Source organism: Taudactylus pleione, unplaced genomic scaffold, assembly GCF_031769625.1.
Source record: "Taudactylus pleione unplaced genomic scaffold, aTauple2 ptg000195l, whole genome shotgun sequence".
NCBI lineage: Eukaryota > Metazoa > Chordata > Amphibia > Anura > Myobatrachidae > Taudactylus > Taudactylus pleione.
The window spans coordinates 2234283-2306371 of record NW_028284597.1 but is presented as its reverse complement, the minus strand read 5'-3'; the positions used below and the strand labels follow the sequence as shown (position 1 = coordinate 2306371).

The 72089-nt window shown below is 49.6% G+C and overlaps 4 protein-coding genes across 4 annotated transcripts; all 4 read left to right on the top strand.

Moving 5' to 3' along the window:
- Positions 1–21954: 21954 nt before the first annotated feature.
- LOC148518938 (cyclin-dependent kinase 5 activator 1-like) lies at positions 21955–22770 on the top strand. Its single transcript, XM_088476808.1, has one exon. The coding sequence runs from the start codon at positions 21955–21957 to the stop codon at positions 22768–22770; it is 816 nt and encodes a 271-aa protein (XP_088332934.1).
- Positions 22771–49945: 27175 nt separating this feature from the next.
- On the top strand, positions 49946–50761 carry LOC148518937 (cyclin-dependent kinase 5 activator 1-like). Its single transcript, XM_088476792.1, has one exon. The coding sequence runs from the start codon at positions 49946–49948 to the stop codon at positions 50759–50761; it is 816 nt and encodes a 271-aa protein (XP_088332918.1).
- Positions 50762–64037: 13276 nt separating this feature from the next.
- On the top strand, positions 64038–64853 carry LOC148518936 (cyclin-dependent kinase 5 activator 1-like). The gene has a single exon (XM_088476807.1). The coding sequence runs from the start codon at positions 64038–64040 to the stop codon at positions 64851–64853; it is 816 nt and encodes a 271-aa protein (XP_088332933.1).
- Positions 64854–69009: 4156 nt separating this feature from the next.
- On the top strand, positions 69010–69825 carry LOC148518935 (cyclin-dependent kinase 5 activator 1-like). The gene has a single exon (XM_088476806.1). The coding sequence runs from the start codon at positions 69010–69012 to the stop codon at positions 69823–69825; it is 816 nt and encodes a 271-aa protein (XP_088332932.1).
- The last annotated feature ends 2264 nt before the right edge of the window (positions 69826–72089 follow it).

The following is a 72089-nucleotide window of genomic DNA, read 5'->3' as shown; positions in this document are numbered from 1 at the left end:
AGCTGAAGGCGGAAATTTGCCGTTAGTGATACTGCCAACGTTGCTACAATCTTGTCAAGGTCAGGACCAAACAAAATCTCCCCAATATAGGGTATCCATTTTAAGGCCTATCTTGGAGTCCACCTCTGCCTTCCATGAGCGCAGCCGAAACCCTCAAGGTTAGGAAACTGGCATCCAATGTTGTTACTCCAACATATGAAACTGCATTTTTTATTTGAGCAACAAAAGACATCTGATCCCCAGAAGTTTTTGAGGGAAAAAGCTCTACAAATGCATCAGCCCAGTACTCAATAGCATTAGCCAACCATGCGATAGTCATGGTTGGACAGGCAACAGCCCCTGAAAGCGAGTATGTTGATTTCAGGCAAAGTTACCACCTACGGATCCGAAGAAGCCATCCGGGCAGGTATGGGAGGCGTAGTAGCGCTCTTAATCAGACGAGTAACATGAAAATCCACCCCAGGAGGTGATTCCTATTACTTGTAATGACCCTCAGGGAATGGGAAACATGAGGTCAAACTCTTTTGTGATACCTCTTCTCTGGCGATAGCCAGCCTCCCGCCATGAGATCCACCCGCTGGTCAGAGAAGGAGAACACAGCCGAAGACACTTTAATGCTTAAACTGGGGGTGATTTGATTTAGGTGCAGGTTCGACATCCTCTATAACTAGGATGGACTTGACCGCCAGCACCCAAGCAGGGACATTAATACTTGATTTAGGCTCCCCCCCATGTGAGAGGGATAGGAGTCCGATACATCATCCAGTTCACCCTTAGCTGATGATCTATGTTAGACAGCAGTGCAGACTGGGAAGTAACCACAGGGCGTTTATTATGCCATTTTGTGTGTCGTAGAAACGACATCCACCCAGGGTGGCTTTTATGGTAATCCCTGCAAGGGAAATGACAGACTGTTGTGGTACCTGAGGGAGTTGCATGTACTGTGAAAAACCCCGGTAGGAAGCGATTGTCTGTGTCACAGGGGTAAACTGCAAGATACCATGAGCGGGAAGGGTAGCATGTTGAAGTAACACCAAGTGGGTTACAACTATGGAGGCCACCAGGCGATCCGCAAAGGAGGCCAGGTCATGAAAAAAAAAAAAACGCCCAAGGGGGGTCCTTTAAGGGGCCCGGCACCTGATGGCACCCTAGACATAACCCTTCCTGAGTCAAATCCTCCGTACTCACACCTGCAGCACATGACTTGCAGGATAGCAGAAATGGGTGCAGTATCGTGCTCTATTTCCTGGTTAGACCTATCTGACCTTTCAATCATTATGGAAATATCAAGCAGCGCAATACTGGTCCTGATTGGCGCTAATATTAGCTGCAGGGACCCACTATTAGCGTATGCAACACACTGTTCCACCTAAAATATGGCAACGTGCAGCACGCAATAGTATGTGACCAAACTCACAAATATTGACAAGTATATATATGTGAGGTCTCAGAACCACCCTAAGTACACCTGTATTAGGGCAGATTGTAAAGAAAAGGAATAGAAATATACTGACAGATTAGAGAAAAAGCAGAGACAGTCAGCGCTAGCATAAGTCACATAAAATGCAGAAATATATATACATAAACATCACATATAATATACTGCAAATGTCACTACATTCAACTGCCCAGATTCAGTGTTTGGGGAGCCTATAGCGCTATGTACACTGACCCAAATGGTGAGGTACGCAGGGGGACTGGACCAACTGGCGTCCTAAGAGTTCTCTGCTGCACCATAGAGATAAGATGGCCGCATGGAGTCCTCAGAGAAAGCGTGGCCCACGGAAGAAGCAGCTCAGGGACGCCAGACCATACTCTGGAAAGGTGCGCTGAGCTGAGGGGAGGAGCCGCTGTAACAGGGAAGGCTGCCTCCCCTGGCCGGCTATTAACCCCCGAGACACCGGCTTCACGCTGCTGAACGTTAAGTCCCTGGTGGTCTAGTGGACACGCGGGGTATGTGAGGGGCCCACCGCCACTGCGGGCGCCTCTGGTGTGTCCCCAACAACCGGAGGCAATGGACTACATAAATGCGCGCATCACCGCAAGCAGTGATCCGTGACCTTACCTGTTCCCCGTCTATCCGGCAGCAGTCCTGGGCGCCCGCAGAGTCCGGCTAGCACAGACTCTGAGGTCCTGCCGAGATCCTCAGATCTGTACTGGTGTTGCAGCGCGGGCGGGGTGACGGAGCAGCAGCTTGGACGCCCTAATGGACAGTCCGACACTGCCGCTCAGAAGAGACCAAAAGTAAAAGATAAACTTTTAACTCAAAAAATCAAATGAAGCTTAGGGGCTGCTAATCAGCCCCCCTGCGCAAACTGTGACCGACTCCGGCTGAGCACCAACTCAAACTGAGGTGCCTCTGGCTTGGGGGCGGGGTTATAGGGAGAGTGGACCCAGTGCATCCTGGAAGCTGAAAACTTTAACTGCGTGGTGCCCGGATTTGGTTCCCAACCTATACCCCAAGGTCAACCCTGTGGACCCCCTATAGACCCTGAAGAAGAATACACAGACTTGTGAACTGTCCTGATCCCCAAAAACGACTCTTACTTCCCCCCTGACTCCCTCGAACACCACAATACCCAGCTACCTAAATGGCCCCTAACCGGCAGAAAGCAGGACTAAGTAGACAGTGAAAACCCTTTTACTCTCTGGGCCTCGGGGACGTAACCTGACTAGTGACTGGGCAGGTCAAGCAGTGGGTGGCTAGGGGCAAGGCAGAGGTTAGAAATATACAGGGATGCTTGAGCATCTCACCTTGCTGTGGCTTGTTCAGCCTCCTCCGATATCCTGTGGAGCTCCGGGGAGCAGGGCACCGCACCAGAGCTCCGTGTCATGGCTTCCAGGAAGGCACTACTCGAGGGTGCTCCAATGGTAAGGGGCTTCATCCGGCAGCAGTTACTGCTGCTGTAGCCGAGAGGTCCTTGAATCTTTCCATAGGGGCTGTCCCCTCTTCTACCCACGGCTTTAGGATCTCATCTAGGGGCCGTCCTCGATGAAGTTTCTCCTCCAGGAGGGTGACCCTTCGGGCAACGCTGGAGGCGGTGCGGGCTCTTCCCTCGATCTCAGCAAGCAGATCCGCCGCACCAGTCTTCCGTGTCTTCAGGTACAGCCTGAGGAGAGTATATAAATAGGTGGAACGGCGCTATACACACATATTCACCATAAGAATGTGCATAGAAAGTAAAGCATTTATTAAAGATATATAATGTACTACTCAAAATGTAAATATATGTAAAAATATTTGTAAAAATATTGATAAAAGAAATGTCAGTGGTATAAAATGGATACAAATGATGAACACTCTATGAGCGCTGTAGTCTAAAGCATAGTGATAAATGCTAAACATCCACAGTGGATACAAATGGAGAAAGATGGTAAAATTGTAGCAATATCTGCTCAATGGGAAAATGTCTCACTCCAAAACGTATGATGGCAACTGGTGTCCAAAGTGAAGTGTCAAACCACAAGTCAATGATACATGGCAACCGCTGGTATATACATAGCGGTAAGGGTACCCGTGAGTAGAAGCTCCAAAGTGAGGCAAATGGTGCGGTGTTTAAATTATATATCACCAACCGTGTCTATGATGTAAGGCTGTCAGCTGGCCCATACCAGCAGCGCAGTGAAGTTACAGCTCCTGCTCGCTGGATAACCGCTATGGCTGTCTGCCTCTCGGCAGCAGAGTTTCCCTCTCCAGGTATGTGATGTGGCGTCAACCTGAGCATGCAGAGCTGAGTCGCAGCTGAAGGGTGCACGTTGAAGTAGATTGCAGACCCGGTGCGGACACTAGCCGAAAGTGGAGTAAGGGAAGACCGTGGTAAAGGGATCAATCCAATAGATGTACCAGCTGTGTAACCGAGTATCAAAGTGATAGAGCATGCATCTGCAAGTCCAGCGGCTTTTTCAGAAAGGCAGAAGGAGAGTGGGGTCTTCTTGAGACTGGGACCTTCGGTCCTCCCAGCCGCCCTCGGCTGCAGTCTTCTCCGGGTCCTTCCTCCAGCAGGCACATGCACAATCTCCTTCTCCCGGCAGGGGTAGTCCTCGGCAGGTCCTCTTCAACAGCTGCGGCCTTCTTTTTAGCAGGGTTGTCTTCTTCACTGCTTGTCCAAACAGCAATGAAAAATGTTCCTCAAGTTTGCGGGCACTGCTCCAGGCAGCCGACAATGAGTGGGATCTTACTGCTGGGACCTTCGGCCATCCCAGCGGTCCTCAGTGGCAGAACAGAGAGCGGTTTCCTCTCTTCCGCAGCCTCCTTCCCCAGGTTGCCAACAGCAGCAGTACACTCAGCGCTGGCAGCCCTCCTCAGACGATTCTTCAGCCCACATACAAGGGGGGAGGGGTCCAGTCACTTCCCCGGTGGCAGCGTATTAAGGGCGCCGAGGCTCCCGCCCTAGGCACATGTAGGTGGCAATTCTTTTCCTCCCACCACACCAGAGGGTCCCGAAAATGTACCTTCAGCTTCTCCGTAGGAGCACACCTCCAATCATCCAGGCAACCGTTATATATATCATATAGATGCCTTCTCAGGCCCTCCTCCCCGGCACGGTCCGGACCTCTGTAAGGCCAGGGGGCACCAGTAACACAGCGCCCCTTGGGTCCTCATAATTGTGTTCAGGGGTAGATACTCCTTCCCTGCACTCTTCCCTGACTCCCCTCTGCCTGATCTCCCATCACTGTCCGTACTATCCTTCCCTGCACTGTCACCTAAATCCCCTTTGCTTGGTCTCCCAGCACTGTCCCTCATACTCCTTCCCTGCACTCTCACCTGACTCCCCTCTACCTGGTCTCCCTGCACTCTCAACTGACGCTCCTCTGCCTGGTCTCCCAGCACTGTCCCTAATACTCCTTCCCTGCACTCTCACCTGACTACCCTCTGCCTGGTCTCCCAGGACTGTCCACACTACTCCTTCCCTGCACTCTCACCTGACTTCCCTGCACTCTCTGCCTGGTCTCCCAGCACTGTCCTTACTACTCCTTCCCTGCTGTCACCTGACTTCCCCTCTCTGCCTGGTCTCCCAGCACTGTCCCTACTACTCCTTCCCTGCACTCTCTGCCTGGTCTCCCAGCACTGTCCTTACTACTCCTTCCCTGCTGTCACCTGACTCCCCTCTGCCTGGTCTCCCAGCACCCTCACCTGACACTCCTCTGCCTGGTCTCCCAGCACTGTCCCTACTCAGTGGCGTCACAAGGGGGGTAGCAGGCCGCACCGGGTGTCACCCTACAAGGGGATGACACCAAAATCCACACACTCATGCCCGCACCCCCCCTCCGCAACACTTCTGCCTGCCGGGGCCGCCATAAGGGGGGGCAGTTGGGATTACAGTCGCAGACACTCTGATACCTCCTTCCACCCGCCCGCCACTACCGCCGCAACTTCCAGTGCAAGTGAAGGGGCCCTCGTCCTACTCCTGTCCACCGCCGTCGCTACTGTCTGTGCAGACAATCCGCCCTACTGGAGTCCTCTGTCTACCGTGAAAGATCCGGGTGCCTGTCATTCCTCCTCTGCCTCTGTATAATTAAGTTTATTATCCAGCGCACATGACATCATGACGTCACATGCGCCGGATAATAAACTTTATTATACAGAGGTAGAGGGGAACTGATAGGCACCTGGCTCTTTCACAGTGGACAGCGGCACTGAAAAGAGAGAGGAGCCACAGTGACTATGAAGCAGCAGCCTGGAAGAGAAGAAGGGTAATAAGGCATTGCATAAGGGGCATTACTGGGGGCACTGCATAATGGGCACTACTGTGGGCATTCCTTGGCTCTAATACAGGGGGCATTGAATAAGGGGCACTACATAAGGGGCATTACTGGGGGCACTGCATAATGGACACTACTGGGGTACTATGTAAGTGGCTCTAATACGGAGCATTGCATAAGGGGCACTGCATAAGGGGTATTACTGGGGGCACTGCAAAATGGGCACTACTGGGGGCACTGCATAATGGGCTCTAATATAGGGGGCATTCAATAAGGAGCACTACATAAGGGGCATTACTGAGGGCACTGCATAATGGACACTACTGGGGGCACTATGTAAGTGGCTCTAATATGGGGGAATTGCATAAAGGGCACTGCAAAAGGGGCATTACTGAGGGAACTGCATAATGGGCTCTAATACATAGGGCATTGCATAAGGGGGTCTTATATACAGGGAGCATTGCAAAAAGGGCTCTTATACAGGGGGCATTGCATAAGCAGCTCTAATATAGGGGCATTGCATAAGGGGCACTACATTGGTTTTCAATAATAATCACCCTTTAAAAATTCCATATAAGACTATTTTTTTTCTTGCGGCCCACACTCTCTTAGACCTTGCATATTCGGCCCGGTTGGTATTTTCAGTTTGACATGCCTGGTGCACAAACACACACACTAAAATCTATAGATATACAGGGCCATAAGGAGGAGTGTGTGCGGCCGCACAGGGCGGGATTGCCTGGGGGCGGTAGTAGCTGTACCTGTAGTTGGCTGAAGAAAGCACCTCTAATTTACGGTTTCTGAACTGTGTGGGAAGAAGGAGGGGACACTATTGCTATGGGCATTGTATAAGGGGCACTACTACTGTGGGCATTGTGTATAAGGGGCACTACTACTGTGGGGATTGTGTATAAGGGGCACTACTACTGTGGGGATTGTGTATACGGTCACTAATGTGGACATTATGTAAAAGGGGCACTACTGTGGGCATTGTGTATAAGGGGCACAACTGTGTGCCGTAACATAAATAAGGGACACTATGGTGCATCAGGAGCACTATGTGCGGTATAATGTGAATAAGATTGTGCTACTGTGTGGCGTAATTTGAATTGGGGATAGTATTGCATGACCATGCCTCTTTCTTTCAAGATCACGCCTCTTTTTTGCGCCATGCGCATTAGGCACACGCTATCCTTTTATTGATAAATCGTAAGGAAGGGAGGAGGGGGGTTTCATTCCACCACGTCTCTAGGACCACTTTAAGCACTGCTACCCAGAATATCGGGCATGGCATAGTAATGCACAGTGTGACTGCTGGACTGGTAAGGGGGAAGAGTTTGCGGAGCTGCGCACCTTGGTTCCGATTTTTATTTATATTTGGTGTGTGGGGGGGGGGTGTCACCATGCTTTACAGCACCGGGTGACACCAACCCTAGTGACGCCTCAGTCCCTACTACTTCTTCCCTGTACTCTCACCTGACGCTCCTCTGCCAGGTCTCCCAGCACTGTCCCCACAACTCCTTCCCTGCACTCTCACCTGACTCCCCTCTGCCTGGTCTCCCAGCACTGTCCCCACAACTCCTTCCCTTCACTCTCACCTGACGCTCCTCTGCCTGGTTTCCCAGCACTGTCCCCACTACTCCATTCCTGCACTCTCACCTGACTCCCCTCTGCCAGGTCTCCCATCATTGACCCCACTACTCCATTCCTGCACTCTCACCTGACTGCCCTCTGTCGAGTCTCCCTGCACAGTCCCCACTACTCCTTCCCTGCACTCTCACCTGACTGTCCCCTGCCTGGTCTCCCAGCACTGTCCTCACTACTCATTCCCTGCACTCTCACCTGATGCTCCTCTGCCTGGTCTCCCAGCACTGTCCCCACTACTCGTTCCCTGCACTCTCACCTGACGCACCTCTGCTTGGTCTCCCAGCACTGTCCCCATTAATCCGTGGTGGTATTGCACCAGCACTGGGCGATTTGAAGAAGTCGGCCTCCCCCTCAAGGATCCCTCAGAGGTAGGCCCGTCCCATCAGGCTGAGGGTTTATCCTCCGGCTAGGAAGTAGGGCGTCTAGTGCTCCAAGCTTGTTTCTTAGATTTAGAGGCTGCCTTGGCCGCCGATTGCCTCGGGAAGCACTGACCTTTGGACTTCCCCTGAAAACGAAAGGACCAAAATGCAGAGGTCCTAGTCTTTAAAGGCGCAGCTGCTGATGGCAGAAAAGCTGACTTAAGACTTTGCGAGGGTGTATACAATTTTGTCTAGGTCTGAGCCAAACAATATCTCTCCATTGAAGGTGAAGGCCTCCAGGCCCATCTGGGAATCAGCATCCACCCTCCCGGAGCGTAACCACAAAGAGTGGTGAGCAGACAGCTGCGGCTGAGACTCTGGAAGTCAGTAGACTGGCATCCAAAGCCACCTCACCAATATAGGCGGCGGCATCTCTCATCTGTCCCACTAAAGCTCTCTGAACCTCAGGAGCCTCTTCAGGAAAGGTATCCTCCAGCACATTGGCCCAGCTCTCAATGGCCTTAGCCACCCAGGAGGGACGGATGGGCCACAGCCCGAGAGAGAATAGATTGATTTTAAGCAAGTCTCCATCTTCCTGTCCGTGTAATCCTTTAGGGATGAAATGGAAGGCTTAGGCAGTGTAGCACTCTTGATTAATCGAGTACTGTGAGAATCCACCGCAGGCGGAGATTCCCACTTTTTGCAGTGACCTGCAGGAAACTGATAACTAAAAACTAAACGTTTTTGCGGCTAAAATGTCCTGCTAGGCAATTGCCAGGCCTCCGCCATGTGGTCTGTCAACTGTTCAGATAGAGGAAAAACTGCTGAAGTCACTTTTGCCTGTTTGAAATTCAGGTATTTGGATTTAGGGGCCGGAACGTCATCCTATATATCAAGAATGGATAGAAACCACCCTTACCAATGCTGGCACATTAATAGAAGACTTATGGTGCGTACACACTACACGATATGCTCCCTGAGCAATATCGTGTAGTGTGTCCCCGGCAGGCTGTGCTCAATGTCGTTCATGACATTGAGCACAGCCGCTGAACGATATCATTAACGATATCGTTCAGCGCCGGGCTCTCTCCCTCATTCCCCGACATGCATCAACCTGACGAGGTCGTCAGGTTATGCTGCATGTTCAGGCGATGGACAATGTCGGAAATGACCAGCGGGAGTGCGCATCGCTGGTCGTTTCCGACATAAAAGTGCACGATTTGTGCACGATTACTGAGCGATTGCACGATTACGATGTCGTAATCGTGCAGTCGCTCAGTAATATCGCCCAGTGTGTACCCACCATTAGGTTCCACTTCCCAGATAAGGGATATCAGAGTCAGAGCTCTTAGGCATTTCCCCATCATCCAAGGACGCATCTGTGTCTGACAGTGGCGTAGACTGGGATGACATAACATGGCGCTTAGACTCCTTCTAAGGCTTTTCACTCCGCAGCATAGTCTGAAAGTCCGAAGATGAGACCGCCAAACTCTGGACAGAAATGGAGAACAGAACACATTTACCCAAGGTGGCTGACCAGCTTGCGGAAGTCCCTGGAAGGGAATGACAGACTGTTGAGTCACCGCTGGAGACTGCATATAGAGCGGTAACCCCTGATAGGGAGCAACAGTCAGAGGACCAGGAGTAGAATAACTGCAAGATACCCTGAGAGGGAAGATTGGCTGTTTGGAGTAACCCCATATGAGGGAGAACAGCTGGGACCGCAAGGCAATCCGCGATGGAGGCCAGCACACTGTTCGCAAATACGCGCTATAGCGCGTATTTTACCCAATATCGGGCACTGGGGACCCACTTTTTTAAAGTACCTGGGTCCCCGCTGTCTTGTGGCCAATCCCTGACAGCTAGCTGCAGCACAGCGCGTCCCCCTGCAGAGACAGACATAACGCTGTCTGTTAGAGCAGCCAATGAGAGTCAGATATACTCTCATTAGCTGCTGCTATGGAAAGCCGTGCTGGGATCAAGTGTCTGATCCCAGCATCGGCACAGCGTCCGTGCGCGGCGCTGGGACAGTGTTTGTTCCCAGCGCCGGGTAAGCCACCGCGGCGGGTCCCTGGTGAAGGGACCGCCTGGTCCCTTCCACCAGTGTCGGCGGGAGAAGCTTGGCTCCGGGCCAAGTAGCGGCGGCGGTGGTCTGGTACTGGCCGCGAGCTTTTGGCTCGCGGTCCAGCAGCCAATTGGAGGCAGAAGCAACGAGCCAATCGCGGGTCGTCACGTCATAGCCCCGCCCACTCGCGGCATCTTGAATAGACGCTGCTGAGCGGGAACGTTCAGTCCGTCGGAGGAGTGCAGACCTCCCGTAGACAAGTGAAGAGCGACGTGGCAACAGTTCCGGCAGCCGCGCAAGAGGACACAAGGCGGCGTGATCAAGAGGGAAGAGGCGGCGCCGCTGGCCAGGATGGGCCAGTGGCAGAAGACTGAAGCTGAGGACGGGAGAGGACTGCGGAGGTGGAAAGTAAAAGAGCGATCGAAGCTCCCCCCCGAAGCCTCTTCCACCATGTGGGTAGGCGGCCTTGGGCCCCCATCAGTGGCGTAACTATGGAGGGTGCAGGGGGGTGCACCCTCCATATGCTGGGCGCCCGCAGAGATTGTGTTACCAGCGGACGCCCGGCTCCTATTCAAACCCCCGACGGCAGCCGGAGGACGGAGCTCACTCCGTCTTCCGGGTCCCGCAGTGCACTATGGGAGTGACGTCATGACGTCACTACCATAGTGCCGAGGAGAAGGCGCTGGGGCGGACGGCGGCTTCACAGGAGCGGGGATAAAGGTATGTGGTTTTTGTGTGCATGCGCGGGGGTAGGGGGGGCAGCTATAGGGATCTCGCTACAGGGGGGGTCACTACTGGGGACAGCTACAGGGGGGTCATTACTGGGGGCAGCTACAGGGGGCTCACTACTGGGGGCAGCTACAGGGGGCTCACTACTGGGGCATTACAGGGGGCTCACTACTGGGACATTACAGGGGGCTCACTACTGGGGGCATTGCAGGGGGCTCACTACTGGGGGCAACTACAAGGGGCTCACTACTGGGGGCATTACAGGGGGCTCATTACTGGGGGCAACTACAGGGGGCTTACTACTGGGGGCACTGCGTAAGGGGCACCATTACAGTGGGCATTTAATGTTTTAGGGGAACTACTGTGGTTATTGTGTGAGACCTAAGTTAGGGGGGCCCCTTAAAAATGTTGCTACGGGGCCCAAAAAGTTCTAGTTACGCCCCTGCATATTACCTGAAAGATCGTGGAGGCATTAAAACATGCATTTAAGGGGCTTGTGGGGATATCTGATGCTGTTGGGGGTATCAGATGGGCATTTTAGGGGAATGTGGGGAGGTCTGAAAGGCATATGGGGAGCTCTAAAGCACAAATTATGATGGGACCCTGAAATGGTCAGGTACAACCCCATTTTTTTAAAGTGGTGGGTCCCTGGGACCCACAAATTTCGTCACTCACCACAATCACTGCCAGCACCTGAAAAAACACAGCCCAATGAGGGTCCTGTCCCATAGTTGGGGGGTTGGAGGGACCAGGTAACCCATAGTACCTCACACACAGGCCATCCTTCGATAAATCCTCCTTACCGACCTCTGCAGCGCAGCGACTGCAGGAGAGTAGAGTGGGAGCAGCGGATCATTCAAGCTCCGTATCAGACATGGCTGACTAAATATATATATATATATATATATACACACACATACATACATATATATATATATATACATATATACACACATACATATATATATATATATATATATATATACAGTGTGATAGGAACACTGGTAAAATGGTCAGTGGTAGATACATTTGTCCTTTGTTTTTGACTTATGTGTTCTAAAAAACCCCAGGAGAAAAGTCTGCAGTGAAGCAGATTTGAGTGTCGGCTATTTGAAAAGCCGGTTTGGGTCTTAGGGGTGTGGATGTGAGGAGAGGGAGGGCTCCATCCACAGGCCACTCCAGGTTTTGGCCTGTTACTGGCTTATAGGCTGTGTATGATTGTAAGCTAGTGTGTCATACCTGGGAGAGCAAGCAGACTGGCTGGCTCAGAGACACTTGCTGAAAACTACTGTAAGTCTTGTGCATACACTTGTGTTGATGGTGGAGGCAGTAGGCCCCACTATTTTTTTTTAGAGAGGGAACCTCGTCTAGTTAGCGGCCAGACGGGCTAGCGTTTACTTTAATGTTTTGATTTCCTTTTACGTTGCACAATAACAAGAGATATGATAAGAACTTACCTTTGTTATCTCTGTTTCTACGAAGTCCATAGGGTCCACAGAGTTGACCTTGGGGTATAGCTGGATCTGGATCCACGGGCACCACGCAGTTAAAGCTTTTGCTGCTGCTCCCAGGATGCACTTGGGTCCATCCTCCTTTATACCCTGCCCCCGAGCTACAGGCACCTCAGTTGGTAAGCAGCCAAGGCCGGAGGAGGAGACTAAACAGAGAGAAGGAAGACTGGAACACACAAGAAACCATACTCACAGAAATGGGAGACGGAAAACCGGGGGACCAGCCACACAGCCCATATGAAGCCAGGTGAGTCAGGGCGGGCGCCCAGTGGACGCTATGGACTTGGTAGAAACAGAGATAACAAAGGTAAGTTCTTACCATATCTCTTGTTTTCTACTTCAGGGTCCATAGGGGGTCCACAGGGTTGACCTTGGGGATGTCCCAAAGCAGTTCAACTAAGGGCGGGACGCTCCTCTGTAGAAAGGAGAACCCGGCGCCCGAAGCATGCATCCTGAGAGGCAAAGGTGTCAAACGCATAGAACCTCAAAAACGTCTGAATGGAAGACCAAGTGGCCGCCTTACATGGCTGAATAGCAGAGGCGCCACGTCTAGCAGCCCAAGAGGGACCCACAGAACGAGTGGAATGAGCCTTAACAGAGGCTTGCACAGGTAAACCCTCCTGTGCATAAGCCTCACAACAGAACAAAGCCAACGGGCTAACATTTGTTTGTTGGCAGGCCAACCCCTCCTGTGAAGACCAAAGAGGACAAACAAAGAATCAGACTTCCAAGAAGCAGTCCGGTCCACATAGATTACATCCAAGGAAGCCTCACCAGCTGAGAGATCAGGTGACTGAAAAGCTGGCACAACAAGTTCCTGATTGATGTGGAACTTCGAAACCACTTTAGGCAAAAACTCAGGACGAGTGCGAAGCACCGCTCTGTCCTGGTGAAAAATAAGAAAAAGGGGGACGACAGGAAAGCGCCCCCAACTCTGACACCCTCCTGGCAGAAGCAATTGCCTGGAGAAAAACGTTAACCACTTGAGTTCTACCGAATCAAGAGGCTCAAAAGGAGGACCCTGCAGGACCCGAAGAACTACCGCCAAGTCCCAAGGAGCCACAGGAGGCCCGAAGGGAGGCTGGATTCGGAGAACACCTTGGAAAAAAGTGTGAACATCTGGCAGTGTAGCGATCCTTCGTTGGAACCACATGGACAGCGCGGACATATGCACCTTCAGGGAGGCAAGACATAAGCCTAGGTCCAAACCTGATTGAAGAAATTCCAAGATCCTAGAAACTCGGAACACCTGAGGATCATAGTTTCTGGACTCACACCACTGAAAGAAAGTGCGCCACACTCTGTGGTAAATCCGTGCGGAAGCAGGTTTGCACGCCCTGAGCATGGTACTAATAACCGAAACCGAGAAGCCCTGAGACCTTAAGCCGGCTGTCTCAAAAGCCACGACATCAATGACAGCCAACCCAGATCTGGGTAAAGGCAGGGCCCCTGAGACAATAGGTCCTGACGCTGAGGAAGAAGGTACGAAGCATCGATGGAGAGGCTCCTCAGATCGGAGTACCAAGGACGTCTGGGCCACGCCGGAGCCACCAGCCCGAGTGTGCCGCCGTCCTGCTTGAACTTCCGCAGGATCCAAGGTAGTAGGGATAATCGGAGGAAACAGATACGCCAGGTGAAACGTCCATTTTACAGAGAGCGCGTCTGCCAGACATGCGCCTGCGTCTCTTGTCCTTGACCCGTAAACGGGCAACTTGTGATTGTGACGGGAGGCCATCAAGTCCAGCTCCAGCAGCCCCCATCTGTCCACGAGTACCTGAAACACCTCTGCGTGAAGCGACCATTCCCTGGGATGCATATCGTGGCGGCTGAGGAAGTCGAACCCGAAAGGATCGAAAGGCAGAGCTCCTCACTTTAGCCGGCGCTGAAGCCTAAGGGAGGAAGGCAGACTTTGATTTAGCCAGAGTATCCACTATTTTGTCCAAATCTGACCAAATAGCAACTCTCCATTAAAAGGCAAGGCCTCCAGGCCCTTTTTAGAATCTGCGTCAGCCCTCCAGGACCGCAGCCACAAGGACCGACGCGCAGACACAGCTACAGCCGACACTCTAGAGGTCAGCAGACTTCCATCCAACGATGCTTCCCCAATATAGGAATCCGGATCTCTCATCTGTCTCATCAACCGTCTCTGGATATCCGGAGCATCGTCCGGAAATGTATCTTCTAAAGCGTTGGCCCAGCTCTCAATGGCCATAGCCACCCAAGAGATGGCCATGGACGTAGATAGACTTTAAACAAGACTCCACTTTCCTGTCCGTGATATCCTTCAGGGAGGAGATAGACAGTAATGGCAAAGTAGCGCTTTTAATTAAGCGGGTGACATGGGAATCCACTGCAGGCGGGGTTTCCCATTTCCTGCAATGAGCCTCAGGAAAAGGATAGTTGGATGCCAACCGTTTCTGTGGTTGGAATCTCTTGCTGGGCAACTGCCAGGCCCCTGCCATATTATCCGTCAACTGGTCGGACAGGGGAAAAACAGTCGCAGCTACTTTGGCCTTTTTAAAATTAGGATACTTCGACCTGGGAGCCGGCACATCTTCCTCTATATGAACGATGGCCTGCACCGCCCTAACCAATGCCGGCACATTAATGGAGGACTTAGTCTCCACCTCCTGGGCCACGGCAACTGAGTCAGAGTCCTCATGTACCTCTCCGTCATCCAAAGACACGTCCGTATCCGTGAACTGCACCGCCAGTGAAGCTGGAACGGGTCGCTTGGACGCCTTTGGGGCAAGTCACTGTGTAACATCGACTGAAAAGCCGACGACGAGGACGCCACACTCTGAACAGAGCTGGAGAGTACATCCACCCAGGGAGGGGGTACCGCCTGAGGATACCCCTGAAAGGGTACCATTGACTGCTGCGTCACTACGGGAGACATGTACGTACACAGGCAACCCCGAATGAGGACCCACAGTCTGAGACCCAGGGAGAGACTGCATCAAATGCGGAACACCCGGGGAATGGTGGATGGTAGGCTGGGGCAACGCCCTAGAAGGGACCGCAGTCGGGACCGCAAGACCGTCCACGATTGACGCCAGTACTTGTGAAAATTTCACCCAAGGAGGATCCTGCGCCACCGGGGGTTTAGAGGGACCAGGTACCAGCTGGCACTGCCCGCACAGACCGTCCTGTGACAAATCCACCCCATCAACCCCTGCCGAACAGCGTCGGCAGGAAAACAACACAGGAGCCACGGAGTGCTCATTTTCCTCATCAGACATGACACAATAATTTTGCAACAACTATGTATCACCGAAACTAGGTGAGGCATATAACACCTGCGCACTCCCAAGTATGCAACACAAACAGCCCACAATATGGCACTGAGTAGCACACCACTGTATGTGACTGATTTCACAAATACTTAGATTTATATAAGTGAGGTACACAGAAAGAACACCCCTCCCCCACACACCTGCAGGCCGTAGGAGAAGGAAAGGGATAGTTATAAAATGACAGTCAGCCAGAAAAATTAGCACAGACAGCAGTACTAGCAAAAGTCACATACCATGCAGGAAGTAATACTCACTGCATCTTGCCACTACAATCAACCTGCACAGATTCAGTGTCTGGGAGGGCTATAGTGCTGTATACACTGTCCCTGCAGAGGAGAGGTATACAGGGGGATGGTCCACTCACGCGCCTGGGAGACATGCGCTGCCACCTATAGCCAAAGATGGCCGCCGGAGAACTCAGAGGAGGTGTGGCTGTAGGAGAAGAGCAGCTCAGCGACGCCATACCAATAGTTGCCGACATTCAGCTCCAACCTTCCGGGAGGGAGCTGAATGCCTGCATTGTGTGGGGGGCGTGGCCGGGCTATGATGCCGTTTTGGGGGTCGGGGGCGTGACCGCACGATCGCGTCATCGTGGCCCCGCCCCCTCTTCACAATGCCGGAAGAAAGACATTGTGAAGCAGGGGGCGGAGCCACGATGACGCGATTCAGCGCGAATCGCGTCATCGGTCCCCCCGCCAGCGGGGGTTTTTACTATTAGTCTGGGGGGGTAGGCGGCAGCCGGGAGGCTTGCCTGCCTTTCCGGGGGGTCGGGAGCGGCACCCGATATATGGGAGGCTCCCGACCAAATCGGGAGGGTAGGCAAGCCTGGCCATACCCGAGCGGAAAAGCGCGCTGTGCTGAGGAGCCGCTAACAGGGAAGCCTGCCTCCCATGGCACAATACACAATTCAAGCATCCTACCATCATATCGTCGTGGTAGGAATATCAAAGACATAGTTGTACAGAATGATGTATCCAATCATACAGCTACAAGACCAACACACTTCCTTACCCACAAGGCCAGCAACTACCGATGTAGAGGCTGCATTACTTGCAGCTACCTGGAAGTTGGTAGTCATTTCCATCACCCTAGGTCAGGGAAACAGTACGACATCCATTATCCCCTTACCTGTTCCAGTCGTTATGTGGTCTATTTCATCAGATGCCCGTTTAGTTTATTGTATGTGGGCAAGACCACTAGCCAGATGAAGGAGCGCATGGCGCTCCATAGATCGAGCATACGTGCGGCCCTGGATGGTAAGGGTACTGATTTACCAGTTGCCCGGCAGTTTAGTGAACATCAACATAATCTATCCACTATTCAATACAAAATGATTGACTGGATCCCCCCCAATACCAGAGGTGGTGATCGCGGACGTGTTCTCCTCCAGAGAGAGGGCAAATGGATTCATACATTACAAACCATTCATCCACTTGGACTCAATGAAGGAACAACTCTAATGTGCTTTTTATAAGCATTTCTCAATTATTTCCTTGAGGTGCCATCTATTCAGCATTGGCTTGTGTCCTACAGCTCCTAGGTCTCTAGTTTTACTAGTCCCCATTCCTTTAATTACAGTTCATCTGTTATATTTTATATTGGCTCTTACCCTTTATCTCAGATAATGTTGAGTTTTTGTGAATAGCAGTACGATTACTCTATTGTGTCATTGGTTCATTTTTACAGACCACTGACATTTGTTATAGGTATGCTTATTGTTTTCTATTTTCTGCTGCCATATAGCACACTATTTATATCATGAGGTTTTCAGCATGCTCCTTTTTCATTGCAGTGTTATTGTTTATGTAATCACTATGGTCCAGCCACGCCCCCTGGAGACCTCTGGAACGTGGGCGCATGGTCGCGCCAGTTAAGTCATCGGGTCTCCACTCAGGTGCTGCGGCTGTTTACTGGTTCACTTGGGTGCTACACACAGGTATTTATTCTCTGTTTTTTCAGTATATATGTAAATCTTGATAAAAGGGTCATATCCCTGAAACGTTGATTACAGGCCGACTGGTGTAATGGTCATTCTTTGAAATTATTTAAAGTCTCGTGAGTGCCGTCTATGTTGTAGATTATATATATATATATATATATATATATTTATATATATATAGATAGATAGAATAGGGAGGTTCAGTAGCGCTCAACTGGTGAACCTACAAGCAAGCATCACACAGGTCCACAGATATGGTACCGTGCAGCACGCAACTGTATGTGACAGACCTCACAAATACTTGATTTTATATAAGTGAGATCAAAGAAAAGCGCTTCCCACACACACCTGTCAGGGCTGTAGGGGAGAGAAAGGGATAGGCATAGACTGACAGTTTAAACAGAGAGAAAAATCACAGACAATCAGCGTTAGCAAAAGTCACATACCATGCAGAAAGTAATACTCACTGCATCTTGCCACTACAATCAACCTGCCCAGATTCAGGTCCTCATTCAGAGTCGGTCGTTGCGACCGCACGGTCGTAAGGTAAAAGGGGCCGGATATGCAAATGAAGCACTCGCAAGTTGCGTCGTTAAGATGGGATCGTTAGCTGGACGAGCGAGGGGAGGATGCGGCCGTAAGACCAAAAATACGCCCCCTTCTCGTTCGCATTACACGTCATCTCCAGGCATATAAGGATTAATCGAAACCAATCGTAGAGCTTAAGGTTGACCATACCCTCTCTTAAGCACTACGATCTAGTCAGTGTAAAATCCTCCCATGTCACATGTGCCATGATACTACTTAGTTAATTATGCACTCCCATAAAACGCCGTTTGCATAGTCAGGCACACCTGCGTTCGGATCTCCACTCCCCCGTTCACAAGCACATTCCCCTGTTACCACCCACAAACGCCTCATCCTGTCACTCAAACTAACAACCTGACTGTGTTCAAGGAGAGAGCAATTTCTGATCGTAATAGCTAGTTTGCGCACGCGCATTGCGAATTATACGCATGCGCAGTTTAGCGAACATCGGTGGCGTACGACCGAGCGGCCACAACGACCGACTCTGAATGAGGTCCACAATGTCTGGGAGGGCTATAGTGCTGTATACACTGTCCCTGCAGAGGAGAGGTATACAGGGGGACGGTCCACTCACGCGCCTGGGAGATCTCCGCTGCCACCTATAGCCGCTGGAGAACTCAGAGGTGTAGCTGTAGGAGAAGAGCAGCTCAGCAATACCATACCCAAGCGGAAAGGCGAGCTGAGCTGAGGAGCCGCTAACAGGGAAGGCTGCCCCCCATGGCTGGCTATTAACACCCGGGACACTGGCTCCCGCAAAGTTCCCTGGTGGTCTAGTGGATGCGCAGGGTATGGGGGGGGCCCGCCGCCACTGGGAGCGCCTCCAGTCTGTCCCCAGAGACAAAAGACTTTATAAAGCAGTGACCCGCGATCCTTACCTGTCCCCGTCGATCTGGCAGCAATCCTGGGAGCTCGCAGAGTTCGGCTAGCACAGACTCTGGGGTCCTGCCGAGATTCCCAGATCTGTACTGCCGCTCTGACAAGTTTATAAAAAACTCATAAAATAAGGTTAGGGGCTGCTGATCAGCCCCCCTGTGCTAACGGTGACCCGACTCCGACCGGGCACCAACTAAAACTGAGGTGGCTGTGGCTCGGGGGCAGGGTATAGAGGAGGATGCACCCAGAGCATCCTGGGAGCTAAAGCTTTAACTGTGTGGTGCCCGTGGATCCAGATCCAGCTATTCCCCAAGGTCAACCCTGTGGACCCCCTATGGACCCTGAAGAAGAAAATAAGTTTTCTACCTCTGCCTATCACAAGCCAACGGACAGGAACAGCTTCTTAGATGCAAGAAGTCATCATCCAGAACCCCTTTCTCAATTCCAATGTACGTGTGTATCGTATCTGTAGTGATTGTGAAGATGCAGTCAAACAAATCGACTTGCTATTTAATAATTACTCAGCAGGGGGTATAACCAGCGGCTGCTCTTTTTCCTGTCTGGTCAGGGAGTCTGCAGTCCACATCATCCCTCTCCTCCCTTTGCCATCCCAGGAAACACCTCCCCTTGGGATTGCCTGCCCGGAGTGTGATTAACAAAGAGTGTTTTAATGGGAATGCTCAAGCCTGCCAGTGCACAGAATGGTGGATCACTGGTTACTGACTATGGGTGGTGGATTTTACTGGAAGGGCTGTGGCCCAGCAGCTCCTAGGTAAAATCTACCACGCACTGGTTATAATTCATTTAACATTCATCCTGGTATTGAGTTCAGGAGAATGCAAACAATAAAAAAATTAATAAGGAAACCCCTGCATAGCAATGAACGGCAAATTAATGGTCTTAATGTTAATCTAAAACGCAAAAGCGGTGCTATCCAAGAGCAGACAGTTTCATTTGCACCTCTACTGTGTACAGCTGTGCCCCTGGATGAGGAGACATCAGGGCACATCGCTGTATAATTATGGCTCTGTGAAAACAGACGCTGCTGAAGGGTGAACTTGCTGCCCAACTATGGTGACAAAGCCACGGCATGGTCTGGACATATAACTCACTGCACTTATGCAGTTTTAGCCGGCAAGCAGAGCTACTTACCTTTACCTTTGGCCAATATCTAAGGTAAAGGGTCCAGTTGTATAAGCTAAAGCAGACACAGAGAACAGTGGGTCTGATTCAGAGGCACTCGCAAAGAGCGAGCGCTCGCACTGAATAAGGGCGGCCGCTTTTTTTTTTTAAGCCGGACTCCTGGCCGCTCGCTAAGCTGTGGGTGACCACCCACAGCTTTAGCAGGCGGCCAGGCGATGGTCGCTAATATTGCGACCATCGGGCTTGCGACGAGACCCTTGTGGTAGGGTCTCATCCGTCGCAAGCCCCAGTGAACTTCCTGCTCTAATAGAGCAGAAAGTTCACTACGGACAACACAAATGATGTCAGTAAGGCCGCCCTCAAACGGCAGGCGTTCCTTCGAGAACGCCTCAGTTTGGCCAGCCACCCCCCCCCCCCCCGCCGACAAATATAAAACAGGACGAGCTGTCGGTCAACATCGACTGCCGCCCCGTTTTGCTGCGAGCCCCGAGCGAGTAAAGTTCTCACTCGCTCTGGGGCTCGAGTACGTGGCGCGTGCGCACTGCCCGGCCATCGTGCGCACTGCCCGGCCATCGACCCGCTTACGAGCGCAATGCGCTCGCGAGCGGGTCTGAATCAGGCCCACAGTCAGGACAAATCTCTGCCACATGAGATTTTCTATTGGTCAGTGAAATGTAAATAGATTCCCCCTTCATGGGATCTTGGTTTAATAGCGGTTTGTTATAAGGAGTTTCAGTTTATTAGGGTTAAATAAAAATCTCACACAGAGGGCCTGATTCAGAGCCGCTCGCTCTGAATCAGGGCCGGCCTTTTTTTCTGGAGCGGCCTCTTGGCTGCTCGTATAACTGTGGGTGACCACCCACAGCTATTGCGAGCGGCCAGGATGATGGTCGTGATGGTCAAGACCATCGCGACCATCGGGCTTGCGACGAGACCCTTGTGGTAGGGTCACGCCCATCACAAGCCCCAGAGAGCTTTCGGCTCAAACAGAGCCGGAAGCTCTCCACTGACATCACTTGTGATGTCAGTGGGGCCGCCCCCAGACGGCAGGCCTTTTCATGGGAACGCCTCCGTTTGGGCAGCCACCCCCCCTTGGCCCGCCCACCAAACGGGGCGAGCTGTCACTCAACATCGACAGCTCGCCCCCTTTGGTGCGAGACCATAAGTGTCGGAGTCCCCGTCGCTAGCCGGGTCTCGCGCATGCGCACGATGGAGCCGACTCAGTCATGTGCATCCACTGTAGGCCACCATCGACCAGGTTGCGAGCGCACAGCGCTGGCGACCGGGTCTGAATCAGGCCCACAGCCTCACAGATAATGATTTAGGTAATTGCTATAATGGATTTCAAAAACTATAATTTAATGTTTTACTCAAATGGATTTTGCTACCTGGGTACCACAGACTTAAGGTGGGTACACGCATATCAGTAAATGCATACACACTTGCTGATGCCGGGAACGATGAATGACAGCGGGGGGGAGCAGGGCCATGCTGCATTAGGTAGCATGGCATCGCTAACAATACATCCCCAGATTGTACTGCAAATAAAGACTACTGGGGATATCGTTAATGACTCGCAGGATCGCTCATCGTTAACAATATATCACGTACACACTAGACGATTAAACAAAATTGTCATAACGATGTGACATTATCGGCAATATCGTTTAAAAAAACGTCTAGCGTGTATGCACCATTACCGTAGTCAGAAAATTATTTGACACTTAATATTTACACACTGTACATAGATAATCAGTGATAGATTGGTTTACTATAGTTTTCTGCTGCTACCTGACCAGCACATAACATCTAGGTAATTCAAAAAGTGATGTAATCAGTAGCTTATTAGCATAAATAACGCATCACAGTCATCATTCCGTGTCACAATGCCCATTGTACGCAGATGCATCTCTGACAACAGCCTCCTGGACTCAGTTGCTGCCTAGTCTACACACGGGCAGCTTCTTTCACAAAGTGCTGAAAACGGATTGTGCCTATTTGATTGCCTGCTGCAGTCAGAGCGACCACAGATCACAGACCGAATCCAAATTTGCTTCCTGCAGACATTTCTGCTTGCAGGTACCATGGATTAAAAATAGGAATGTGGAATTGTATCCCATTCCGATGCTGCCGCAAGGCAGGTCAGGCTGAGGAGGATGCAACAAATGGGACCCATCGCGCTGCTGTCGAGAACAGCGAGACTGGAAGATCAGTTGACAGACACTCGCTCATCTGGCGCTTAAGGCGATTTATGATTAAAAGGAGACAATGCAGAAACGGTGAAACCAATGTTACCCACCTCATCAGAGAAAGTATGAAGCATTCTCTATCCTGTGTGGATTTAACAACCTTCACACAGGCCTCACCCAATACTTTTGCTAAGAAGCCTGCATTTAATGTCTTTGAGTCAGCTGAAGACCAGAAAGTGTGCACGAGTCCAAAATGCACAATGATGCTGGCATCCACCAGCGGGCTCCTGAGTTGTTTTGCAGAGTTCATCTGTAGAAGGTGTCACCAGCTGAACAATCTGTCACCTACAGATATAATTCTATGGATGACAAGCATAGACATGTCTCTCACTGGATACTGGCAGGAAGAAGGCTTCATCAATCCGACCAATGTAGTGTTCCTCTACATGCTCTGCCAAGAGTTCGTTCTATCAGAGTTGGACAGTGAGCAAAAATTACTGGCATTTCTATCCACATGTCTTTATATATTCTATGCCTATGTGGGTAGTGAGACCTCCTATCCAATGAAGCCATTCTTAGTGGAAAGCTCGAAGGAAGACTTTTGGAACCGTTGCCTCTATATTATTGATTTCATGAGCACAAAGATGCTGCGCTTCCATGCTGACCACCATTTTTTCATCCAGACCTTTGCCGACCTCATAGCTGAGGGTGGACAGGAGAGCACATAGACAGCCTACCATCAAACTCCACCATCAGTTCCGGGCTCTTCGCCGATACAGTAAGCGTCACCATTGGCTCCAGGCTGTGTGCCATCACAAACATCAGGTCCAGGCTATGCAATGACACAGCAAGTTCCACCATTAGTTCCAGGCTGTTCGCTGAAACTGCAAGTTCCACCATCAGTTCCAGGATTTATAATAATCGTTGCATTTACAATAAAATGTTTTTGTTTCTTTTCTATAAAATTGGTTGGTGTATTATTTTGCTTGATAGGTCTCGAATATATACAGGATTCAACTAGGCCACAGGTTCTCAAACTTGGTCCTCAGGACCCCAAACGGTGTATGTTTTGCATGTCTCCACACTGAATCAAGTGAAATAATTAGCTTCACCTGTGGACCTTTTAAAATGTGTCAGTGAGTAATGAATACACCTGTGCACCTGCTGGGTGACCTGCAAAACGTGACCTGTGTGGGGTCCTGAGGACCGATTTTGAGAACCACTGAACTAGGCAATGTTTTGTGATTTTCTCACTGCAACAATGCTCTGCGGAGGGTCCTGAGATCAGCTTATTGGCAAATATTATCTGTTTGAAAAAGGCATTTGCAAATATTTATGTAAAAAAACTGGGGGCAAAAGGCTTTTTCAAGATATCCTACAAGGTGGCATTTGTGGTGATACAAGTTTTCCGGCTTTATGTCATTCCATACATCCAGTGCCAGCCTTAGAGATGTTCTTGCTACGGCTACACATACATTTTATTTGATTTTTTTAGATTTAGTGGCTATTTAAAGTAAATGTAGTACATTTTATGTGACTTCCTCATCAATGATAGTTGGATAGAGACATTCACCTACTTTTATGGTTCATTTCAAAACCTGAAGCTGGCAGCAAGCAGAGCAGCTGCAGGAACTAAGCTCCAGCACACATTTGTATTTCCTGTCCCCTCCAGTTCCAGGTTTTGGAGTTGGCTCTTACTGTAGCTCCAAGGTCAGATCAACTGTCAGGCATGCTTGCCCCCCCCCCCCCCCGATTTGGCGGGGAGCCTCCCGAAAATCTGGTGCAGCTCCCGGCCCCCCCGGAAAGGCAGGCAAGCCTCCCGGCAGCCGCTGATCCCCCCGACCTCCCACCGCGCTATTAATAGTTAAACCCCAGCAGCGGAGGGGGCAGGTGATGCGATTCACACTGAATCGCTTCATTTTGGCCTTGCCCCCTGCTTCACAATGCCTGTATTATCGACATTGTGTAGTGGGGGCGGGGCCAAAATTATGCAATCGCGTGGCACCGTCCTGTCCAAAAATGCCCATCACCCACCCGGCCTCGCCCCCCCATCCTGCCGATCTGGCTGTTCCCTCCTGGAAGGAGCAGCCAGAAAGTCGGCAAGTATGCTGTTAGGTATCATACATGTGATGCCCTGAAAGTTTCTATAGTGATGCACCACTAGCACCAGGTTCAAGTGTGTTTGGTAGGCTTCCTTGTGGCCGATCTCCCTGTCGTCGAGGTAGGACACACCGTGACAGAGAGACAAGCCTTAGCGATACCCCCTTTTGCAGACACAGTGACCAGTCAGGAAGGAAGGTACAACGCAATTTTATTATTGCAAATAAACAACAGTTGATGTAAAATGTATATAATAGACGGAATAAAATCTTGCAAATTTCAATACCAAGATAATTACTTAAACCTCTCTGTCCTCTACCGGTGACCTCAGCTGGCAAATGAGGGTCAACAAAAAAAAATAAGAGATATGGTAAGAACTTACCTTTGTTATCTCTATTTCTATGAAGTCCATAGGGTTACACAGGATACCTTGGGGATATAGGTGGATGGCGGCAGTCATCCGGGCACCTCAGAGTTAAGTTTTGCAGTACCAGTGTCCTGGTCCGGCAGGGTGAAGAAGCGATAGCACTGATGTCCTACTGGACTGTCCGTGCTATCTGCTCATATTCTGCAGTGTCTGCTGCCGTAGAAAATCTGCAGGGGCTGTTCTAAACAGCCCCCCTCTGAAAAGTGACCCGACTCCGTGCCGGGCACCTACGAAACTGAAGGTGCCTTGGCTCGAGGGTGGGATATAGGAGAGGGACAACAGTACATCCTGGGAAATGAAAATTAACTCTACCGCCATCGACTATACCACAGGTTCTCAAACTCGGTCCTCAGGACCCCAAACGGTGCATGTTTTCCAGGTCTCCACACTGAATCAAGTTATATAATTAGCTCCACCTGTGGACCTTTTAAAATGTGTCAGTGAGCAATGATTACACCTGTGCACCTGCTGGGTGACCTGCAAAATGTGACCTGTGTGGGGTCCTGAGGACCGAGTTTGAGAACCAGTGGCCTATACCCAATGTATCTTGTGGAACACTATGGACCCTGAAGTAGAAAGAAATACAATTTATGCAGAACTTTACTTTCACTAAAAAATGAGAAAGAACATGGAACCTGCAGGTCAAGCTTGTATCAGTAGTGCACCAGCAGGTTATAGCAATGAAATACAGTCTGTGCTAATGTTCCAACTTTTGCTGAGAAACGTGGGAAAAACATATAGGCCAAGCTTGTATAAGTAGTGCACCAGGAGGTTATAGCAATGAAATACTGTGCTAATACTTGAGCCTTTGCTGAGAAAAATAGAGGAAACACATATGCATATGCCACACGCTATTACCACAGAAGTTGCCAGCCGGGGTTACAGAACCAGCATTAAAAAATATATAACAGTAAAAATACACAGTGCTTACAGGAATCTAGCATTCAAATGAGGCACAGGCAAGGAAACATATACATTACATTAAATAAAAACAAGTGATATGGTAAGAACTTACCTTTGTTATCTCTGTTTCTACGAAGTCCATAGGGTCCACAGGGTTGACCTTGGGGTATAGCTGGATCTGGATCCACGGCCACCACGCACTTAAAGCTTTTGCTGCTCCCAGGATGCACTTGGGTCCATCCTCCTCTATACCCTGCCCCCGAGCCACAGGCACCTCAGTTGGTAAGCAGCCAAGGCCGGAGGAGGAGACTAAACAGAGAGAAGGAAGACTGGAACACACAAGAAACCATACTCACAGAAATGGGAGACGGAAAACCGGTGACCAGCCACACAGCCCATATGAAGCCAGGTGCGTCAGGGCGGGAGCCCTGTGGACCCTATGGACTTTGTAGAAACAGAGATAACAAAGGAAAGTTCTTACCACATCTCTTGTTTTCTACTTCAGGGTCCATAGGGGGTCCACAGGGTTGAGCTTGGGGATGTCCCAAAGCAGTTCAACTAAGGGCGGGGACGCTCCTGTGCAGAAAGGAGAACCCGGCGCCCGAAAGATGCATCCTGAGAGGCAAAGGTGTAAAACGCATAGAACCTCAAAAATGTCTGAATGGAAGGCCAGGTGGCCGCCTTACATAGCTGAACAGCAGAGGCACCACGTCTAGCAGCCCAAGAAGGACCCACAGACCGAGTGGAATGAGCCTTAACGGAGGCTGGAACAGGTAAACCCTCCTGTGCAAAAGCCTCACAAATAACAGAACAAAGCCAACGGGCTAAAGTTTATTTGTTGGCAGGCCAACCCCTCCTGTGAAAACTAAAGAGGACAAACAAGGAATCAGACCTCCTAACGGAAGTAGTCCGGTCCACAAACTCAGAGCACGGACTACATCCAAGGAAGCCTCACCAGCTGAAAGATCAGGTGACTGAAAAGCTGGCACAACAAGTTCCTGATTAATGTGGAACTTAGAAACCACTTTAGGCAAAAAGTCAGGACGAGTGCGAATCACCGCTCTGTCCTGGTGAAAAATTAGAATAAGGGGACGACAGGAAAGCGCCCCCAATTCTGACACCCTCCTGGCAGAAGCAATTGCCAGGAGAAAAACAGTCTTAAACGTTAACCACTTGAGTTCCACCGACTCAAGAGGCTCAAAAGGAGGACCCTGCAGGACCCGAAGAAGCACCGCCAAGTCCCAAGGAGCCATAGGAGGCACAAAGGGAGGCTGGATTCGGAGAACACCTTGGAAAAAAGTGTGAACATCTGGTAGTGTAGAGATCCTTCGTTGGCACCACACAGACAGTGCGGACACATGAACCTTCAGGGAGGCAAGACGTAAACCTAGGTCCAAACCTGACTGAAGAAATATCAAAATCCTAGAAACTCGGAACACCTGAGGATCATAGTTTCTGGACTCACACCACTGAAAGTAAGTGGGCCACACCCTGTGGTAAATCCGTGCGGAAGCAGGCTTGCGGGCCCTGAGCATGGTACTAATAATCAAACCCGAGAAGCCCCGAGACCTTAAGACGGCTGTCTCAAGAGCCATGCCATCAAAGACAGCCGACCCAGATCCGGGTAAAAGCAGGGCCCTTGACACAATAGGTCCTGACGCTGAGGAAGAAGGTACGGAGCGTCAAGGGAGAGGCTCCTCAGATCGGAGTACCAAGGATGTCTGGGCCACGCTGGAGCCACCAGCACGAGCGTGCCGCCGTCCTGCTTGAATTTCCGCAGGACCCAAGGCAGCAGGGATATCGGAGGAAATAGGTACACCAGTTGAAACGTCCATTTCACCGACAGCGGGTCCACCAGACTTGCACCTGCGTCTCTTGTCCTTGATCCGTACACGGGCAACTTGTGATTGTTACGGGAGGCCATCAAGTCCAGCTCCGGCAGCCCCCATCTGTCCACGAGTAGTTAAAATACCTCTGGGTGAAGCGACAATTCCCCGGGATGCACGTTGTGACGGCTGAGGAGGTCCGCTTCCCAATTGAGGACTCCGTGGATGAAGACAGCCGAGATTTCTGGAATGTGGCACTCCACCCAAGCAAGGATGCGAGACACCTCCGACATAGCAGCCCGACTGCGAGTTCCTCTCTGGTGGTTGATGCATGCCACCGTGGTGGCGTTGTTGGATTGAACTTGAACCGCCCTTCCTTGAAGAGCGGTGCCGGACGACTGCAGGGCCCTGTACACGGCCCGCAGTTCCAGAATGTTGATGGGGAGAAGTGCTTCTTTCGCAGTCCAACGTCCCTGAAGTGACAACGAGCCTGTCACTGCCCCCCAACCCCGGAGACTGGCATCTGTTGTGAGCAGGACCCAGTCCGGGATCCAAAAGGGGCACCCCTCGACTAGATGAGCTGTCTGAAGCCACCAAGCTAAAGACTGTCGAACCTCCAGGGACAACACCAGCATCTGAGACCAGATCTGGTGAGGTAACCCGTTCCATTCCGATAGAATCAGCCCCTGCAGGGGCCTGGAATGGAACTGGGCAAACTCCACCATGTCGAATGCCGACACCATGGACCCCAGAACTCTCATTGCCGAATGGACCGACAGTTGGCAACTGCTCAGGCAACTGTGTATCCGCAGCTGTAGGGAGGAGGCCTTCTCCGGAGTCAGGAAGATCCTTTGCTGACAAGAATCTAGCAGGGCTCCCAAATGAACCATCCGCTGTGATGGAATCAGGGAGGACTTTTTCCAATTTATCAACCACCCGTGCGCTTGAAAACAAGTGATCGTCAGGTGGAGATGTTGAAGCAGTACCTCTGGAGAGCTCGCCAGGAAAAGGAGGTCGTCTAGATACGGCAGCAGCCGTACAATCTGGCTCCGAAGATGGGCGGCCATGATCACCATCACTTTGGTGAATACACTTGGTGCTGTGGAGAGGCCAAAGGGTAGCGCCCGAAACTGGTAGTGATGTTGTAGGATAGCGAACCTCATATACCGTTGGTGTTAAGGTGCTATCGGAACATGGAGGTAGGCCTCCTGGATATGCATGGAGACCATGTACTCCCCAGGTTCCATCGCCAGAATAATGGAACGGAACGTTTCCATCCTGAACTTGGGAACTCTGAGGAATTTGTTCAGACTTCAAACTGAGGATAGGGCGATGAGAACCATTTGGTTTCTGCAGCAGAAACAGAGTAGAGTAGTACCCCGTCCCTCGGTGTGATTAAGGAACGGGAACAATGACCCCTGCTTTCAGCAAGGACTCTATAGCTTCCTGAATCTGCAAAGCTTTGGTTGTGTCCTGAGAAGGACTCGTGCAGAAATGGGGCGGTCTGTGCCGAAAAGAGACCACTTCTCGAATCCAGGTATCCGTGGTGGTATTGTGCCAGCACTGAGCAAATTGAAGAAGTCGGCCTCCCACTCTGGGGTCCCCCAGAGGGAGGCCCGTCCCATCAGGCAGAAGGTTTATCTTCCTGCTCGGAAGAAGGGCGCCTAGCACTCCAGACCTGCTTCTTGGGCTTAGAGGCGGCCTTGGTCGCCGACTGCCTCGGGAAGGACTGACCTTTGGCCTTACCCTGAACCTGAAAGGACCGAAAGGCAGAGCTCCTCACCTTAGCAGGTACTGAAGCCGAATGGAGGAAGGCTGACTTGGCAGAATATCCACTATTTTGTCCAAGTCTGGACCAAATAGCAACTCCCCATTAAAAGGTAAGGCCTCCAGGCCCTTTTTAGAGTCTGCGTCTGCTCTCCAGGACCGAAACCCTAGAGGTCAGCAGACTGGCATCTAACGACGCATCCCCAATATAGGAAGCCGCATCTCTCATCTTTCCTATTAACGCTCTCTGGATATCCGGAGCATTGTCTGGAAAAGTATCCTCTAATGCGTTAGCCCAGAACTCAACGGCTTTAGCCACCCAAGAGATGGCCATGGACGGACGGGCCACTGCCCCTGAGAGAGAGTAGACAGACTTTAAACAAGTTTCCACCTTCCTGTCCGTGGGATCTTTCAGAGAGGAGATAGACGGTAATGGCAGTGTAGCGCTTTTAATTAAGTGGGTGACATGGGAATCCACCGCAAGTGGGGTTTCCCATTTCCTGCAATGAGCCTCAGGAAAAGGATAATTGGATGCCAACCGTTTCTGTGGTTGGAATCTTTTACTGGGCAACTGCCAGGCCCCCGCCATATGATCCGTCAACTGGTCAGACAGGGGAAAAACATTCAAAGTTACCTTAGCTTTTTTAAAATTAGGATACTTCGACCTAGGAGCCGGTGCATCATCCTCTATGTGAAGGATGGCCCACACCGCCCTAACCAATGCCGGTACATTAATGGAGGACTTAGTCTCCACCTCCTGGGCCATGGCATCCGAGTCAGTGTCCTCATGTACTTCTCCATCATCTGAAGACACGTCCGTGTCCGTTAACTGGGCAGCCAGTGAAGCCATTACAGGGCGCTTGGAAGCCTTCGGGGGCATGTCACTTTGTAACATTGACTGAAAAGCCGAAGACGAGGCCGCCAGACTCTGATCAGAGCTGGAGAGTACATCCACCCAGGGTGGAGGAACCGCCTGAGGAAACCCCTGAAAGGGTACCACGGACTGCTGCGTCACTGGGGGAGACCCCGTATAAGGACCCACAGTCTGAGACCCGGTAGGAGACTGCAATAACTGCGGAATACCCGGGGAATGGTAGGATGGGGTAACGCCCTAGTAGAGACTGTAGTCGGGACCGCTAAACGGTCCGCGATTGACACCAGCACCTGGGAAAACATCGCCCAAGGAGGATCCTGCGACCGCCCGCACAGACCATCCTGTGTTAAATCCTCCCTATCAACCCCTGCAGAACAGCGTCTGCAGGAAAACAACACAGGAGCCACGGAGTGCTCAATCTCCTCATCAGACATGACATAATACATTTTCAATAAATATGTATCACAAAGAAGAAGTGTGGCGTATAACACCTGCACACTCACAAGTATGCAACACAAACAGCCCACAATATGGTACTGTGTAGTACACAACTGTATGTGACTGACCTCACAAATACTTGTTTTATATAAGTGAGGTTCACAGAATAACGGCCTTCCCCCACACAGGGACGCTGGTTCCCACTCCAGCCTTTACTCCCTGGTGGTCTAGCGGAGACACGGGGTATTCCTGATAGGGGGAGCCCGCCGCCGCTAACTAGCGCCGCCAGTCTGTCCACAGAGACCGGCGGCTAAAGACTGCATTTTCCCCGCGGGCAACGCAATGCGCTGCCTGCAGCTACCTGTCGCCGGCGAATCCGGCAGCAGTCTGTGGGAGGTCCTGGAGCCCTGCTAGTACTGACTCCGGGGTCCCGCTGCGATAACCAGATCAGTACTGGCGTTGCAGCGCCAGCGAGGTTGTTGGAGCGGCAGCGTGGACGTCCAGATGGACAGTCTGATGCTACCGCTCTGAAGATGTAAAAATAAATTTCTTCTTTAAAAAAATACAAATAAGCTTAAGGGCTGCTTATGCAGCCTCCCTGCGCCATTGTGAGCCAACTCCGGCCGGGCACCAACTAAAACTGAGGTGCCTGTTGCTCGGGGTATAAAGGAGGATGGACCCAAGTGCATCCTGGGAGCAGCAAAAGCTTTAACTGCGTGGTGCCCGTGGATCCAGATCCAGCTATACCCCAAGGTCAACCCTGTGGACCCCCTATGGACCCTGAAATAGAAACCAACATTATAATTACAATTGCATCAGACATGATCTGATGCAATTAACCAAGTCACGTCCCCTCCCAGCATGAGCTGGAGGTTCACAGGAAGAATAATACACCACAAACAAGCAAGGGGGACAAGGCTATCCCTAACTTCCCACAAACAGTTAAATAATGAGAAATATGGTAAGAACTTACCCTTGTTATCTCTCTTTCTTAGAAGTCCACAGGGTCCACAGGGTTGACCTAGGGGTATAGGTTGGGAACCAAATCCGGGCACCATGCAGTTAAAGCTTTCAGCTCCCAGGATGCACTGGGTCCACTCTCCCTATAACCTCGCCCCCAAGCCAGAGGCAGCTCAGTTTATAAGTAGCCAAAGGCCGGAGGAAGAAAGAAAGAGAGAGAAGACTGGAACATTCAAGAATCACACTCACAGAGAAGGAGATGGGAAACCCGTGACCAGTAACTCAGGTCATATGAAGCCAGGTGTGTCAGGGCGAGTGCCCTGTGGACCCTATGGACTTTGAAGAAAGAGAGATAACAAGGGTAAGTTCTTACCATATCTCTCATTTTCTTCTTCAGGGTCCATAGGAGGTCCACAGGCTTGACCTTGGGAATGTCATAAAGCAGTCCTTATAAGGGTGGAGATGCTCCTGTGCTGAGAGGAGAATCCATCGCCCAAAAGGAAGCATACTGAGAGGCAAACGAATCCAATGCATAGAACCTTAAAAAGGTCTGGACAGAAGGCCATGTGGCCACCTTGCAAGACAGAACAGTCGAGGCGCCACAGCGAGCCGCCCACGAGGGGCCCACAGTCCGAGTAGAATAAGCATCAACAGAAAGGCCTTCCTATGTGTAGGCCCCAGAGATAGTCATACATAGCCATCTAGCCAATGTCTGTTTATTGGCCGACCATCCTTTCCTGTGAAACCCATAGACCACAAATAAAAAGCCAGATTTCCTGAAGGAACTTGAGCGGACTGCGTAAATCCTGAGAGGCCAGTCAGTCAATGAGGTCCACCCCAGCCGAGAGGACTGGAGACTGAAATGTTGGTACAATAAGTTCCTGAATAATATGGAACTTAAAAACCACGTTAGGAAGAAACACAGGGCAAGTGCGACTCACAACCCTGTCTTGGCGAAATATCCAGAAGAGGAAGCCACATGAGAACGCTCCCAATTCCGACACTCTCCTGGCAGATGCAAACGCCATAAGAAAGAGTCTAAGCCATAAACCACGTAAGGGCTATCAAAACTAGTGGTTCAAATGGAGGCCCCAGGAGAGCACGAAGAACCACTGCCAAATCCCAAGGAGCCCCTAGGGGGGATAAAGGGAGGTAGAATCCAGAAAACACCCTGGAGGGTCTGGATACCCGAGAGTGGAGCAATTCCACATCCGAACCATACTGACAGTGCAGAGACCCGCACTATCAGGGAGGCCAGGCGGAGGGCTAGACCCAAGCCAGTTGGAAGGAATGCCAGAACTTCTGGAAATCCTAAACACCTGAGGATCGTAGCTACAGGTACAATACCATAAGAATTATGTATCAAACATTCTGTGGTAGATCCCAGCAAAAGCTGGCCTATGCACTCTAAACATCCCGATGATGACAGAGCCAGAGAAGCCTTAGGACAACAGTAGGGACGCAGTCAAAGACAAACGATCCAGGTCCAGGGAAAGGCAAGCACCCATGAGACAGCAGGTCCGGATATTGAGGCAGCAGGAACAGAGTGTCGATGGAGAGACTCCGAAAATCTAAGTACCAGTGACGTCTGGGTCAATCTGGAGCCACCAGCAGGACAGTACTTCTGTCTCGATTGAACGTCCGAAGAACTCAAGGAAAAAGGGAGACCGGAGGAAACAGGTACACAAATTGGAAGGACCACTTCACTGACAACGCATCCCTGAAGGCTGCTTCAGTACCACTAGTACTGGACCCTACCACCGGCAGTGTGTGATAGAGTCAGGAGGCCATGAGGATGACCTCTGGAAGGCCCCCTCTGCTCACCAGGAGTTGAAACCTCTCTTGGAGAAGAGAATGCACGTCGTGCCGACTGAGGAAATCTGCTTCCCAATGGAGAACTCCAGGAATGAACACTGCAGAGATGGCCGGGAGGAGACCCTTGGTCTAAGTCAAAATGTGTGACATTCCTGTCATTGTTGCCCAACTACGAGTGTCTCCTAGATGTAAGCCACTGTTGTGACATTGTCGGACTGAACCTTTACAGGTTTACCGTGAAGTATGTGTTAGGCCAGAGCGAGGGCCCAAAACAGCTTGAAGTTCCAATAAGTTGATTGGCAGGGCACAATCAACAGACGTCCAACTGCCCCGAAAGTAGAGCAGACCGGTCACTGCGCCCCATAGACTGGCATCCTTTGAAAGGATTACGCTAGATGAGATGGCCATAGCCACCCAGATTGAGACATACGCACCTACGGAGAGAACATCATCGTCTGAACAGTGATCCGATGGAGAAACCCGTTCCATGTGGAGAGGATCAGTTTTTGCAAAGGCCTGGAATGGAACTGAGTATATTACACCCTTCCGAAGGTAGACACCCTGGATTCCAGAACCCGCATTACAGAGTGTAATGACACTTGTCGACTTGTGGAGATACTGTACCCGCGCACTCGTAGGAGAAGAGTGGAGATCTTGTCTGACGTCAGAAGGATTCTCCGATTCTGAGAATCCAGCAGGGCTCCCAGATGAATCATACCCTGTGAGGGATTCAGGGAGGACTTTTTCCCAGTTGATTAACCATTCGAACTTGTGAAGGAAAGCAATGGTTGACTGGAAATGGCTTTAAAGAACCTTGGTGATCCTGCTAAGAGCAGGAGGCCGTCCAGCTACTGGAGCAGTCAGATACCCTGAACATGTGGGCTGTCATAAAAGCCATAAATCTGGTAAACCCCGGTGGGGCTGTGGACAGTCCAAAGGCCAGACCCCGAAAATTGGAAGTGTTGCTGTGGCACAGCAAACCTGAGCTAACGCTGATGAGAGGGCTCTATAGGTACGCGTCCTGAATATCCAGCGATACCATAAAGTCCCCAGGTTCCATAGCTCGGATGATGGAGTGTAGGGGGTTCCCTCCTGAACCTAGGCACCTTTAGGAATTGGTTCAGGGATTTGAGATAGAGGATAGGCCAATGAGGACCATTCGGCCTCTGCGCAAGAAAGAAGGAATAATCAGTCCCTCGCTGAGATAGTGGGGCTGGCATAATTATCCCTGCTTACCGCAAGGACTGTATAGCTTTCTGGATTTGTAAGGCCTTGTTCGGGTCTGAAGAAAGGCCTGTGTAGCAAAACATGTGGGGAGGCCATCTGAGCAATGAGAGGGCATACCCGTGAGAGACTTCAACTTTTACCCAAGCATCCGTGGTGACTTGACACCAGCACTGGGCGAACTGAAAAAGTCAGTATCTCACTCTGGGATCCCCCAGATGAAGACCTGCCCCGTCAGACTGAAGGTTTAGAAGCAGGGCATCTGGATGTCCAGGTCTGCTCGGTACCGGGTATGGCGGCCCTCGTGAAGGCCGATAGCCTAGAAAAAGACTGGCCTTTAGCTGTCCCTGAGGACAAAAAGACTTAATAGATTTAGTCTGAGGCCTTGTAGTGGGAGTAGGTGAAGGTGGAAATTTACCGTTAGTGATACTGCCAACGTTGCTACAAACTTGTCAAGGTCAGGACCAAACAAAATCTCCCATATATAGGGTATCCATTTTAAGGCCTTTCTTGAAGTCCACCTCTGATATTCCATGAGCAAAGCCATAGGGTATGGCGGCGGATACAGTCGCAGCCGAAACCCTCAAGGGTAGGAAACTGGCATCCAATGTTGTTACTCCAACATATGAAACTGCATTTTTTATGTGAGCAACAAAAGACATCTGATCCCCAGAAGTTTTTGAGGGAAAAAGCTCTATAAATGCATCAACCCAGCACTCAAAAGCATTAGTCAACCATGCGATAGCCATGGTTGGACGGGCAACAGCCCCTGAAAGCGAGTATATTGATTTCAGGCAAAGTTACCACCTACGGATTCGAACAATCCGTCCGAGCAGGGATGGGAGGCGTAGTAGTGCTCTTAATCAGACGAGTAACATGAAAATACACCCCAGTAAGTTATTCCTATTACTTGTAATGACCCTCAGAGAATGGGAAACATGAGGCCAAACTCTTTTGTGATACCTCTTCTCTGGCGATAGCCAGCCTCCCGCCATGAGATTCACCCGCTGGTCAGAGAAGGAGAACACAGCCAAAGACACTTTAATGCTTAAACTGAGGGCGATTTGATTTAAGTGCAGATTCGACATCCTCTATAACTAGGATGGACTTGACCGCCATTACCAAAGCAGGGATATTAATACTTGATTTAGGTTCCCCCTCATGTGAGACGGATAGGAGTCCGATACATCATCCAGTTCACCCTTGGCTGACGATCTGTTAGACAGCAGTGCAGACTGGGAAGTAACCACAGGGCATTTATTACGCCATTTTGTGTGTCGTAAAAACGACATCCACCCAGGGTGGCTGTTATGGTAATCCCTGCAAGGGAAATGACAGACTGTTGTGGTACCTGAGGGAGTTGCATGTACTGTGAAAAACCCCGGTAGGGAGCGATTGTCTGTGTCACAGGGGTAAACTGCAAGAACTGCGAGATACCCTGAGAGGGAAGGGAAGCATGTTGAAGTAACACCAAGTGGGTTACAACTATGGAGGCCACCAGGCGATCCTCAATAGAGGCCAGGTCATGAGAAAAAACAAACCGCCCAATGGGGGTCCTTTAAGGGGCCCAGCACCTGAAGGCACCTTAGACATAACCCTTCCTGAGTCAAATGACTTCCAGGATAGTAAAAATGGGTGCAGTATCGTGCTCTATTTCCTGGTTAGACGTATCTGACCTTTCAATCATTGTGGCAAAATCAAGCAGCACAATACTGGTTCTGATTAGCGCTATTAGCCGCAGGGACCCACTATTAGATTATGCAACCCACGGTTCCACCTAAAATATGGCAACGTGCAGCACGCAACAGTATGTGACCAAACTCACAAATATTGACAAGTATATATATGTGAGGTCTCAGAACCACCCTAAGTACACCTGTATTAGGGCAGATTGTAAAGAAAAGAAATAGAAATATACTGACAGGAGAGAGAAAAAGCAGAGACAGTCAGCGCTAGCATAAGCCACATAGAATGCAGAAATATATATACATAAACATCACATATAATATACTGCAAATGTCACTACATTCAACTGCCAAGATTCAGTGTCTGGGGAGCCTTAAGCGCTATGTACACTGACCCAAATGGTGAGGTACGCAGGGAGACTGGACCAACTGGCGTCCTAAGAGTTCTCTGCTGCACCATAGAGATAAAATGGCTGCATGGAGACCTCAGAGGAAGCGTGGCCCACGGAGGAAGCAGCTCAGGAACACCAGACCATACGCTGGAAAGGTGCGCTGAGCTGAGGGAAGGAGCCGCTGTAACAGGGAAGGCTGCTCCCCTAGTCAGCTATTAACCCCTGGGACGCCGGCTTCCCGCTGCCGAACGTTAAGTCCCTGGTAGTCTAGTGGACACGCGGGGTATGTGAGGGGCCCGCCGCCACTGTGAACGCCTCTGGTGTGTCCCCGACAACCAGAGGCAATGGACTGCATAAATGCGCATTACCTGTTCCCAGTCTATCCGGCAGTAGTCCTCGGCGCCCGTAGACTCTGGGCTAGCACAGACTCTGAGGTCCCGCCGAGATCCTCAGATCTGTACTGGCGTTGCGGCGCCAGTGTGGGGACGGAGCGGCAGCTTGGACGTCTTAATGGACAGTCCGACGCTGCCGCTCTGAAGACACCAAAAGTAAAAGAAATACTTTTAACTGATAAAATAAAATGAAGTTTAGGGGCTGCTAATCAGCCCCCCTGCGCAAACTGTGACCGAGTCCGGCTGGGCACCAACTCAAACTGAGGTGCCTCTGGCTTGGGGAGGCGGGGTTATAGGGAGAGTGGACCCAGTGCATCCTGGAAGCTGAAAGCTTTAACTGCGTGGTGCCCGGATTTGGTTCCCAACCTATACCCCAAGGTCGACCCTGTGGACCCCCTATAGACCCTGAGAAAGAAAACACACACTTGTGAACTGTCCTGATCCCCAAAAACGATTCTTACTTCCCCCCTGACTCCCTCGAACATCACAACACCCAGATACCTAAAAGGCCACTAACCGGGGGCTTCCAGGAAGGCACTACTTGAGGGTGCTCCAATGGTAAAGGGCTGCATCCGGCAGCAGTTACTGCTGCTGTAGCTGAGAGGTCCTTGAATCTTTCCATAGGGGCTGTCCCCTCTTCTGCCCGCGGCTTCAGGATCTCATCTAGGGGCCGTCCACGATGAAGTTTCTCCTCCAGGAGGGTGTCCCTCCAGGCAATGCTAGAGACGGTGCGGCTCTTCCCTTGATCTCAGCATGCAGATCAGCTGTGCCAGTCTTCCGCGTCTTCAGGCAGAGCCTGAGGAGAGTATATAAATAGGTGGAACGGCGCTATACACACATATTCACCCTAAGAAAGCATTTATTAAAGATATATAATATACTACTCAAAATGTAAATATATGTAAAAATATTTGTAAAAATATTGATAAAAGAAATGTCAGTTGTATAAAATGGATACAAATGATGAACACTCTATGAGCGCTGTAGTCTAAAGCATAGGTGATAAATGCTAAACATCCACAGTGGATACAAATGGAGAAGGATGGCAAAATTGTAGCAATATCTGCTCAATGGGAAAATGTCTCACTATAAAACGTATGATGGTAAATGGTGTCCAAAGTGAAGCGTCAAACCACAAGTCGATGTTACATGGCAACTGCTGGTATATATATAGCGTAAGGAGTAAGGATACCCATGAGTAGAAGCTCCAAAGTGAGGCAAATGGTGCGGTGTTTAAATGATATATCACCAACCGTGTCTATGATGTAAGGCTGTCAGCTGGTCCGTACCGGCAGCGCGGTGAAGTTACAGCTCCTGCTTGCTGGATAACCGCTATGGCTGTCTGCCTCTCGGCAGCAGTTTCCCTCTCCAGGTATGTAATGCGGCATCAACCTGAGCATGCAGAGCTGAGTCGCAGCTGGAGGGTGCCCGTTGGAACTAGATTGCAGACCCGGTGCGGACACTAGCCGAAAGTGGAGCAAAGGGAAGTCCGTGGTAATGGGATCAATCCAATAGATGTACCAGCCGTGTAACAGAGTATCAAAAGTGATAGAGCATGTATCTGTAAGTCCTTAACGCGTTTCACCGCATTCAGCAGCTTTTTCAGAAAGGCAGAAGGAGATTGGGGTCTTTTTGAGACTGGGACCTTCGGTCCTCGCAGCCGCCCTCGGCTGCAGTCTTCTCCGGGTCCTTCCTCCAGCATGCACATGCACAATCTTCTTCTTCCGGCAGGGGCAGTCCTCGGCGGGTCCTCTTCAACAGCTGCGGCCTTCTTTTCAGCAGGGGTTGTCTTCTTCACTGCTTGTCCAAACAGCAATGAAAAGTGTTCCTCCAGTTTGCAGGCACTGCTCCAGGCAGCCGACAATGAGTGGGGTCTAACTGCTGGGACCTTCGGGCCTCCCAGCGGCAGAACAGAGGGCAGCTTCCTCTCTTTCGCAGCCTCCTTCCCCAGGCTGCCAATAGCAGCAGTACACTTAGCGCCTGCAGCCCTCAGATGATTCTTCAGCCCACTTACAACGGGGGAGGGGGACCGGTCACTTCCCTGGCGGCAGCGTCCTGAGTGCGCCGAGGCTCCCGCCCTAGGCACAGGTAGGTGGCAATTCTTTTCCTCCCACCAAAACAGAGGGTCCTGAAAACGTCCATCAGCTTCTCCGTAGGAGCACACCTCCAACAGTCCCGGCAATCGTTAAATAGCCCCGGCGCAGTCTGGACCTATGTAAGTCCAGGGGGCACCAGTAACACACTGCCCCTTGGGTCCTCTGCCACACAACCATGGTTGTGTTCAGGGGTAGATACTCCTTTCCTGCACTGTCACCTGACTCCCCGTTGCCTGGTCTCCCAGCACTGTCCCTACTACTCCATCCCTGCACTCTCCCCTGACTCCCGTCTGCCTGGTCTCCCATCACTGTCCCTACTACTCCTTCCCTGCACTGCCACCTGACTTCCCTCTGCCTGGTCTCCCACCACTCTCACCTGACACTCCTCTGCCTGGTCTCCCAGCAATGTCCCTACTACTCCTTCCCTACACTCTCCCCTGACGCTCCTCTGCCTGGTCTCCCAGCACTGTCCCCACTACTCCTTCCCTGTCACCTGACTCCCCTCTGCCTGGTCTCCCAGCACTCTCCCCAATACTCCTTCTCTGCACTGTCACCTGACTCCCTTCTGCCTGGTCTCCCAGCACTGTCCTTACTACTTCCCTGCAATCTCACCTGACTCCGCTCTGCCTGGTCTCCCAGCACTCTCCACACTACTACTTCCCTGCACTCTCACCTGACTCCCCTCTGCCTGGTCTCCCAGCTCTGTCGTACTGTCCCCACTACTCCTTCCCTGCACTCTCACCTGACTCTTCTCTGCCTGGTCTACCAGCACTGTGCCCACTACTCCTTCCCTGCACTCTTACCTGACTCTCCTCTGCCTGGTCTCCCAGCACTGTCAACACTAATCCGTAGTGGTATTGCACCAGCACTGGGCGATTTGAAGAAGTCGGCCTCCCACTCTGGGATCCCCCAGAGGTAGGCCCGTCCCATCAGGCTGAGGGTTTATCCTCCGACTTGGAAGGGCAAGGCCTCCAGGCCCTTCTTGGAATCAGCATCCGTCCTCGAAGAGGGTAACCACAAAGTGAGGCCGACAGACACAGCTGCGGCCGAGACTCTGGAAGTCAGTAGACTGGCATCCAAAGCCACCTTAATAATAAAGGCGGCGGTATCTCTCATCTGTCCCACTAAAGCTCTCTGAACCTCAGGAGCCTCTTCAGGAAAGGTATCCTCCAGCACATTGGCCCAGCTCTCAATGGCCTTAGCCATCCAGGAGGGACGGATGGGCCACAGCCCCTGAGAGAGAATAGATTGATTTTAAGCAAGTCTCCATCTTCCTGTCCGTGTAATCCTTTAGGGATGAATTGGAAGGCATAGGCAGTGTAGCACTCTTGATTAATCGAGTAATGTGAGAATCCACCACAGGCGGAGATTCCCACTTTTTGCAATGACCTGCAGTAAACGGATAACTAGAAGCTAAACGTTTTTGCGGCTGCCAGGCCTCCGCCATGTGGTCTGTCAACTGCTTAGAGAGAGGAAAAACTGCTGAAGTCACTTTTGCCTGTTTGAAAGTCGGGTATTTGGAAAAAGGGCCCGGAACGTCATCCTCTATATCAAGAATGGATCGAACCACCCTTACCAATGCTGGCACATTAATAGGAGACTTAGTTTATACTTCCCAAACAAGGGAAATCAGAGTCAGAGCCCTTAGGCATTTCCCCATCATCCGAGGACGCATCTGTGTCTGACAGTGGCGTAGACTGGGATGACATAACATGGCGCTTAGACTCCTTCTGAGGCTTTTCACTCCGCAGCATAGTCTGAAAGGCCGAAGATGAGGCCGCCAAACTCTGGACTGAAATGGAGAACACATTCACCCAAGGTGGCTGACCAGCTTGTGAAAGTCCCTGGAAGGGAATGACAGACTGTTGAGTTACCGGTGGAGACTGCATATAGAGCGGTAACCCCTGATAGGGAGCAACAGTCAGAGGCCCAGGAGTAGACTGAAATAATTGCAGGACACTCAGAGGGAAGAAAGGCTGTATGGGGTAACCCCATATGAGGTAGAACAGCTGGGACCACAAGGCAATCCGCGATGGAGGCCAGCACCTGAAAAACCACCCAAGGAGGCTCCCTGTCCCAAAGTTGGGTGGTTGGAGGGACCAGGTAGCTCATAGCACCTCACACACAGCCCATCCTTCAATAAATAATCCTTACGGACCCCTGCAGCGCAGCGCCTGCAGGAGAGCAGAGTGGGAGCAGCGGAGCACTCAACACTCAACCTCCGTATCAGACATGGCTGACTAAATTAATAAATATATATATATTTTGTGACACAGTCAGGATAGGGGTCCCTCTTTACACACACCGCAGCCGGAGAAACAGGACACAATTCTGGGGTTCTCGTGCAAGCTGGTCGGAGCCAGTCTTTATTGTACCAGGCACATAAATAAAACAAATCACAAACAAAATCCTAGCCCATCTGGGCTCTAACTAGACAGTAGGTTCCCTCACTATTAGAACACTATAAACAAGTTCACGTCCACAGTACTTACAGGTCTGTATCAAAACAGTGTCTCAGAGCAAGCTAGCCTGCTGGCCTGTTCTCCCAGGTGTGACACACTCAGCCACAACACAACCCAGCTTATATTAGCCATTTCCAGATGCCAGCCCTAATGAGCCTGCTACCAGGCCAAAAGGCCCAACACCTGGAGTGGCCTGTGGATGGAGCCCTCCCTCTCCTCGCATCCACACCCATTCCGTCTTTTCACCAAATCCGACATCCCAATCTGTTCAGCAGAACAGACTTTTTCTGGGGGTTTAAAATACATATGTGAGAAATCTGGGACACACATATATGCCATCCAAAACTTTTCCAGTGCTTTTATCACATATCCCCCCCCTTTGATTCGACCTGTGTGTTCTACCGAAAATTTAAAGTTTTGTAATGCCAAGAACCACCTTGTTATTCCCCCATTGGTCTCTTTGTTCTCTGACATCCACTTTAACGGGGCACGGTCAGTGATCAGCCTGAATTTCCTTCCCACCAAATAGTACCTGAGAGTTTCCAATGCCCATTTTATGGCCAATGCTTCCTTCTCGACTGTAGCATAGTTTCTCTCATGTACATTTAATTTCCTGCTTAGGTAAAAGATAGGGTGTTCCTCACCTTCCTTGCTCTGGGACAGGACCGCTCCTATTCCTACTTCTGATGCATCAGTTTGCACAACACACTCCTTGTCAAAATCAGGAGTCATCAGAACTGGTTGGGAACACAACGCTATTTTCAACTCCTGAAAAGCTTTCTCTGCTTCAGGACTCCATTCTACCATGACTTTCTGTTTGCCTTTGGTAAGGTCAGTCAGTGGGACTGCAATGGTGGAACAATTGGGTATAAACCTCCTATAATACCCAGTAATCCCTAAGAAGGCTCTCACCTGCTTCTTATTCAGAGGTCGTGGCCAGTTTTGTATTGCCTCCATTTTATTAAGCTGTGGCTTTATCAAACCTCTGCCAATGGTGTATCCGAGATACTTTACTTCATCCATCCCTAGATAACACTTTTTTGGGTTCGCTGTTAAACCTGCCTTATAGATGGAGTCCAACACTGCTTGTACTCTAGGCAACTGAGACTGCCAATCAGGACTATGAATGACCACATCATCTAGATAAGCAGCAGCATACTGTCTATGGGGCCTTAGAATCCTATACATCATTCTTTGAAAGGTAGCAGGTGCCTCATGTAGCCCAAAGGGCAACATCTTATATTGAAACAACCCCTCTGGTGCAGACAAAGCTGTCTTTGGCATTCTCAGTTAACGGCACTTGCCAATACCCTTTGGTTAAGTCAAGAGTGGTTAAATATCTGGCTGTCCCTAGCCTTTCAATTAGTTCATCCACCCTAGGCATTGGGTAGGCATCGAACTTTGACACAGTGTTCAATTTCCGGAAGTCATTGCAGAAACGCACACGCCCGTCGGGCTTTGGAATAAGCACAATGGCACTTGACCACTCACTATGCGATTCTTTAATTACATCAAACTGTAACATTTTTTTAATTTCTTTCGATACTGATTCTCTTTGGGCTTCTGGTAACCTATAGGGCTTTAGGTTAACCTTAACCCCTGGGTCAGTGATTATGTCATGTTTAATGACCGAGGTTTTCCCTGGTATGTCAGAAAACAGCACCCTATTTCTGATAAGAAATTCTTTAACTTCCTGCTGTTGAACTGCTGACAGGGCTTTTGCCACTGTCACTTCGGAAACCAAGGGCCCTGGGTTTACTGGAGGGGCTCGGACAGCTGCCAGAGCTGCTCTATGCTTCCAGGGCTTTATAAGATTTACATGATATATCTGTTCTGGCTTTCTTTTCCCCGGTTGGTAGACATTGTAATTAACCGGCCCCACTTTTTCTAAAATTTCATAGGGTCCTTGCCAGTTAGCCAAAAGTTTACTTTCTACTGTTGGAACCAACACCAACACTCTGTCCCCAGGAGCAAAGACATGTAACCGAGCATTGCAGTTGTATACCCTCTGCTGTGTCTGTTGGGTCTGTTCAAAGTGCTCTCCTACTATCGGCACCACAGCAGCAATTTTTTCTTGCATTTGGGAAACATTCTCAATAACGGTTTTATACGGACTGGACTGTCCCTCCCACGTCTCTTTGGCAATGTCTAGTAACCCCTTTGGGTGTCTCCCATATAACAAATCGAAAGGTGAAAACCCGGTGGAGGATTGAGGAACCTATCTTATGGCCAATAACAAATACGGCAACAAGTAATCCCAATCTCTACCATCTTTGTCGACTACTTTTCTTAGCATATGTTTTAATGTCTTGTTAAACCACTCCACTAACCCATCGGTTTGGGGGTGATAGACCGAAGTTCTTATCTGTTCGATTTTGAACAGGCGGCACAGCTCTTTCATGACTTTTGACATAAATGGGGTATCTTGGTCAGTCAGTATTTCCTTAGGTATTCCCAACCTGCTAAAGACATGGAGTAACTCTCTAGCAATGGTCTTGGGTGATGTATTGCGCAACGGTATCGCTTCCGGGTACCTGGTAGCGTAATCCATTATCACCAGAATATATTGATGGCCCCGGGCAGACTTCATTAAGGGTCCAACCAAATCCATAGGTATTCTTTCAAATGGCACTTCAATAATGGGCAATGGGACTAGTGGACTTTTAAAATGTGGTCTTGGAGCATGATACCGACATTCAGGGCAGGATGCACAATAGTCAGATACTTCTTTATGGACCCCGGGCAAGAAAAACCTCTGCAAAATTCGCTCAGTGGTTTTCTCAACCCCTAGGTGACCAGCCGTTATATGACCATGAGCCAGATCTAACACTGTTCTTCTGTATGCTTTGGGAACTATTAATTGTTCCACAATATCTCCCCCTTTCTTAGTCACCTGCTACAAAAAATCCTGACATGCTGCCATGTAAGAATATGACAAAGGACTATCGGGGTCTAGGGGTTTACCATCGATCACTTTGACATTCTCCCTTGCTTTTACCAGAGTAGGGTCATTTAACTGCTCCACGGCAAAGACCTCTCTTCTGACCTCTAAATCAGGCAGACAATCAACTGGCTCAATAACACTTCCCACCTCAGTGGGAGGCACATCACTTGGTGAGCCACCATCACGCTCCGCATTCTCTACTTCGCCAATCATACTAGAAAAGGGAACATCTGACCCTGAAGAAACTTCCTCTGCTACTACCTCAGTAACCTTCTCAAATGGGTCAGGGTGATTTACCTCTGTGCAAAATCGGCTTTCCCACAACTTCCAGAAGTGAGCAAAGTCTCTCCCCAATTTTGCATAATACAATAAGCCCTGTACCAAACCTACAGAGACTATCACTGAACCACATGGTGTTTCTATGTTCACTTCTGCAGTAACATAATAGCAAGTATCCCCATATATGCAGGTCACACCAACAGTTTTCCTCTTATGCTTCAAGGGGTTCACCAGTTCAGCTTTCATAAGTGTAACCAGGCTACCAGAATCTAACAGAGCCTCTACTCGGTTGCCTTCTACAGTGAGTACACACGTGCTTATCTGTCTCAGCCTGCTGGTCAGCAGTACAGGCTGGCTGTAAATAGAAATACATCCTGCGGTTGACATGAGCAGTATTACATTGCATAGGTTCAGAGGTAAGTGAACAATTAGCCGCAATATGGCCGAAACCACCACATCGGAAACACTGAATCACATTATTATCTAGTCTTTTACGGGGTAGGAACCTTCCTGGCCTGGCTGGCCTATCTCCAGGTTCCACACCCTCAGTTTTAAGTACATTCCATCGCCCAGCACCCTTCTCCCCTGGAACAGTCTTACCAGTGTCGATTAGCGTTCGCCAATGCGCCATCGGGGCTTGGTGGGGCAGACTCAACAGCTCCTAAGCCGCCACGTACCTCACCACCAGTTCAACTAACTGGTCTGCGGACTTAGGGTCTGCATGGCTCACCCACTTGCGCAGAGTTGCAGGTAGCGATCGCAGATACCGGCTCATCACTACTCTTTCCACGATCTGTGGTCCTGTCAGCATCTCGGGTTGTAGTTATTTTGCGGTTAGATGGACGAGGTCATTCATCTGTGAGCGTGGAGGCTTTTCCATTTGGAACTCCCATCGGTGGACTCGTTGGGCATGAACAAATGAGGTGACCCCCAAGCGAGTTAGGATCTCCCGTTTTAGCTTTACATAGTCCTTTGCATCAGTCAGGCACAAATCATAGTAGGCCTTTTGTGGTTCTCCAGACAGGAAGGGTGCTACAAGACTTGCCCACTGTTCCTTGGGCCAACTCTCCCTTTCTGCGGTTCTCTCAAATGCCGTGAGATACGCCTCCACATCATCACTTGGAGTCATCTTCTGTAAAAATTGACTGGCGCATATGGAGCGAGTGTGGTTGGAGGGTCAGTGGATGCATCTCCAGACCGGGCTACCAGGTGTTGTACTACTTATTTTATGGCCTGGTTGTTTTCCGCAAAGGCCTGGCGGGTTTCCTCGAAGGTGACTTGTTGTTGCCTCCGGGCTGTCTCCAAGGCCAATAGTTGCACATTGGTGGATTCCTGCTGAGCTCTGGTAGCTTCCTGCTGAATTTTGTTAATTTTCTGCTGAGCCCTAGTAGCTTCCTGCTGAGCTGCCGTTGCTTGGAGCAAGGCCTTAACAATGTCCTCCATGTTGTCTTTAGGCGAAGGTTGGAAGCTGAATCTGGCCTCTCTAAGCATCAGCTGATGCCACTTTCATGAATTCCACAATTACGTGTCTGTTCCTTTAAATTTTAAAGGAAAATTGTTTCCTTGCTGCAATTTCAGTGTGTGCTTGCCCGCATTCTCCACCAATTGTGATACAGTCGGGATAAAGGTCCCTCTTTACACACACCGCAGCCGGAGAAACAGGACACAATTCTGGGGTTCTCGTGCAAGCTGGTCAGAGCCAGTCATTATTGTACCAGGCACATAAATAAAACAAAACACAAACAAAATCCTAGCCCGTCTCAGCTCTAACTAGACAGTAGGTTCCCTCACTATCAGAACACTATAAACAAGTTCACGTCCACAGTACTTACAGGTCTGTATCAAAACAGTGTCTCAGAGCAAGCTCTCCCAGGTGTGAGATAATCAGCCACAACACAACCCAGCTTATATCAGCCATTTCCAGGTGCAAGCTCTAATGAGCCTGCTACCAGGCTGAAAGGCCGAACACCTCCCCCTCCTCACATCCACACCCCCAGAACCCATTCCGGCTTTTCACCAAAGCAGATATCCCAATCTGTTCGGCAGAACAGACTTTTCCTGGGGGTTTAAAAGACATATTTGAGAAATCTGGGACACACATATATGCCATCCACAACTTTTCCAGTGTGTGTCTGTCTCTCTCTCTCTCTTTTCATTAACTGAAACGTTGAATCCACCACATTACTGTGTTCTGAGTCTAATTGTTGGAAGTCCCTTGAGTGTCGCTGTTATCCTGTTTATATATAAATATATATATATATATATATATATATATATATATATATATATAATAAACCTGAAACGTTGATTACACGCAGACTGAGGTTATGGTCATTCTTTGAAATGATTTAAAGTCTCGTGAGTGCTGTTTATGTTGCAGCTATATATATATATTTTGGGAAGTTCAGTAGCGCACTGGTGAACCTACAAGCATGCAACACACAGGTCCACAGATATGGTACCATGTAGCACGCAATTGTATGCGACAGGCCTCACAAATCCTTGAAATTATATAAACGAGATCAAAGAAAACCCCTTCCAACAAACACCTGTCAGGGCTGTAGGGGAGAGAAAGGGATAGGCATAGACTGACCGTTTAAACAGAGAGAAAAAACACAGACAGTCAGCGCTAGCAAAAGTCACATACCATGCAGACAGTAATACTCACTGCATCTTGCCACTACAATCATCCTGCCCAGATTCAGTGTCTGGGAGGGCTATAGTGCTGTATACACTGTCCCTTCAGAGGAGAGGTATACAGGGGGGACGGTCCACTCATGCGCCTGGGAGATCTGCGTTGCCACCTATAGCCAAAGATGGCCGCCGGAGAACTCAGAGATGTGGCTGTAGGATAATAGCTGCTCAGCGATACCAGACCCAAGCGGAAAGGCGCGCTGAGCTGATGAGCCGCTAACAGGGAAGGCTGCCTCTCATGGCTGGCTATTAACCCCCGGGAAGCTGGCTCCAGCTGCCGGCAAAGTTCCCTGGTGGTCTAGTGGATGCGCAGGGTTATGGGGGGGGGCCCGCCGCCACTGCCAGCACCTCCGGTCAGTCCCCAGAGACCGGAGGCAAAAGACTGCATAAAGCGGTGACTCGCGATCCTTACCTGTCCCCATCGATACGACAGCAGTCCTGGGAGCCCGCAGAGTCCGGCTAGCATAGATTCTGGGGTCCTGCCGAGATTCCCAGATCTGTACTGGCGTCGCTGCGCCGACGGGGTGGAGGAGCGGTAGCTTGGCCATCCTATGGACACTCCGACGCTGCCGCTCTGACAAGTTTAAAAGTAAAAACTGACAAAAAAAATCTTACGGGCTGCTAATCAGCCCCCCCTGTGCTAACGGTGACCAGACTCCGGCCGGGCACTAACTAAAACTGAGGTGCCTTTGGCTCAGGGGCTGGGTATAGAGGAGGATGGACCCAGTGCATCCTGGGAGCTAAAGCTTTAACTGCGTGGTGCAAGTGGATCCAGATCCAGCTATTCCCCAAGGTCAACACTGTGGACCCCCTATGGACCCTGAAGAAGAAAATAAGTTTTCTACCTCGGCCTATCACAAGCCAACGGACAGGAACAGCTTCTTAGATGCAAGAAGTCATCATCCAGAACCCCTTTCTCAATTCCTACGTACGTGTGTATCATATCTGTAGTGATTGTGAAGATACAGTCAAACAAATCGACTTACTATTTAATAGATTACTCGGCAGGGGTTACAACCAGCGGCGGCTCCTTACCTGTCTGGCCGGGGGGTCTGCAGTCCACATCATCCCTCTCCTCCCTTTGCCATCCCAGGAAACACCTCCCCTTGGGATTGCCTGCCCAAACTGTGATTAACAAAGAGTGTTTTAATGGGAATGCTCGAGCCTGCCAGTGCATAGAATGGGGGCTCACTAGTGACTGACTATGGGTGGTGGATTTTACTGGAAGGGTTGTGGCCCAGCAGCTCCTAGGTAAAATCTACCACGCACTGGTTATAATTCATTTAACCTTCATCTTGGTATTGAGTTCAGGAGAATGCAAACAATAAAAAAACTAATAAGGAAACCCCAGCATAGCAATGAACGGCAAATTAATGGTCTTAATGTGAATCTAAAACGCAAAAGCGGTGCTATCCAAGAGCAGACAGTTTCATTTGCTGTGTACAGCTGTGCCCCTGGATGAGGAGACATCAGGGCTGTATAATTATGGCTCTGTGAAAACAGACGTTGCTGAAGGGTGATCTTGCTGCCCAACTATGGTGACAAAGCCAAGGCATGGTCTGGACATAAAACTCACTGTAATTATGCAGTTTTAGCCGGCAAGCAGAGCTACTTACCTTCACCTTTGGCCAATATCTAAAGTAAAGGGTCCAGTTGTATAAGCTAAAGCAGACACAGAACACAGTCAGGACAAATCTCTGCCAACATAAATGAGATTTTCTATTGGTCAGTGAAATGTAAATAGATTCCTCCTTCATGGGATCTTGGTTTAATAGCGGTTTGTTATAAGGGGTTTTAATTATTAGGATTAAATAAAAATCTCACACAGAGCCTCAGAGATAATGATTTAGGTAATTGCTATAATGGGTTTCAAAAACTATAATATAATGTTTTACTGAAATGGATTTTGCTACCTGGGGGCCACAGACTTAAGGTGGGTACACACATATCGGTAAATACAGAAAAACTTGCTAAAGCCGGCATAGATGAACGACGGAGGGGGGCTGCAAGGCCATGCTGCATTCGGCAGCATGGCATCGCTAACAATATATCCCCAGATTGTACTGCAAATAAAGACGAATGGGGATATCGTTTATCACTTGCACGTTCGCTCATCCTTCACAATATATCACGTCCACACTAGACGATTAAACAAGATTGTCATAACAATGTGACATTATCGGCAATATCGTTTAAAAAATCGTCTAGCGTGTACGCACCATTACCGTAGTCAGAAAATTATTTGACACTTAATATTTACACACTGTACATAGATAATCAGTGCTACATTGGTTTACTATAGTTTTCTGCTGCTACCTGACCAGCACATTACATCACTTTTTGAATTACCTAGATGTTATCAGTATCTCATTAGCATAAGTAACGCATCACAGTCATCATTCCGTGTCACAATGCCCATTGTGCGCAGATCATCTCTGACAACAGCCTCCTGGACTCAGTTGCTGCCTAGTCTACAAACGGGCAGCTTCTTTCACAAAGTGCTGAAAACGGATTGTGCCTATCTGATTGCCTGCTGCAGTCAGAGCGACCACAGATCACAGACCGAATCCAAATTTGCTTCCTGCAGACATTTCTGCTTGCAAGTACCATGGATTAAGAATAGGAATGTGGAATTGTATCCCATTCCGATGCTTCCGCAAGGCAGGTCAGGCTGAGAAGGATGCGTCAAATGGGACCCATCGCGCTGCTGTCGAGAACAGCGAGACTGGAAGATCAGTTGACAGACACTCGCTCATCTGGCGCTTAAGGCGATTTATGACTAAAAGGAGACAACGCAGAAACGGTGAAACCAATGTTACCCACCTCATCAGAGAAAGTATGAAGCATTCTCTATCCTGTGTGGATTTAACAACCTTCACACAGGACTCACCCAATACTTTTTCTAAGAAGCCTGCGTCTAATGTCTTTGAGTCAGCTGAAGACCAGAAAGTGTGCACGAGTCCAAAATGCACAATGATGCTGGTATCCACCAGCCAGCTCCTGAGTTGTTTTGCAGAGTTCATCTGTAGAAGGTGTCACCAGCTGAACAATCTGTCACCTACAGATATAATTCTATGGATGACAAGTATAGACATGTCTCTCACTGGATACTGGCAGGAAGAAGATTTCATCAATCCGACCAATGTAGTGTTCCTCTACATGCTCTGCCAAGAGTTCGTTCTATCAGAGTTGGACAGTGAGCAAGAATTACTGGCATTTCTATCCACATGTCTTTATATATCCTACGCCTACGTGGGTAGGGAGACCTCCTATCCGATGAAGCCATTCTTAGTGGAAAGCTCGAAGGGAGACTTTTGGAACCGTTGCCTCTATATTATTGATTTCATGAGCACAAAGATGCTGCGCTTCCATGCTGACCACCATTTTTTCATCAAGACCTTTATCGATCTCATAGCTGAGGGTGGACAGGAGAGTACATAGACAGCCTACCATCAAACTCCACCATCAGTTCCAGGCTCTTCGCCGATACAGCAAGCATCACCATTGGCTCCAGGCTGTGTGCCATCACAAACATCAGGTCCAGGCTTTGCAATGACACAGCAAGTTCCACCATTAGTTCCAGGATTTATAATAATCGTTGCATTTACAATAAAATGTTTTTGTTTCTTTTCTATAAAATTGGTTGGTGTATTATTTTGATTGATAGGTCTCGTATATGGACAGGGTTCAACTAGGCAATGTTTTGTGATTTTCTCACTGCAACAATGCTCTGCAGAGGGTCCTGAGATCACCTTATTGGCAAATATTTGTTTGCAAAACAGTAAAAGGCATTTGCAAATATTTATGGAAAAAACTGGGAGCAAAAGACTTTTTCAAGATATCCTACAAGGTGGCATTTGTGGTGATACAAGCTTTCCAGCTTTATGCCATTCCATACATCCAGTGCCAGCCTTAGAGATGTTCTTGCTACGGGCTACACATACATTTTATTTGATTTATTTATTTAGTGGTTATTTAAAGTAAATGTAGTAGATTTTATGTGAATTCCTAATCAATGATAGTTGGATAGAGACATTCACCTACTTTTATGGTTCATTTCAAAACCTGAAGCTGGCAGCAAGCAGAGCAGCTGCAGGAACTAATCTCCAACACACATTTCTACTTCCTCTCCCCTCCAGTTCCAGGTTTTGGAGTTGGCTCTTACTGTAGCTCCAGGGTCGAATCAACTTTTAGGCAGGATGACCTCCCCCCCCCCCCCCCCCCCCCGCTATTAATATTTAAACCCCAGCAGCAGAGGGGGCAGGTGATGCGATTTATTATCGGCATTGTGCAGCGGTCCTCCGGTTTGCGGGCACTGCTCCAGGCAGCCGACGATGAGTGGGGTCTTACTGCTGGGACCTTCGGCCCTCCCAGCGGTCCTCAGTGGCAGAACAGAGGGCGGCTTCCTCTCTTCCACAGCCTCCTTCCCCAGTCTGCCAAAAGCAGCAGTACACTCAGCGCCGGCAGCCCTCCTCAGACGATTCTTCAGCTCACTTACAAGAGGGGAAGGGGTCCGGTCAATTCCCCGGAACTACCCTCCCCGGCGGCAGCGTCCCAAGGCCCCAATTTACTAACGAGTTTTATCACCAAAACGAGTGATAAATTTCACTGTGTATGATAAATGGTGCTCCATCCAATCAGCTCCCAACTGTCAACTGTTAGAAAAATGACAGTTGGGAGCTGATTGGCTGGAGCACCATTTATCATACACAGTGAAATTTATCACTCGCTTTGGTGATAAACTCGTTTGTAAATGAGGCCCTAAGTGCGCCAAGGCTCCCGCCCTAGGCACAGGTAGGTGCCAATTCTTTTCTCCCTCCCTGTAGAAGCACACCTCCAATCCTACGGGCAACCGTTATATATCACATAGATGCCTTCTCAGGCCCTCCTCCCTGGCATGGTCCGGACCTCTGTAAGGCCAGGGGGCACCAGGAACACACCGCCCCTTGGGTCCTCTGACTCCCCGTTACCAGGTCCCCAACATTGTCCCCACTACTCCTTCCCTGCACTCTCACCTGACTCCCCTCTGCCTGGTTTCCCAGCACTGTCACCACTACTCCTTCCCTGCACTCTCACCTGACTCCCATCTGCCTGGTCTCCAAGCACTGTCCCCACTACTCCTTCCCTGCACTCTCAGTTGACTGCCCTCTGCCTGGTCTCCCAGGACTGTCCCCACTACACCTTCCCTGCACTCTCACCTGACTCCCCTCTGCCTGGTCTCCCAGCACTGTCCCCACTACTCCGTCCCTGCACTCTCACCTAACTCTCCTCTGCCTGGTCTCCCAGCACTGTCCCCACTACTCCTTCCCTGTACTCTCACCTGACACTCCTCTGCCAGGTCTCCCAGCACTGTCCCCACTACTCCTTCCCTGTACTCTCACTTGACGCCCCTCTGCCTGGTCTTCCACTGTCCCCACTACTCCTTCCTTGCACGCTCACCTGACTCTCCTCTGCCTGGTCTCCCAGCACTGTCCCCACTACTCCTTACCTGAACACTCACCTGACGCTCCTCTGCCTTTTCTCCCAGCACTGTCCCCACTACTCCGTCCCTGCACTCTCATCTGACGCCCCTCTGCCTGGTCGATCAGTACTGTCCCCACTAATCCGTGGTGGTATTGCACCAGCACTGGGCGATTTGTAGAAGTCGGCCACCCACTCTGGGATCCCCCAGAGGTAGGCCTGTCCCATAAGGCTGATGGTTTATCCTCCGGCTTGGAAGTAGGGCGTCTAGCGCTCCAAGCTTGTTTCTTAGGCTTAAAGGCTGCCTTGGACGCTGATTGCCTCGGGAAGCACGGACCTTTGGACTTCCCCTGAGAACGAAAGGACCGAAATGCAGGAGGTCATAGCCTTTGAAGACGCAGCTGCCGATGGCAGAAAAGCTGTCTTAGACTTTGCCAGGGTGTCTACAATTTTGTCTAGGTCTGAGCCAAACAATATCTCTCCATTGAAGGGCAAGGCCTCCAGGCCCTTCTTAGAATCAGCATCCGCCCTCCAGTAGCGTAACCACAATGAACGGCGAGCAGACACCGCTGCGGCAGAGACTCTGGAAGTCAGTAGTCTGGCATCCAAAGCCACCTCACCAATATAGGCGGCGGCATCTCCCATCTGTCCCACTAAAGCTCTCTGAACCTCAGGAGCCTCTTCAGGAAAGGTATCCGCCAGCAAATTGTCCCAGCTCTCAATGGCCTTAGCCACCCAGGAGGGACGGATGGGCCACAGCCCCTGAGAGAATAACAAGAGATATGGTAAGAACTTACCTTTGTTATCTCTGTTTCTACAAAGTCCATAGGGTCCACAGGGTTGACCTAGGGGTATAGGTTGGGAACCAAATCCGGGCACCACGCAGTTAAAGCTTTTCGCTCCCAGGATGCACTGGGTCCACTCTCCCTATAAACCCACCCCCAAGCCAGAGGCACCTCAGTTTGTAAGTAGCCACAGGCCGGAGGAGGAGAGAAAAAGAGAGAGAAAACTGGAACACTCAATAAACATACTCACAGAAATGGGAGACTGAAAACCGGTGACCAGCCACACAGCCCATATGAAGCCAGGTACGTCAGGGCAGGCGCCCTGTGGACCCTATGGACTTCGTAGAAACAGAGATAACAAAGGTAAGTTCTTACCATATCTCTTGTTTTCTACTTCAGGGTCCATAGGGGGTCCACAGGGTTGACCTTGGGGATGTCCCAAAGCAGTTCAACCAAGGGTGGGGACGCTCCTGTGCTGAGAGGAGAATCCGTTGCCAAAAAGGAAGCATCCTGAGAGGCAAAGGAAACCAATGCCTAGAACCTTAAAAAGGTGTGGACAGAAGACCACGTGGCCACCTAGTAAGGCAAAACAACCGAGGCGCCACAGCGAGCCGCCCACGAGGGTTACACGGCCCGAGAAAAAACAAGCATCAACAACAGACAGGTCTACCCATGGGTAGGTCCCTGAGGAAGACATACGAGGCCATCCAGCCAACATTTGGTTATAGGCCGGCCATCCTTTCCTGTGAAACCCAGAGATCTCAGACCACTAACAAGGAGTCCGATTTCCGTAAGGAACTTGAACGGATCACATAAACCCAAAGAGGCCGGACCACAGTCAATGAGGCCACACCAGCCGAGAGGACTGGGGACTGAATGGCCGTACCATAAGTTCCAGAATAATATGGAACCTAAAAACCACTATGAGAACGCTCCCAATTCAGACACTCTCCTGGTTGATATAAACACCCTGAGAGAAAGAGAGAGCCTAAGCAATAGACCATGTAATGGCTATCACAACCAGCGGTTCCAATGACTGTCCCCGGAGGGAACAAAGAACCACTACTAACTCCCAAGGAATACCTAGGGAGGACAAATGGAGGCATAATCCAGAAAACACTCCAAAGGAGTGTCCGGAAGGAATGCCAGAATATCTGGAAATCCTGGACACCGGAGGATCGTATCGACAGGAACAATACCATAAGAATTATGGCTGCCACAGTTTGTGGTAGGTCCCAGCAAAAGCTGATCTATGTGCCCTAATCATTCCAACGATGACAAAGCCAGGGAAGCCGTAAGACCACTGTAGGGACGCAGTCAAAGACAAACGACCCAGGTCCAAGGCAAAACCAAGGACCCTGAGACAACAGGTCCGGGCAGTGAAGCATCAGGAATGGAGTATCGATGGAGAGACTCCGAAAATCCAAGTACCCCTGACAACTGGGGCAATCAGGAGCCACCAGCGGAAAGCATCTCCGTCTCGATTGAAACACTTCCAAAAGACCTCGAGGAAGAAAGGAGACAGGAGAACACAAGTACACAAAGTGGAAGGACCACTTCACCGACAAAGAGTCACTGAAGGTTGCTTCAGAATCCCCAGAGCTGGACTGTAACACCATAGTGTGATAAAGTCAGAAGGCCATGAGGGTCACCTCAGGGTGGTCCCCCCTGCTCACCAGGAGATGAAACCTCTCTTGGGGAAGAGACTAGTCCGCGGGATGCACATCGTGACGGCTGAGGACTCCCGCTTCCCAATGGAGAGTTCCTGAAATTAACGCTGCCGAGATGGTCGGGAGGAGACCCTCGGACTATGTCCGAATGTGTGACATACTCGTCATTGCCACCCAACGAACAGTGTTGCTAAAAAGGAAGCCACTGTCCTCACCCTGTCGGACTGAACCTTTTCAGGTTCAACGGGAAACAAGAGTTATGCCAGAGTAAGTTAATTGACAGGGTGGAATCGACAGACGTCCAACTACACTGAAATGGATGCGAAACAGACACTGACCATAGCAAAGAATACCCTGGACGAGATGGCCATAGCCACCCGGACAGGGACTGACTTGCCTCCGGAGAGAGCATCATCGTTTGAACAGTGATCCGACAGAAAGAACTCGTTCCATCTGGAGATGAGCCAATTATGGAAAGGCCTGGAATGGAACTGAGCCCATTCCACCCTTCCAAAGGCAGACACTGAATATTTGACCAGGCATCCCAGAGCGTAAAGATATATGTCGACTGCGTAGACAACCACGTACTCCTAATTGGAAGAGTGGAGATTCCGTCTTACGCCAGAAGAATTCTCAGATTCTGAGAATCCAGCAGGGCTCCTAGATGAAGAATACCCAGAGAGGGATGCAGGGAGGACTTTTTCCCCATTGATTAAACGTCTGCACCCTGAAGAAGCCACGGTCATCCTGACCTGGCTGTAAAGTACCCCGGTGATCCCACTAAGAGCAGGAGGCCATCCAGGTACAGGAGCATTGGGATACACTGAACAGGAGAACTGTCAGAAAATCCAAAACGCTGGTAAACCCCTGTTAGGCTGAGGACAGTCCCAACAGGCAGAGCCCAAAAAATTGTAAGTGTTGCTGTGATACAGCAAACCTCAGCCCATGCTGATGAAAGGTCTCTGAAAGTACCCGTAGGCACGCGTCCTGTATATCCAGTGATACCATAAAGTCCCCAGGTTCCAAACATCGAATGATGGAGCATAGGGATTTCCTCCTGAGCCCAGGTAGCTTTAGGAACTGGTTCAGGGAATTGAGACAGAGAATAGGCCAAAGAGGACCATTCAGCCACCGCACCAGAAAGAAAGCAGAACAACCAGTCCCTCGCTGAGATAGTGGGGATGGCCTAATTAGCTCCGCTTACCGCAACAACTATATAGCTTTCTGGATTTGTAAGGCCCTGTTCGGGTCTGAATAAGGGCCCTCGTACTATCACATGTAAAGAGGCCGCCTGAAAAAAGAGAGGGCGTACCCTCCTACCCACGTAGCCGCGGCAACTTGACACTAGTACCGGGCGAACTGAGAAAATTGGTATCTCCCAGTTGCAGGCCTGTCCCGTCAGGCTGAAGATAAATCCGTAGGTTCAGAAGCAGGATCGGCTGGCAGTCCAGGCCTGCTCGGTACTGGATATGTCGGCCCTTGTAGAGGCCAACAGTCTACGAAGAAACAGACCTTTAGGCTGACCCAGAGGACAAAAAGACTTAACAGACTAATAGGGGTATTCAATATGGGTGTGACAAGTCCGTTTTTTGCGTTAATATCACTGGTTTTAGTTTTACACCGTATTCAATTTCAAAGACTTATCGCAGTTTTGAAAAGTCTGTGATAAAAAACGGTGATAACTTTTCACCATTGAATAGGTGTCGAAAAAAAGTGCAGAATTGGGGTTTAGGGGTGCAGGCTTAAAAAAAATAGCCTGCACCCCTGAGAATGACATTTAAAAAAGAACTATGTCAAAAAAAGTAAAAATAAAAATAGGGACACCCCAAAAAATTAACTTAAAAATTGGGGTGCAAAAAAAAAAAAAATGGGAAAAAATTGTTTAACAATAGGGAAATAGGTTCAGGGCTATTCTGCAAGTATGCGGCAGGTGTTTTCTAGAATAGAATTATAGCGGCAGGTGCACAAATGCAGAATTTTTAAAAATTTACTTTTGGGACATCAAAATATGCTAGTACCCATTTCATGTACCCCAAATTTGATGGGACCACTAAAAAAAATGAAAAAAATAACCTAAGTGCTCTTCTGCATCACTTCTTCAATGTCGGGAAAAAAACACCTATTTAAATCCACGACTTTCAATTAAAGGCTAAAACGGGGGTACCCATAGTGTTCCCCCATGTTTTTACAACTTTAGGGGGGTCTTACAAATATTTTAAGGAAAAATTCGTAACTTTACGCAAATCCAACTTCGGAGTATCCCGTTTTCGTTAATTTGATATTGAATACGGGGATAAGCGGGAGCGCGCAGCAGACATAACGCAGAAAAAAACACCGAAATCAAACGTTTACTTCGGCAGTGAAGTTAACGTTTCATATTGAATACCCCTCTTAGTCTGAGGCCTTGTAGTGGGCATAGTTGAAGGCGGTAAACTTGTCGTTAGTAATACTGCCAATGTTACTACAATCTTGTCAAGGTCAGGACCAAACAAGATCTACACTATAGATGGTATCTGCACCTCTGCATTCCCAGAGCGCAGCCATAGGGTATTACGGAAGATACAGTCGCAGCAGGAACTCTGAAAATTAGGAGTCTGGTATCCAATATAGGCATTTCCACCTATGACAACTGCATATAGTACATGAGCGACCAAATACATTTGAACCCCAGACGTGTTCGAGGGGAAAAAACTTTACAAATGCATCAGCCCAGTATGCAATAGTATTAACCAACCATGCTATAGCCATGGTAGGATGGGTAACAACCCCTGAAAGCGAGTATACTGATTTCAGGCAGAGTTACCACCTACGGATCCGAAGAATCCGACCGCGCAGGAATGGGAGGCGTATTAACGTCTGTAATCAGACGAGTAACACACCCATCCACCCCAGGAGGGGCTCGTGATGATCCTCAGGGAATTTGGGACAGGAGGCCAAACGCCGTTGTAATACCGCGTATCTGGCAACAGCCAGAGTTCCGCCATGCGATCCACCCGCTAGTCCGCAACAGGGAACCCGAAGGCATGTAAGACTGAGAGTGTATGATACAGGTGCAGGTCAACATTCACTCTAACCAGAATGGACCTGCTACCAGCCCTAAAGCAGGGATAATAATACCTGAAATAGGCTTCCCCCCGTGTAAGAGGGAAAGAGCCCAAAACAGTATCCAGTGCACAGCAGAGCCAACTGGGAAGTAACCACAGGGCGTCAACCACGCCAATTTGCGTTTCGTAGGAAACGACATCCACCCAGGGTGGCTGTTGTGGTAATCCCTGCAAGGGGAATGACAGACTATTGTGGCACCAGGGGGGAATTCATGTACTGCGAAAAACCTCTGCAGGGAGCGGTAGTCTGTGTCACAGGGGAAGAGTGCAAGAAACTGCGAGATGAGATGAAAAGGGCAGTATGGTGAAGTAACCCCAAGTGAGGTACAACAATGGGGCCCACATGGCAATCCGCAATTGAAAGGATCCCGAGAAAATAAACCACCCAAGGGGGTCGTGAAAGGGGCCGGCACCAGATGACGCCACATACAGAACCCTTTATGAGTCAAATCCTCCGCACTAACACCTGCAGCACATGACTTGCAGGATAGTAAAAATGGGTGCAATATAACGCTCTATCTCCTGGTCAGACATATCTGACCAACGCTCTTGGCGGAAATATCAAGCAGCGCTATACTGGTCCTGACTGATGCCAAAAATTAGCTGCAGGGACCCATTTTCAGCATATGCAACACACAGTTCCATCTAAAATATGGCAACGTGCAGCACGCAGCAGTATGTGACAAACCTCACAAATATTAACAATTATATAAATGTGAGGTCTCAGAACCACCCTAAGTACAGCTGTATTAGGGCAGATAAAGAAAAGGGATAGATGTACACTGACAGGTGAGAGAATAAAGTACAGACAGTCAGCGCTAGCATAAGTCACAATGTAGATATATACATATATACATAAACATGTCATATAATATACTGCACTATGTAACTGCATTCAACTTACCCAGATTCAGTGTCTGGGAAGGCTACAGCGCTGTGTACACTGACCTGATGGTAAGGTACGCAGGGGGACAGGGCTCACTGCCAGCTCCAGAGCTCTGCCTGGAGACCTCAGAAGAAGCGTGGCCCGCGGAGGAAGTAGCTCAGCGACGCCAGACTATAATACTGAAAGGCGCACTGAGCTGAGGGGAGGAGCCGCTGTAACAGGGAAGGCTTGCTCCCCTGGCCGGTTATTAACCACCGGGACGCTGGCTCCCTGCGCCGATTGTTAAGTCCCTGGTGGTCTAGTGGACACACGGGGTATGGGGGGCCCGCCGCCACCGCCGGCGCCTCCGGTCTGTCCCCTGAGACCGGAGGCACAGGACTGCATTTGAAATGCTTGCGGTGATCCGCGACCATACCTGCTTCCTGTGGATCCGGCAGCAGTCCTGGGCGCCCACAGAGTCCGGCTAGTAAAGACTCTGGGGTCCCGCTGAGATCCCCAGATCTGTACTGGCATCTCAGCGCCAGCGGGGTGACGGAGCGGCAGCTTTGATGTCCTATGGACAGTCCGACGCTGCCGCTCTGAAGAGTCCAAAGTCCAATGGAAAAACTTTGTCCTAAAAAAATAAAATAAGCTTAGGGGCTGCTAATCAGCTCCCCCTGCGCTAATGGTGACCCGACTCCGGCCGGACACCAACTTAAACTGAAGTGCCTCTGGCTTGGGGGTGGGGTTATAGGGAGAGTGGCCCCATTGCATCCTGGGAGCTAAAAGCTTTAACTGCGTGGTGCCCGGATTTGGTTCCCAACCTATACCCCAAGGTCAACCCTGTGGACCCCCTATGGACCCTGAAGTAGAAAGATTGATTTTAAGCAAGGCTCCACCTTCCTGTCCGTGTAATCCTTTAGCGATGAAATGGAAGGCATAGGCAGTGTAGCACTCTTGATTAATCAAGTACTGTGAGAATCCACTGCAGGCGGAGATTCCCACTTTTTGCAATGACCTGCAGGAAACGGATAACTAGAAGCTAAACGTTTTTGCGGCTGAAACGTCTTACTAGGCAATTGCCAGGCCTCCGCCATGTGCTCTGTCAACTGCTCAGAGAGAGGAAAAACTGCTGAAGTCACTTTTGCCTGTTTGAAATTCGGGTATTTGGATTTAGGGGCCGGAACGTCATCCTCTATATCAAGAATGGATCGAACCACCCTTACCAATGCTGGCACATTAATAGAAGACTTAGGTTCCACTTCCCAGACAAGGGAAATCAGAGTCAGAGCCCTTAGGCATTTTCCTCATCATCCGAGGACGCATCTGTGTCTGACAGTTGCGTAGACTGGGACGACATAACATTGCGCTTAGACTCCTTCTGAGGCTTTTCACTCCGCAGCATAGTCTGAAAGGCTGAAGATGAGGCCGCCAAACTCTGGACTGAAATGGAGAACAGAACACATTTACCCAAGGTGGCTGACCAGCTTGCAGAAGTCCCTGGAAGGGAATGACAGACTAGAGCAGTAACCCCTGATAGGGAGCAACAGTCAGAGGCCCAGGATTAGACTGCAATAATTGCAGGATACCCTGAGAGGGAAGAATGGGTGTTTGGGGTAACCCCATATGAGGAAGAACAGCTGGGACCGCAAGGCGATCCGCGATAGAGGCCAGCACCTGAAAAAACACCACCCAAGGAGGGTCCTGTCCAATATTTGGGGGTGGGAGGGACCAGGTAACTCATAGCACCTCACACACAGCCCATCCTTCGATAAATCCTCCTTACCGACCATTGCAGCGCAGAGTGGGAGCAACGGAGCACTCAACCTCCGTATCAGACACGGCCGAATAAATTAATAAATATATATATATATATATTAAATATATTGGGAAGTTCAGTAGAGCACAACTGGTGAACCTACAAGCATGCAAAACACAGGTCCACAGATATGGTACCGTGCAGCACGCAACTGTATGTGACAGACCTCACAAAATACTTGAATTTATATATATTGAGATCAATTGAGATAAAGTGAGATTAAAGAAAAGCCCTTCCCATACACACCTGTCAGGGCTGTAGGGGAGAGATAGGGATAGGCATAGACTGACAATTTAAACAGAGAGAAAAAACACAAGACAGTCAGCGCTAGCAAAAGTCACATACCATGCAGAAAGTAGTGCCACTACAATCAACCTGCCCAGATTCAGTGTCTGGGAGGGCTATAGCGCTGTATACACTGTTCCTGCAGAGGAGAGGTATACAGGAGGACATGTCCACTCACACACCTGGGAGACCTGCGCTGCCACCTATAGCAAAAGATGGCAGCCGTAGAGAACTCAGAGGAGGTGTGGGTGTAGGAGAAGAGCAGCTCAGCGACGCCAGACCCGAGCGGAAAGACGCGTTGAGCTAAGGACGCTAGCAGGGAAGGCTGCCTCCCATGGCTGGCTATTAACCCCCGAGACGCTGGCTCCAGTTGCCGGCAAAGTTCCCTGGTGGTCTAGTGGAAGCGCGGGGTAAGGGAGGGGCCCGCCGCCACTGCCATCGCCTCCGGTCTGTTCCCAGAAACAAAACACTGCATAAAGCGGTGACTCGCGATCCTTACCTGTCCCCGTTGATCCGGCAGCAGTCCTGGGAGCCCGCAGAGTCCGGCTAGCACAGACTCTGGGGTCCTGCTGAGATCCCCAGATCTGTACTGGCATTGCAGTGCCGGCGGGGTGGAGGAGCGATAGCTTGGACGTCCTATGGACAGTCCGACGCTGCCGCTATGACAAGTTTAAAGGTAAAATTTAAGAAAACTCATAAAATAAGCTTACGGGCTGCTAATCAGCCCCCACTGTGCTAACGGTGACCAGACTCCAGCCGGGCACCATCTAAAACTGAGGTGCCTGTGGCTCGGGGGTGGGGTATAGAGGAGGATGGAACCAGTGCATCCTGGGAGCTAAAGCTTTAACTGTGTGGTGCAAGTGGATCCAGATCCAGCTATTCTCCAAGGTCAACCCTGTGGACCCCCTATGGACCCTGAAGAAGAAAATAAGTTTTCTACCTCGGCCTATCACAAGCCAACGGACAGGAACAGCTTCTTAGATGCAAGAAGTCATCATCCAGAACCCCTTTCTCAATTCCTACGTACGTGTGTATCATATCTCTAGTGATTGTAAAGATGCAGTCAAACAAATCGACTTGCTATTTAATAGATTACTCGGCAGGGGTTACAACCAGCGGCGGCTCCTTACCTGTCTGGCCGGGGGGTCTGCAGTCCACATCATCCCTCTCCTCCCTTTGCCATCCCAGGAAACACCTCCCCTTAGGATTGCCTGCCCGAACTGTGATTAACAAAGAGTGTTTTAATGGGAATGCTCGAGCCTGCCAGTGCACAGAATGGGGGCTCAATAGTGACTGACTATGGGTGGTGGATTTTACTGGAAGGGTTGTGGCCCAGCAGCTCCTAGATAAAATCTACCACGCACTGGTTATAATTCATTTAACCTTCATCTTGGTATTGAGTTCAGGAGAATGCAAACAATAAAAAAACTAATAAGGAAACCCCAGCATAGCAATGAACAGCAAATTAATGGTCTTAATGTGAATCTAAAACGCAAAAGCGGTGCTATCCAAGAGCAGACAGTTTAATTTGCACCTCTACTGTGTACAGCTGTGCCCCTGGATGAGGAGACATCAGGGCTGTATAATTATGGCTTTGTGAAAACAGACGCTGCTGAAGGGTGATCTTGCTGCCCAACTATGGTGACAAAGCCACGGCATGGTCTGGACATAAAACTCACTGTAATTATGCAGTTTTAGCCGGCAAGCAGAGCTACTTACCTTCACCTTTGGCCAATATCTAAAGCAAAGGGTCCAGTTGTATAAGCTAAAGCAGACACAGAACATAGTCAGGACAAATCTCTGCCAACATAAATGAGATTTTCTATTGGTCAGTGAAATGTAAATAGATTCCTCCTTCATGGGTTCTTGGTTTAATAGCGGTTTGTTATAAGGGGTTTCAATTATTAGGATTAAATAAAAATCTCACACAGAGCCTCAGAGATAATGATTTAGGTAATTGCTATAATGGGTGTCAAAAACTATAATATAATGTTTTACTGAAATGGATTTTGCTACCTGGGGGCCACAGACTTAAGGTGGGTACACACATATCGGTAAATACAGAAAAACTTGCTAAAGCCGGCATAGATGAACGACGGAGGGGGGGCTGCAAGGCCATGCTGCATTCGGCAGCATGGCATCGCTAACAATATATCCCCAGATTGTACTGCAAATAAAGACGAATGGGGATATCGTTAATCACTTGTACGTTCGCTCATCCTTCACAATATATCATGTTCACACTAGACGATTAAACAAGATTGTCATAACAATGTGACATTATCGGCAATATCGTTTAAAAAATCGTCTAGCGTGTATGCACCGCTACCGTAGTCAGAAAATTATTTGACACTTAATATTTACACACTGTACATAGATAATCAGTGCTACATTGGTTTACTATAGTTTTCTGCTGCTACCTGACCAGCACATTACATCACTTTTTGAATTACCTAGATGTTATCAGTAGCTCATTAGCATAAAAAACGCATCACAGTCACCATTCCGTGTCACAATGCCCATTGTACGCAGAGCATCTCTGACAATAGCCTCCTGGACTCAGTTGCTGCCTAGTCTACAAACGGGCAGCTTCTTTCACAAAGTGCTGAAAACGGATCGTGCCTATCTGATTGCCTGCTGCAGTCAGAGCGACCACAGATCACAGACCGAATCCGAATTTGCTTCCTGCAGACATTTCTGCTTGCAGGTACCATGGATTAAAAATAGGAATGTGGAATTGTATTCCATTCCGATGCTGCCGCAAGGCAGGTCAGGCTGAGGAAGATGCATCAAATGGGACCCATCGCGCTGCTGTCGAGAACAGCGAGACTGGAAGATCAGTTGACAGACACTCGCTCATCTGGCGCTTAAGGCGATTTATGACTAAAAGGAGACAACGCAGAAACGGTGAAACCAATGTTACCCACCTCATCAGAGAAAGTATGAAGCATTCTCTATCCTGTGTGGATTTAACAACCTTCACACAGGCCTCACCCAATACTTTTGCTAAGAAGCCTGCGTCTAATGTCTTTGAGTCAGCTGAAGACCAGAAAGTGTGCACGAGTCCAAAATGCACAATGATGCTGGCATCCACCAGCGGGCTCCTGAGTTGTTTTGCAGAGTTCATCTGTAGAAGGTGTCACCAGCTGAACAATCTGTCACCTACAGATATAATTCTATGGATGACAAGTATAGACATGTCTCTCACTGGATACTGGCAGGAAGAAGGCTTCATCAATCCGACCAATGTAGTGTTCCTCTACATGCTCTGCCAAGAGTTCGTTCTATCAGAGTTGGACAGTGAGCAAGAATTACTGGCATTTCTATCCACATGTCTTTATATATCCTATGCCTATGTGGGTAGTGAGACCTCCTATCCAATGAAGCCATTCTTAGTGGAAAGCTCGAAGGAAGACTTTTGGAACTGTTGCCTCTATATTATTGATTTCATGAGCACAAAGATGCTGCGCTTCCATGCTGACCACCATTTTTTCATCCAGACCTTTGCCGATCTCATAGCTGAGGGTGGACAGGAGAGCACATAGACAGCCTACCATCAAATTCCACCATCAGTTCCGGGCTCTTCGCCGACACAGTAAGCGTCACCATTGGCTCCAGGCTGTGTGCCATCACAAACATCAGGTCCAGGCTATGCAATGACGCAGCAAGTTCCACCATTAGTTCTAGGCTGTTCGCTGAAACTGCAAGTTCCACCATCAGTTCCAGAATTTATAATAATCGTTGCATTTACAATAAAATGTTTTTGCTTTATTTCTAGAAAATTGGTTGGTGTATAATTTTGCTTGATAGGTCTCGTATATGGACAGGGTTCAACTAGGCAATGTTTTGTGATTTTCTCACTGCAACAATGCTCTGCGGAGGGTCCTGAGATCAGTGTTTGGGACAGTGTTTGTTCCCAGCGCCGGGTAAGCCACCTCGGTGGGTACCTGGTGAAGGGACCGCCTGGTCCCTTCCACCAGTGTCGGGGGTAGAAGCTTGGCTCCGGGCCAAGTAGCAGCGGCGGTGGTCTGGTACTGGCCGCGAGCTTTTGGCTCGCGGTCCAGCAGCCAATTGGAGGCAGAAGCGACGAGCCAATCACGGGTCGTCACGTCATAGCCCCGCCCACTCGCGGCATCTTGAATAGACGCTGCTGAGCGGGAATGTTCAGTCAATTGGCGGAGGGGAGCAGTGCAGACCTCCCGAAAACAAGTGAAGAGCGACGTGGCAACAGTTCCGGCAGCCGCGCAAGAGGACAGAAGGCGGCGTGATCAAGAGGGAAGAGGCTGCGCCGCTGGCTAGGATGGGCCAGTGGCAGAAGACTGAAGCTGAGGATGGGAGAGGACTGCGGAGGTGGAAAGTAAAAGAGCGATCGAAGCTCCCCCCCGAAGCCTCTTCCACCATGTGGGTAGGCGGCCTTGGGCCCCCATCAGTGGCGTAACTATGGAGGGTGCAGGGGGTGCGGTTGCTATGGGGCCCTTCAGCTTAAGGGGCCCGCCGGCCCAGCGATCGCACCCCCTGCACCCTCCACATGCCGGGCGCCCGCAGAGATTGTGTTACCAGCGGACGCCCGGCTCCTATTCAAACCCCCGACGGCAGCCGGTGGACGGAGCTCACTCCGTCTTCCGGGTCCCGCAGTGCACTATGGGAGTGACGTCATGACGATCCTATCACATATCCCCCCCCTTTGTTTCGACCTGTAGGGCGGAACAACTGAAGCCCCCAAACAATGAACACGTGACAACGCGTCTGCATTGGCCAGCTGGCCTCCTGGCCTGTGTTCCACTGAAAATTTACAAGTTTGTAACGCCAAGAACCATCTCGTAATTCTCGCATTACTGTCCTTATTTTCGGACATCCACTTCAAAGGGGCATGGTCAGTGATCAATTTGAACTTTCTTCCAACCAAGTAGTACCTGAGAGCCTCTAATGCCCACTTTATGGCCAACGCCTCCTTCTCCACTGTGGCATAGTTTCTCTCATGTACATTCAACTTTCTACTTAGATAGAAAATAGGGTGTTCCTCACCCTCCTTGTTCTGGGACAGCACCACTCCTATACCTACTTCTGATGCATCGGTTTGTACTATGAATTCCCTTTCAAAATTAGGAGTCATTAGGACTGGTTGGGAACACAACGCTACTTTCAACTCCTGAAAAGCTTTCTCTGCCTCAGGACTCCATTCTACCATGACTTTTTGTTTGCCTTTGGTAAGGTCAGTCAGTGGGACTGCCATGGTGGCAAAGTTGGGTATAAACCTCCTGTAGTACCCCGTAATTCCCAAGAAGGCTCTCACCTGCTTCTTATTCAGAGGCCGTGGCCAGTTTTGTATGGCATCAACCTTATTGAGCTGAGGCTTTATCAGGCCTCTGCCAATGGTGTATCCCAGATATTTTACTTCCGCCATGCCTAGACAACACTTTTTTGGGTTGGCTGTCAAAACTGCCTTATAGATGGAGTCCAACACTGCTTGTACTCTAGGCAAATGAGACTGCCAATCAGGACTATGAATGACCACATCATCTAGATAAGCAGCAGCATACTATCTATGGGGCCTTAGAATCCTATACATCATTCTTTGAAAGGTAGCAGGTGCCCCATGTAGCCCAAAGGGCAACATCTTATATTGAAACAACCCCTCTGGTGCAGACAAAGGTGTCTTTGGCATTCTCAGTTAACGGCACTTGCCAATACCCTTTGGTTAAGTCAAGAGTGGTTAAATATCTGGCTGTCCCTAGCCTTTCAATTAGTTCATCCACCCTAGGCATTGACAAGGCATCGAACTTTGACACAGTGTTCAATTTCCGGAAGTCATTGCAGAAACGCACACGCCTGTCGGGCTTTGGAATAAGCACAATGGCACTTGACCACTCACTATGCGATTCTTCAATTACATCCAACTGTAAAAATTTTTTAATTTCTTTCGATACTGATTCTCTTTGGGCTTCTGGTAACCTATAGGGCTTTAGGTTAACCTTAACCCCTGGGTCAGTGATTATGTCATGTTTAATGACCGAGGTTTTACCTGGTATGTCAGAAAACAGCACCCTATTTCTGATAAGAAATTCTTTAACTTCGGCAGGGGTTACAACCAGCGGCGGCTCCTTACCTGTCTGGCCGGGGGGTCTGCAGTCCACATCATCCCTCTCCTCCCTTTGCCATCCCAGGAAACACCTCCCCTTAGGATTGCCTGCCCGAACTGTGATTAACAAAGAGTGTTTTAATGGGAATGCTCGAGCCTGCCAGTGCACAGAATGGGGGCTCAATAGTGACTATGGGTGGTGGATTTTACTGGAAGGGTTGTGGCCCAGCAGCTCCTAGGTAAAATCTACCACGCACTGGTTATAATTCATTTAACCTTCATCTTGGTATTGAGTTCAGGAGAATGCAAACAATAAAAAAACTAATAAGGAAACCCCAGCATAGCAATGAACAGCAAATTAATGGTCTTAATGTGAATCTAAAACGCAAAAGCGGTGCTATCCAAGAGCAGACAGTTTAATTTGCACCTCTACTGTGTACAGCTGTGCCCCTGGATGAGGAGACATCAGGGCTGTATAATTATGGCTTTGTGAAAACAGACGCTGCTGAAGGGTGATCTTGCTGCCCAACTATGGTGACAAAGCCACGGCATGGTCTGGACATAAAACTCACTGTAATTATGCAGTTTTAGCCGGCAAGCAGAGCTACTTACCTTCACCTTTGGCCAATATCTAAAGCAAAGGGTCCAGTTGTATAAGCTAAAGCAGACACAGAACATAGTCAGGACAAATCTCTGCCAACATAAATGAGATTTTCTATTGGTCAGTGAAATGTAAATAGATTCCTCCTTCATGGGTTCTTGGTTTAATAGCGGTTTGTTATAAGGGGTTTCAATTATTAGGATTAAATAAAAATCTCACACAGAGCCTCAGAGATAATGATTTAGGTAATTGCTATAATGGGTGTCAAAAACTATAATATAATGTTTTACTGAAATGGATTTTGCTACCTGGGGGCCACAGACTTAAGGTGGGTACACACATATCGGTAAATACAGAAAAACTTGCTAAAGCCGGCATAGATGAACGACGGAGGGGGGGCTGCAAGGCCATGCTGCATTCGGCAGCATGGCATCGCTAACAATATATCCCCAGATTGTACTGCAAATAAAGACGAATGGGGATATCGTTAATCACTTGTACGTTCGCTCATCCTTCACAATATATCATGTTCACACTAGACGATTAAACAAGATTGTCATAACAATGTGACATTATCGGCAATATCGTTTAAAAAATCGTCTAGCGTGTATGCACCGCTACCGTAGTCAGAAAATTATTTGACACTTAATATTTACACACTGTACATAGATAATCAGTGCTACATTGGTTTACTATAGTTTTCTGCTGCTACCTGACCAGCACATTACATCACTTTTTGAATTACCTAGATGTTATCAGTAGCTCATTAGCATAAAAAACGCATCACAGTCACCATTCCGTGTCACAATGCCCATTGTACGCAGAGCATCTCTGACAATAGCCTCCTGGACTCAGTTGCTGCCTAGTCTACAAACGGGCAGCTTCTTTCACAAAGTGCTGAAAACGGATCGTGCCTATCTGATTGCCTGCTGCAGTCAGAGCGACCACAGATCACAGACCGAATCCGAATTTGCTTCCTGCAGACATTTCTGCTTGCAGGTACCATGGATTAAAAATAGGAATGTGGAATTGTATTCCATTCCGATGCTGCCGCAAGGCAGGTCAGGCTGAGGAAGATGCATCAAATGGGACCCATCGCGCTGCTGTCGAGAACAGCGAGACTGGAAGATCAGTTGACAGACACTCGCTCATCTGGCGCTTAAGGCGATTTATGACTAAAAGGAGACAACGCAGAAACGGTGAAACCAATGTTACCCACCTCATCAGAGAAAGTATGAAGCATTCTCTATCCTGTGTGGATTTAACAACCTTCACACAGGCCTCACCCAATACTTTTGCTAAGAAGCCTGCGTCTAATGTCTTTGAGTCAGCTGAAGACCAGAAAGTGTGCACGAGTCCAAAATGCACAATGATGCTGGCATCCACCAGCGGGCTCCTGAGTTGTTTTGCAGAGTTCATCTGTAGAAGGTGTCACCAGCTGAACAATCTGTCACCTACAGATATAATTCTATGGATGACAAGTATAGACATGTCTCTCACTGGATACTGGCAGGAAGAAGGCTTCATCAATCCGACCAATGTAGTGTTCCTCTACATGCTCTGCCAAGAGTTCGTTCTATCAGAGTTGGACAGTGAGCAAGAATTACTGGCATTTCTATCCACATGTCTTTATATATCCTATGCCTATGTGGGTAGTGAGACCTCCTATCCAATGAAGCCATTCTTAGTGGAAAGCTCGAAGGAAGACTTTTGGAACTGTTGCCTCTATATTATTGATTTCATGAGCACAAAGATGCTGCGCTTCCATGCTGACCACCATTTTTTCATCCAGACCTTTGCCGATCTCATAGCTGAGGGTGGACAGGAGAGCACATAGACAGCCTACCATCAAATTCCACCATCAGTTCCGGGCTCTTCGCCGACACAGTAAGCGTCACCATTGGCTCCAGGCTGTGTGCCATCACAAACATCAGGTCCAGGCTATGCAATGACGCAGCAAGTTCCACCATTAGTTCTAGGCTGTTCGCTGAAACTGCAAGTTCCACCATCAGTTCCAGAATTTATAATAATCGTTGCATTTACAATAAAATGTTTTTGCTTTATTTCTAGAAAATTGGTTGGTGTATAATTTTGCTTGATAGGTCTCGTATATGGACAGGGTTCAACTAGGCAATGTTTTGTGATTTTCTCACTGCAACAATGCTCTGCGGAGGGTCCTGAGATCAGTGTTTGGGACAGTGTTTGTTCCCAGCGCCGGGTAAGCCACCTCGGTGGGTACCTGGTGAAGGGACCGCCTGGTCCCTTCCACCAGTGTCGGGGGTAGAAGCTTGGCTCCGGGCCAAGTAGCAGCGGCGGTGGTCTGGTACTGGCCGCGAGCTTTTGGCTCGCGGTCCAGCAGCCAATTGGAGGCAGAAGCGACGAGCCAATCACGGGTCGTCACGTCATAGCCCCGCCCACTCGCGGCATCTTGAATAGACGCTGCTGAGCGGGAATGTTCAGTCAATTGGCGGAGGGGAGCAGTGCAGACCTCCCGAAAACAAGTGAAGAGCGACGTGGCAACAGTTCCGGCAGCCGCGCAAGAGGACAGAAGGCGGCGTGATCAAGAGGGAAGAGGCTGCGCCGCTGGCTAGGATGGGCCAGTGGCAGAAGACTGAAGCTGAGGATGGGAGAGGACTGCGGAGGTGGAAAGTAAAAGAGCGATCGAAGCTCCCCCCCGAAGCCTCTTCCACCATGTGGGTAGGCGGCCTTGGGCCCCCATCAGTGGCGTAACTATGGAGGGTGCAGGGGGTGCGGTTGCTATGGGGCCCTTCAGCTTAAGGGGCCCGCCGGCCCAGCGATCGCACCCCCTGCACCCTCCACATGCCGGGCGCCCGCAGAGATTGTGTTACCAGCGGACGCCCGGCTCCTATTCAAACCCCCGACGGCAGCCGGTGGACGGAGCTCACTCCGTCTTCCGGGTCCCGCAGTGCACTATGGGAGTGACGTCATGACGATCCTATCACATATCCCCCCCCTTTGTTTCGACCTGTAGGGCGGAACAACTGAAGCCCCCAAACAATGAACACGTGACAACGCGTCTGCATTGGCCAGCTGGCCTCCTGGCCTGTGTTCCACTGAAAATTTACAAGTTTGTAACGCCAAGAACCATCTCGTAATTCTCGCATTACTGTCCTTATTTTCGGACATCCACTTCAAAGGGGCATGGTCAGTGATCAATTTGAACTTTCTTCCAACCAAGTAGTACCTGAGAGCCTCTAATGCCCACTTTATGGCCAACGCCTCCTTCTCCACTGTGGCATAGTTTCTCTCATGTACATTCAACTTTCTACTTAGATAGAAAATAGGGTGTTCCTCACCCTCCTTGTTCTGGGACAGCACCACTCCTATACCTACTTCTGATGCATCGGTTTGTACTATGAATTCCCTTTCAAAATTAGGAGTCATTAGGACTGGTTGGGAACACAACGCTACTTTCAACTCCTGAAAAGCTTTCTCTGCCTCAGGACTCCATTCTACCATGACTTTTTGTTTGCCTTTGGTAAGGTCAGTCAGTGGGACTGCCATGGTGGCAAAGTTGGGTATAAACCTCCTGTAGTACCCCGTAATTCCCAAGAAGGCTCTCACCTGCTTCTTATTCAGAGGCCGTGGCCAGTTTTGTATGGCATCAACCTTATTGAGCTGAGGCTTTATCAGGCCTCTGCCAATGGTGTATCCCAGATATTTTACTTCCGCCATGCCTAGACAACACTTTTTTGGGTTGGCTGTCAAAACTGCCTTATAGATGGAGTCCAACACTGCTTGTACTCTAGGCAAATGAGACTGCCAATCAGGACTATGAATGACCACATCATCTAGATAAGCAGCAGCATACTATCTATGGGGCCTTAGAATCCTATACATCATTCTTTGAAAGGTAGCAGGTGCCCCATGTAGCCCAAAGGGCAACATCTTATATTGAAACAACCCCTCTGGTGCAGACAAAGGTGTCTTTGGCATTCTCAGTTAACGGCACTTGCCAATACCCTTTGGTTAAGTCAAGAGTGGTTAAATATCTGGCTGTCCCTAGCCTTTCAATTAGTTCATCCACCCTAGGCATTGACAAGGCATCGAACTTTGACACAGTGTTCAATTTCCGGAAGT

Excerpts from the sequence above, each read along its gene's own strand:
- LOC148518938 (XM_088476808.1), top strand. The coding sequence starts at position 21,955 with ATGTGGAATTGTATCCCATTCCGATGCTGCCGCAAGGCAGGTCAGGCT.
- LOC148518937 (XM_088476792.1), top strand. The coding sequence starts at position 49,946 with ATGTGGAATTGTATCCCATTCCGATGCTTCCGCAAGGCAGGTCAGGCT.
- LOC148518936 (XM_088476807.1), top strand. The coding sequence starts at position 64,038 with ATGTGGAATTGTATTCCATTCCGATGCTGCCGCAAGGCAGGTCAGGCT.
- LOC148518935 (XM_088476806.1), top strand. The coding sequence starts at position 69,010 with ATGTGGAATTGTATTCCATTCCGATGCTGCCGCAAGGCAGGTCAGGCT.